General features: G+C 44.6%; 2 long non-coding RNA genes across 2 annotated transcripts; one reads left to right on the forward strand and one right to left on the reverse strand.

The window, feature by feature from the left end:
• Window positions 1-8,676: 8,676 nt before the first annotated feature.
• Window positions 8,677-40,301, reverse strand: LOC129058702 (uncharacterized). Its single transcript, XR_008524007.2, has 3 exons — window positions 40,166-40,301; window positions 10,784-10,929; window positions 8,677-8,963 (listed from the first exon to the last, which is right to left on the reverse strand). It is a non-coding gene; the product is annotated as an uncharacterized LOC129058702 (long non-coding RNA).
• On the forward strand, window positions 21,397-33,231 carry LOC100935685 (uncharacterized). The gene is made up of 3 exons (XR_150568.5): window positions 21,397-22,575; window positions 28,417-28,693; window positions 32,987-33,231. It is a non-coding gene; the product is annotated as an uncharacterized LOC100935685 (long non-coding RNA).
• Window positions 40,302-72,089: the final 31,788 nt, after the last annotated feature.

A 72,089-nucleotide genomic window follows, 5' to 3' on the forward strand; every position in this document is an offset into this window, starting at 1 on the left:
AAGGATCAGAGAAAGGGTAAAATGGAACAACTCGTGCAAAGGGCTAGCGTTGCACCTGGCACATAGTAAGTGCACAATAAATTTAAGCACATTTTGAAATGTATTATTAGTCTTTGGGCTAAGCACCTGCACCGAATTGGTTATCTCCTCTTTGCTGCTATTTCCTCATTGATGAAATTCAGAAAACTGTGGGACCTAATTAACTGTGTTATTGTGAAGATTAAATGACACAATGCAGTGCCAGCACCTAGTTATTACTCAACATAAATTTGTTACAGCTCTCACAAGACATCAGAACACCCGCTGATGTGCTGTCCCCCCATGGCACTCAGCATATTAAGCGTGGTCGGCACAAGCGGCTGCCTGGTGTGAAGTATGAGGGCAAAAGGCAGGGTCTCTGCCTTCCAAGAACAAAGGGTGGAGAGCAAAGTAACTTTTTTTTTTTTTTTGAGACGGAGTTTCACTTGTCACCCAGGCTAGAGCGCAGTGGCGTGATTTGGCTCACTGCAACCTCCACCCTCCAGGTTCAAGCGATTCTCCTGCCTCCGCCTCCTGAGTAGCTGGGAGTACAGGTGCCCACCACCATACCTAGATAATTTTTGTATTTTTAGAGACAGGGTTTCACCATATTGGCTAAGCTGGTCTCAAACTCCTGGCCTCAGGTGATCCACCCACCTCGGCCTCCCAAAGTGCTGGGATTACAAGTATGAGCCACTGAGCCCGGCCAGAAGCAAAGTGACTTATCAAAACCAAGGACCAACCCCCTAAAAATACCCCCCAGTCAATTGGAGATTCGTTTGATTAACAAACTACTTTATTCAAAAGAAACTAAACCTTGAAAGTGTATCTCACACCTAAGAATGACTAAATCAGAGAATTAACATGAAAAATATTTAGTTGTCAGCTGCCCCATTGAAGGTCCAGGACTTTGGGAAGACAGAACAGTTCTAGGACATGGTCTGGCCAGACATCCAAAGGTGAGCATTGAAAAACTCAAGAGATGTAAAAGACCCTTAGACACCCAAAGGAGGATAAGAAACTACAGACAAAAAAAAAGAACACCAGCTTTGTTGGGGGCCAGCACCCACAGCCATCATAAGTCCTCTTCCCTGTGTCACACTGGGCCATTCAGTTATTATCCTTATTTGAGGACTAAACATTTTGGGCCGGGCGCGGTGGCTCACACCTGTAATCCCAGCACTTTGGGAGGCCAAAGCGGGCAGATCACAACGTCAAGAGATCAAGACTATCCTGGCCAACATAGTGAAACCCCGTCTCTACTAAAAATACAAAAATTAGTTGGGCATGGTGGTGTGTGCCTGTAGTCCCAGCTACTCAGGAGGCTGAGGCAGAAGAATTCCCTTGAACCCAAGAGGCAGAGGTTGCAGTGAGCCGATATCACACCACTGCACTCCAGCCTGGCGACAGAGCGAGATTCCATCTAAAAAAAAATTAAAAATTAAAAAATACTTTTGGTTCTGGCTAGCATAATTTGGATTCCTAGTTTAAAGCAAACTGCATTACAATATGATAAGTAAGAAAAAAATCCAGCCGCATTTTCCAAAAATTGAATCCTATGTACTTGAAATATTTTATTTAAAAAAGTGAAATAGGATGTGTATAAATGTTTTGAAATATATGTGGTGAGAACAGGCACAAAAACTTTAGTTATATTTATGTATCTTTCAATTTTACATTAAAAATATGAGTATGAATTAGATCTATGTAATATCAAAAACAGTATATTTATGGAATCTGTTTTAGACAAAAAAAAGTAGTAGCAACTGCTCAATTGTGCTTCCTAAATGCCAGGCATGTTCCTAAGAGTTTATCACAAATAAACATAATCATCCTAATAACCATTTTTATGGATGTGGAAAGTGAAGAAAATTATTGAAGTTGGCCGGGTGCGGTGACTCATGCCTGTAATCCTAGCATTTTAGAAGGCCGAGACGGAGGATTGCTTGAGCCCAGGAGTTCAAGACCAGCCCGGGCAACATGGCAAAATCCCCATCTCTACAAAAAATAAAAATAATAAATAATAATAAGATTATGTAAGCTCACATAATTAACATTTTAAGTGGCCTGGTCTCAGCCTGTGCCAGCAGCTATGCTCATGTTGAAGTCAAGGGAATGCTTTCCCTATAACCATATAAATATCATCCCAATTATTTATGTATCTCCCTTCTCTCTCTTGCTAAACTGTGAGAACCTCAGATATAGGCAATGTAGTATTACCCACGTATTTGTGTTCCCAGCCCCAGGAACTTAAAAATGATACAGAGACAAAGGGAATCTTCATGAGCCCTCACGATTCTCATGTCTTTTCCTAATCTAGATAGAAATAAAGAAGTCTCAGCCAGGTGCGGTGGCTCATGCCTGTAATCCCAGCACTTTGGGGGGCCAAGGCGGGCAGATCACCTGAGGTCAGGAGTTCGAGACCAGCCTGGCCAACATGGTGAAACCCTGTCTCTACTAAAAATACAAAAATTAGCCGGGTGTGGTGGTGCGCGCCTGTAGTCCCAGCTACTCAGGAGGCTGAGGCAGGGAATTGCTTGAACCCAGGAGGCAGAGGTTGCAGTGAGCTGAGATCGTGCCACTGCACTCCAGCCTGGGTGACAGAGCAAGACTCTGTCTCAAAAAATAAATAAATAAAAATAAAATAAAATAAAAAGTCTCTAGTCTTTGAAAGAAACTTATTCACAATTATAAAAATAAAGAGTTAAAAAATCGAAAATGCATACGCTTACTTAGTTCAAAATAATTATACATGTTCATAATGGGGAAAAATCCAAATTCATAAACCTTTTGATTTAGTTAACATAATTTAAATACCTGTGGTCTGAGTATATGTCCATGCTTCAGAAACAACGTGCCAATAAATATTCCACGCCTAGGGGTGGGAAAGTGTTTTACTTCCCATTAGGTTGCAGATGTCTTAGAAACACCCTCCTGCACCACAGCTTCAAGAAATCCAAATAATGACCTGATCTGCTGGTTTCCAAGCTACCCTGCCAGGAGCAAGTCAGAGGCCCTGCAGGGCTTCTCTGGAAGCCCTCGAAATCCCTCTCCCCTCAATGACCCCACCACAGCAGCTCCACTTTTGAATATTTTACCAGTGCATGTTCCAGGTAAGATTTCCTTTCACAAAAGGTTTTCGTGGGTAAGGAAAAATGAAAACTTGCTGAATTACTCTAAGCCCCTCTCTGCAGTTGTTTTTATAATGGAACCACCTGTTGATTTCCAGGCTTGCTCGAAAAGAAAACACTGCTATAAATGCATAGATCGTCTTCCCCTCTGAAAAGGAAACTTGTGCTAGAGGTTACAGAAAACAGCAAGAATGGGATTGCAAAGAATAAAGGTGGCTGACTAACTCTAGACTTCCGAACTGAGGACTTACATCAGGACTGGAACAAATTAGGTCTAAATCTACAGTGGGCTCCAGGGTGGAAATGGAGGTCTCACTTAAGAAGCCGGAGAAATCTCAAAACTCAGAGCCTGGAATTTAACCCCAGGGCCTCCGTGTTAGCATCAGCGGCTGCAGAGCCATTATCAGGACTTCTCAAATCCTGACATGTAGACAGGGAGGCTGAGAACACCTGTCACCTAAAAACACATGATTCCAACAGTGAATCCCTGGGATCAAGCCCTTCAGCAAGCAGTGTGCTGGTTCACCCTAAGAAGGACTTCCAGAAAACGGGCAGTGGGCTAGGCTGACTGCTGGAAACCACGATTCTCATGGGAACACATTAAAAATTCAGCAACTGCTGTGTTCTCTTTAGAGAATAGAGTGAAGCGTGCTTTCTCATGAAGAAGCAGCGGGAGGAAACTTTTCCCCTAAAGGAATACAGCAAAAGGACCAAATGAGAGTCATTATGTGCAAAAAAATCCCTTGTCAAGAGAAATGCACAAATGAGGAATTATTAGGAATTTGCCTGGTTTTAAATAAAAACACACCTTCCCATCCTTGGAAGGGAGAAAACCATAATTATTCCTGTGGCAAAAGAGTTGTGGGGACAATGCAGGTTGTCCTGAACCTGTGTGAACACCTGGTGAACTAGTTTACCCTGGCTGGCACTCACTCAGCCTTGACCCAGGAGCCAGAGAGCTGGGATCAAAACCAACTATTGCCAAAGAGCCAAAGGAATGATAACCAAGGAATAGGATGCTTTAAAACAGGACCTGTAAGTAAATAATACAAAGAAGAGCAGTGTCAAAAAGCAGATTTCCTTTTCTTCTCATCATCCATGATTTATGAATTTACGGATCAAATAATGTAAAATATATCCAGAATATTAATCACCCACCACACTCATGATGCTGAAGTAGTGACAATATCTACACAGACCAAAAAAAAACAAAAACAAAAAACCATTTCACCAATTAGCAGGAGCCAATGAGACTCATTATTTCCTGAGGCAAGTCTTTTTCAAGAAAAGAAGACAGCTTTCCCTTGGTTCTGTGAAAGCTATCTCTGAGTAGCATTCTTCCCCATGAAAAGTAAATAATTCCACCATGGAAGTCCAAGAAAAGTAGTGTTTGGCCAGTTGTACTTCTCCAGGGGATGAGGAACTCACCTTTGAGCTTGCATCCCAGATTGCTAGATGGGAGAGAATTGCATTTGTTTCTAATCTCTTGAGGCTTCAGCACCCCAAGACTAGAGAGTAGAAAACCTCAGTGGTCCTCCAGGCAAAGTGGGCCTGGGGGTTCAGAACACTCACTCACCATGTCTGAAAAGCATGCAGACAGATCATAATACTTTGACTTCTGATATAACCTTCTGGGGTGTTTACGTACTTTTTTTTTTGAGACGGAGCCTCGCTCTGGCATCAGGCTGTAGTGTGGTGATGCGATATTGGCTCACTGCAACTTCTGACTCCCTGGTTCAGGCGATTCTCTTGCCTCAGCCTCCTGAGTAGCTGGGATTACAGGCACACGCCACCATGCCCAGCTAATTTTTGTATTTTTAGTAGAGGCGGGGTTTCACCATGTTGGTCAGGATGATCTTGATCTCCTGACCTCGTGGTCTGCCCACTTCGGCCTTCCAAAGTGCTGGGATTACAGGCATGAGCTACCGTGCCCGGCCAGGAATAAAAAAATCTAAATAGAATTTTAAATAAAACCTCTCTCTGAATTACTGAGGATTCTTAGAAAAAAAAAAAAACACTATATTCGTTGTAGTAACAACATATGATAATCAAAGTCTTGAATTGATTTGAGCTCAGTTATAACAATGTGCTACATCCATCCACACACACACAAAATGAGAAGTGCTTGAAAACCAAGACAAGGAACCCTGTCGTTTTCTGGATCAAGACCAGGGACGATCCCCTCCAGCCCTCCCTGGGCTCTGCTTTCTCCCTTGCCCTCTTTGCCAGTTGAACATTGCTGGTGCCACCCTGTGGCCCCCATGACCCCTGCTTCAGTGCCACAGAAGGCCCAGAAGGCTCAATGCTAGCAGCCCTGCCTTAAGTACCAGGGTGACATGACTGCTCCCTTACTGAGCCAGACCACCTTCCTGGATCTTGACATGCATGGTCTCCTTTCATTCTCACCACAGCCCAGGACATAGGAGGGTCTGCACCCATTTCACAGATGGGAACAGAGAGGCTTCAAGTTAGGTTGAGACTTTACTTACAGTCCCAAAGCTAGGGCAGCACTGGGGCTGGGCTTCCAACCGTCCCTCTGACTCAGCTGCACACACCATCCTTACTAAGAGGACAGCAGCCCCTTGCTTGCTTTTGCATTTGCATTAACTCTCTGAATCCAAGCTTATAAATAACCAAGCCACATGTTCTATAGCTATTCCCAAAGACACAGCTTGATTCCAGACAAATAACTAAGATAATTTTCTGCTCACCTTCCAACATATCTTAGACTTCAAAAGAGATGATGTCTTTCAAGCACTTACATAAATTCTGGGCTGTGGCAAGGCTCTGATCCTTTTCTTGCCACTTCTTCAGCATCCTAAACTTGCAGATGGTAACATCTTCTGCCCTCTCCCAGTTATCATCAGTTTTGATAACCCCAACTCCAGACTGGCAGTGGCAGGTTTTGTTTTGTTTTGTTTTGTTTTGTTTGCAATGGCACGATCTCGGCTCACTGCAACCTCCGCCTCCCAGGTTCAAGCGATTCTCCTGCCTCAATCTCCCGAATAGCTAGGATTACAGGCGCCTGCCACCATGCCCAGCTAATTTTTTTATTTTTAGTAGAGACAGGGTTTCACCATATTGGCCAGGCTGGTCTCAAACTCCTGACCTCATGATCCGCCCGCCTTGGCCTCCTAAAATGCTGGGATTACAGGAGCGAGCCACCGCACCCGGCTGACAGTGGCAGTTTTTATCCACTCTTTCCTCAAGTCGCCAGCAAGGGTAATCAAAAAACTGAGTAACTGTTAAGGGGGTTTCGTCTTTGCTTCATCTAAACACAGATGATGAATTCAGTAGTTCCTCTGAACACTTCAATCATTAATAGATACTTACAATGAAAATATACTCTCCTTATTTAAAAAAGTATAGCATTAATTGTTATTTCACTCACTTTTAAAATATATTTAAATGCCCCCCAATCACTGTTTTCCAACCAATTTTAAGGACTAAATAGTACTATTTCACATAATATTAAACTGTTAGAGTATAATGTTCATTTACAGTGATAGTTCCAATAATAAGACTGTTTTGAAGACAGCACAAATTAGGTTGTAATTTTGAAAAATTCAGACACCAAAAATAATTCAAGTGGCTTAAAAAGAGAAACATACAGCTTTGGTCTTACCCACCTGTCTTTATCTAAATGTTAGTGGCACACCGAGACACTTAGTGACCTCAGTGACCACTAAAGAGAAAAGCAAGAGATCTGAATTCTCATCTCCATTATGCCACTTCCTGGTTTTAGGGGGAAATGCACATTTCAAAAAAAAGCCTCATGGGATGGTAATATCTGTTTTATATCTGATTTGTAATGTCTGCTGATTTCTTAGAAAGTGTCATACACTTAGAAGGTGTGATTTTTGTGAAATATACATTTGGTCTTCCTTATCGTTTCCTGGCATAAAGCTCCTAAAATCCTTGGAATCTAAGGAGTGTTTAGAGTGTATATGCCAATTATATAGCATAATTATATATTAGCATAGAAATGCTATATATATATATAGAAATATATGCTAACTATATTACTAGATAGCATATATAATATAGCACGTAATTATAGATATAATTATATATATTATATTATATAACATAATAATATATGCTATATAATTAACATATAATACTTTATATGTTAATGAGGTGACTGGTAGCTGAGGGTCCCTGGATAGCTTCAGGATGGGAGCGGGTCACAGTAAAAACCAAGGCTGGATTGGAAAGTTAGGATTTTCAGCTCCACCCCATAACCAGCAGAGAGGGAGGAGGGGCTGAAGATGGAGTCGATCACCAATGGCCAATAATGTAATCAATCATGCCTACAAATTAAAGCTTCTATAAAACCAAAAGGACAGGGTTCAGAGAAGTTCCAGGTTTGCAAATACATCCACATGCTGGGAGTGTGTGCACCCTAACTCCACAGGGACAGGAGCTCCAGTGCTGGGACCATTCCAGATAGCTCCCTGAGTATCTTTCCATCTGGCTGTTCATCTGTATCCTTTATTATACCTCTAACTAATAAACCAGTACATTTAAGTAAAGTGTTGCCCTGAGCTCTGTGAGCCACTGTAACAAATTAATTGAATCCCTGGGCAGGGTCTTGGGAGCCCCAGTTTGTAGCCAGTGGATCAGAAGTTCTGGCAGTTCAGTCTTATAACTGGCCTCTGAAGTGGGGGACAGTCTTGTGGGACTGAGCCCTTAACCTGTGGGATCTGACAGTATCTCTAGATAGCTAGTGTAAGAATTGAGTTGAATTAGAGGACACCCAGCTGGTGTGCACTGCAGAATCTGCAGAAAAATTGCCTGCTTGCTTGGTTGGCGTGTGAGGAGTAGCGTGTGGTAAATGAGGGTAGGAAAAAACACTTTGGTTTGGTTTTTGCACTCTATCTCCTATATCATGTAGGAGGGCATATATGTCTACCAATTCAAATCATTGGCCCCACAAAAATATTAGCCCTCTCATTGAGCTAGTTTTCCTATCTTTTTAAAGTGGTTGTGCTCTAGTACAGCACAGTTGACTAGTGCAGAGTTTCAGTTAAGGATCCTCCAGGCATTTCAAATACTGGAGATAAAGCTAGAAAGAGGTGAGAAGTGACAGGAATCCTTCCCACTCTCCCCCTAGGACCCAACACCTAAGCTCATCTTCACCATCCGCTTATTAACGTGCATTTAACATGTGTACTTGGACTCTTCCCCAATCCACTTTCCTCTCTGCCCGCTTTCTAGATTGAAGAACGGGCTCCAAGGGATGGCCCTGCCATCTAGTGGTTTCGTGATATCTGGCCGATTGCTCCTAGCTTTCTAAACCTCTGCCCCATAAAAGTTGCCCAGAGAGCCTATGAAAAAACCTAAGTTCTCAGGGCCATCTCAAAACCTGTATCAGACTCTAAACTCAACTTTTTAACAAGATCTCAAAGTGACTCTGTTAGGGTTGAGGCCTGACTTTTTTTTCTTTTTAAAGCAGTACAGTGAAATACTGAATAAGAAACTACCAGGGAAGTGACTTGATATCTCACAGAACATTGCAAAAATATGCAAAGGAAGTCAATCTATTCATTTGTTGATTTTGATAACACATTGTCATCTCCCAAAAGGTTGGAAGCCCTTCATCTTTCTAAGTTGAATGTGGCTCCAGGAAGGCTGATCCAGCAGCATGGGCATTGGATGAATGTCAATGCGGGAGGCCAGGGACAACGAGAATTCCATCAGAGGGAAGGAGCAGAAGAGGGGGATCAAACTTGGTTATTGTCGGTTACTGGCAGTCGCCACTTGTGCTGCTTTTTGAAATGGTTCAGTTCTGATCATACGGAACTCAGTCACCTGTCAAGGTGTAAGAATCATCAGTTAGAAAAAGTGGTATGAAATTTGAACTAACGAAATCAATTTGTGAGAACATGCAAAACTCTAGGGTCTTGGCAATCTCTCTAAATTTCAAATATGAGTTTGAGGCCGCATGTGGTGGTTCACGCCTGTAATCCCAGCACTTTGGGAGGCAGAGGCGGGCAGATTACTTGAGGTCAGGAGTTCGAGACCAGGCTGGCCAACATGGAGAAACCCTGTCTCTACTAAAAATACAAAAAATTAGCCAGGCATGGTGGCAGGCACCTCTGTAATCCCAGCTTCTTGGGAGGCTGAGGCAGGAGAATCACTTGAACCCAGGAGGCAGAGGTTGCAGTGAGCTGAGATCACACCATTGCACTCCAGCCTGGGCAACAAGAGTGAAACTCTGTCTCAAAAAAAAAAAAAAATCTATAATTACTGTAAATAAAACACTGCTATCACTGGTATATGGATGCCAGGTGCAGTGGCTTTCACCTGTAATCCCAGCACTTTGGGAGGCCGAGGCATGTGAATCATGAGGTCAGGAGATTGAGACCATCCTGGCTAACACAGTGAAACCCCGTCTCTACTAAAAATACAAAAAATTAGCCAGGCGTGGTGGCGGTGGCACCTGTATTCCCAGCTACTCGGGAGGCTGAGGCAGGAGAATGGTGTGAACCCGAGAGGCAGAGGTTGCAGTGAGCCGAGATCATGCCACTGCATTCCAGCCTGGGCAACAGAGCGAGACTCCATCTCAAAAAAAAAAAAAAGAAGAAAGTCATAAAAATAAACATTTTATTTTGACTACCAAGAAAATAATTAGAAAGAATGAATAAGACCAACTCTTTGATAGCACAACAGGGTAACTATAGTCAGTAATAACTTAATGGTATATGTTAAAATAACTTAAACAGTGTAATTGGATTGTTTGTAACTCAATGGATAAACCCTTGGGGGGATGGATACCCCATTCTCCATGAGGTGCTCATTTCACGTTGCATTTCTGTATCATAATATCTCACATATCCCATAAATATATACACCTACTATGTACCAAAACAATTTTTTCTTTCTTTTTTTTATTTTTTTGGAGGCGTAGTCTTGCTCTGTCTTCAGGCTGGAGTGCAGAGGCGCAATCTCAGCTCACTGCCACCTCCGCCTCTCAGGTTCAAGTGATTCTCCTGCCTCAGCCTCCCAAGTAGCTGGGACTACAGGCACATGCCACCATGCCCAGCTAATTTTTGTATTTTTAGTAGAGACAGGTTTTCACCATGTTGGCCAGGATGGTCTCGATCTCTTGACCTCGTGATCCGCTCACTTCGGCCTCCCAAAGTGCTGGGATAACAGGCGTGAGACACCTGGCCACAAAATTAAATATTAAAAAAAACACATTTTGGCTGGGCACAGTAGCTCACACCTGTAATCCCAGCACTTTGGGAGGCCAAGGTGGGCGGATCACCTGAAGTCAGGAGTTCGAGACCAGCCTGACCAACATGGAGAAACCCTGTCTCTACTAAAAGTACAAAAAATTATCTGGGCGTGGTGGCTCATGCCTGTAATCCCAGCTACTCGGGAGGCTGAGGTAGGAGAATAGCTTGAACCCAGGAGGCAGAGGTTGCGTGAGCCAAGATAGCGCCATTGCACTCCAGCCTGGGCAATTAGAGTGAAACTCCATCTCAAAAAAAAAAAAAAAAAAAAAAAAAAAAACACTTTTTATTTTAAATGTATTCATAGAAATTCCAGCAAAAGAATAGTCTCCTACAATATCACTCAGCACGTTGGAAAACACAGTACTGCAGAAGTTCCCTCTGGACACTTACTTTATTGTGATGCAACACCACGTTCCTTGTTTGAAATTTAGCCCCCTTCTGGCAGGTGTCCGCATCTCAGGCAGCGTTTCCACAGTGCCCTTTAGTGAAGATGCCTTAATAGTGATGCATAGTCTCAATTAGCTATTGCCTTAGGCCTGAAAAAAAGAGCAGAGACCAGAAGCATCTTACAATGCAAAATATTATTAAAATAGATTCTAAACAAGTAAACCAGAGGTATTATAAAGTAGTTTTTTAAACAGCCAAGAAACTCAGTGTAGAAGAACATCTGTTATTCTGGGTGCTACCAGTTAAATATCCCTATTACTGCGGCATCTGCAGTGATGAAAAAGTCACATCTTTCAGGTTCATTTATTTGAACATACCAATGAATACCACAAAAAAAACCCAATTCCTGACATACAGAGTCCAAACTACCTCTTTATACGGCTGTAATTTTAGCTTTGAATAAACTGGCCTGTTTCAAACTGGCTAATTGAATGGGATAGTATCTAGAGTAAAATTCAGCCACATCCATAGGAGAGGCTTATGCTTAAACTGAGACTGAGAATTCCAAACATGACTGAGTTCCAAAACAGTTTCCTTTTGAGAGACAAAGTCATGACGGGAGACAGACTTCAATGGATGACCTGTGCACAGCACTCATTCTGCGCCAGCATTGATTGTTACCAAATCATCTGTCCACATATAACTTCATGGATATAACAGAAACAAGTTGAAAATGATTCAAAAGTTATCTAAGTGATAAGTAGGTGTACAGAAAACAGATCCATGATATCCCAATGTCATTACATTTATGGAGCAAAATAAAAATTCTACATGACAGAAGAAATAGAATTTCTTGTCGGCAACATATAGTTTTTTAAGAGAGAAGAAATAAAAGAGTTGGTTAAAACTCCTTTAATGTCCAACTACTAAACTCTTCTGTGTGCTTGCTTGCTTGCTTTTTTTTTTTTTTTTTGAGACAGAGTCTCACTCTGTCATTCAGGCTGGAGTGCACTGGCACCATCATGACTCACTGCAGCCATCATGGCTCACAGTAGCCTTAACCTCCCAGGCTCAAGCTATCCTTCCACCTCAGCCTCCCAAGTAACTGAGACCACAGGAACACACCACCATGCCTGGCTAATTTTTAAAAATTTTTATAGAAATGGGGTCTTGGCCAGGCGCAGTGGCTCAAGCCTATAATCCCAGCACTTTGGGAGGCCGAGGCAGGCGCATCATGAGGTCAGGTGTTCCAGACCAGCCTAACGAACATGGTGAAACCCCGTCTCTACTAAAAATACAAAAAAATTTTAAAAATTAGCAGAGCGTGGTGGTGCGTGCCTGTAATCCCAGCTACTCGGAAGGCTGAGGCAGGAGAATGGCTTGAACCCGGGAGGCGGAGGTTGCAGTGAGACGAGATTGCGCCATTGCACTCCAGCCTGGGTGACAGAGCAAGACTCCATCTCAAAAAAAAAAAAAAAAGAACTGGGGTCTCCCTTTGTTGCCCAGGCTGGTGTCAAACTCCTGGCACCAAGGGTCCACCCGCTTCTGCCTCCAAAAGCATTGGGATTACAGACATGAGCCACCATGCCCGGCCTGTGTGCTTTTCAGAATATCATAGCCAACACTGAATTGTGTGTGATACTGAGAAAGAGGTGAAGTATCATAACTGAAAATGCAAATGATGCAGAAGTAACATCTACTGCAAACTTGTATCAATGGCAGGAGAAACTTCAGTGCCATTTTTAGATGATGACAGTATGGCCCTGAGCTCCCACATGGAGCCAGTGAATTTCAGTGGTCTCACTTCCATCCCATTGCTACTTTCCCTCTTTAGGTTCGAAAATGTGTTTATTATACATGTTATTCTAAAAAATTTCCTTTAAATAGAATAAGAAATCAAACTCAAAACAGGTGCAGGAGATGGAGGCGTATCTGGTGTTTCTCTCCATCTCTCTTCTCCCAGAAGAGATCCTCAAGACCTGTAGCTCTCTCCAGCTTCTCCCAGGAGAGAGGAGGATATTAAAAGAGTGGTTGCAAGTGGGCTTCCCAGTACCAACATTAAACAGGGGAAATGCAGTCCCATGCCAAGGCTGTAATCATACACAGCAGGAGCAACCTGGCGAAGACCAAGCAGGCAGGGTCTGGCAAAGTAGCTAGGCCATCAGGCAGAGTGCAGATCCACCCCCAGGATACAGAAGAGACCCTGTCACAAGATCCCACATTCACATTAAGACAGCTAAGATGCAGACTTCTGCCGCCTTTGAACCAAACCAAACCAAACCCACTCCTGCCTGAGCACACCCACTATTTGAAGCATCCCCACACTCACTGTGAGCCCCACTGACCTCCAGGGATTTGGGCTGTGGGTGTCTGTGGAACCCGAGTGGAACCTCTGCTCCAGCAGCTGGGGCTTTGTTTCACTTAATCAAATCTTTAAATGTTATAGAGATGAGACAATTATTATATTTGCTTTCTCACCCTTCTCTACCTTCAGCTCCACTCACCCCACCCTGAAAACTAGAGTTTTTATTCAAGATAAAATTTACATTCTTTGTTTTCTAACCATACAATTTTCTCAGAATCCATTTTGATCAAAAATAATTTAAACTCCACTAGTTGCACCAGATACATTTCAATATAACTTCCCAATTTTAAAACTTTACTATCAACAAATTCAATTTTCTTTAGAAAAGGAGATTTTTAAAATTTTACTTAGACTGGGCACAGTGGCTCATACATATAATCTGACGGGATTTAGGAGGCCAAAACAAGTAAATTCCTTGAGCCCAGGAGTTTGAGACCAGCCTGGGCAAAATAGTGAGACTCCATGTCCAAAACAAAAAAATTTTTTTAAATTAGACAGGAAAGGTGGCACATTCCTGTGGTCCCAGCTACTCAGGAGGCTGAGGTTAGAAGGATTGTTTGGGAAGCTGAGGCTGTAGTAAGCCATGATCACAGTATTGCACTTCAACCTAGGTGACAGAGCAAGAGTCTATCTTGAAAAAAGTGTATTAATTAATAAAATACAATATCAATATATGAAATATGACAATTTAGAAGGGTTAGTGATTGCTTGGGTGGTAACTGAAACTTTGACCTTGGAAATCTCACTCTCAAGTCACACGTGTTTTTCTTTTGCTTCCAGTCCCTCCTTACTCCACCCTGGTTTTCTACCTCATTGAAGCTTCCAGTCCCTAAACTCTATTTTTCTAAAGACTTATTTTTTAATTCTCTCTCAGTTTCAGTCTTTCATGTTATCAAACTGCAACACACGCTTTTCACCCACTGACCATGGTTTCATTGGAGCTTTCCAACCTCCTCATCATTTTTGCTTGCTTGAATCATTCTCCAACCTGGAATTGGAGAACATTTACAGAACTAAGCTAATAGTTCAGTTGTCTCCCCTCATTGAATACCACCTTCCCCCTAGAAAGCCCTCTTATCACTATATTGTGGACAGAGAACCTCAGAGGAGCTACTCCATTTGCCCGAGTCCTCCTCTAGGAAGGGGTGGAACTGGAATTTGAACCCCACTACATGCACTGGCCCTTGCCTCCCACCCTCCTGAGAGAACCTCAGAGGAGCTATTCCATTTGCCCAAGTCCTCCTCTAGGAAGGGGTGGAACTGGAATTTGAACCCCACTACATGCACTGGCCCTTGCCTCCTCTCCAGGTTCGACAGCAAGTCTGGAGGAAATACAGGAACAAAGCACTTAACTGCACTGGGCATTGCCATCGCCACCTGATTGCCTTAACCTGGCTCCTCTCTCTTTCCATTCCTAGTCTTAGAAACTTTTAAAGGATCCTCTGAGTGTCTGACAATCACCAGGGCCCATAGAGTTCAGAAAATGCCCTCCCATGACTCCACTTCTGCAAAATCCTCCAAAGCTGCTTCTTTGGAATAAGCTACAAGGTTAACAAAACAATTTTTTTCTCAGAAATAGGATTATAAAATGTACTATTTTGAAACATTGAAGTGTTTCAAAATGCACTATTTTGAAACATTGAAAATACCGTATCTGGCCCGGCACGGTGGCTCACTCTTATAATCCCAGCACTTTGGGAGGCTGAGGCAGGCAGATCACTTGAGGTCAGGAGTTTGAGACCAGCCTGGCCAATATAGTGAAACCTCGCCTCTACTAAAAATACAAAAATTAGCTGGGTATGGTGGCACGCACTTGTAGTCCCAGCTACTCGGGAGGCTGAGACAGGAGAATTGCTTGAACCCAGGAGGCGGAGGTTGCAGTGAGTGAAGATTGCGCCATTGCTCTCCAGCCTGGGCATCGCAGCAAGACTCTGTCAAAAAAAAAAAAAGGAGAGAGAGAGAAAAGAGAAAGAAAGAGAGAGAGAAAGAAAGAAAGGAACAAAGAAACAAAGAAAGAGAAAGAAAGAAAGAAAAGAAAGAAAGAAAGAAAAAAGAAAGAAAGAAAGAAAGAAAATACCATATCTGAGGGATATACATCTCTGCTGCTAATTCAACTTGGTTTTTAGAATATGTGTTTCTGGGCCAGGTGTGGTGGCTTACGCCTGTAATCCCAGCATTTTGGGAGGCCAAAGCTGGCAGATCACTTGAGGTCAGGAGTTCGAGACCAGCCTGGCCAACACAATGAAACCCCATCTCTACTAAACATACAAAAATAAGCCAGGCATGGTGGTGCATGCCTGTAATCCCAGCTACTTGGGAGGCTGAGGCAGGAGAATCACCTGAACCCAGGAGGAGGAGGTTGCAGTAAGCCAAGATCGTGCCACTACACTCCAGCCTAGGCCGCAGAGCAAGACTCTGTCTCAAAAAAAAAAAAAAAAAGAATATGTATTTCTAGGGTAATTACAGCTTCTGGTTCACTCATCACTCTGTATTTATTTCCATTCTACAATAAATTCTGGCAAACAAGAGGCTTCTCCATTGTCATTAATTTCTCAGGGGATATCTTAGAAATATCCTACAAGTAGGAACAGACTTTGGTTTTGAAATTTGTCAGGAATAACTGTCAGAACTGTAAGAGTCCAAGCAGTGCATGTGGCACCTTACAATTATCTTCATATTCTTCTAGAAAACCACAGCAATTAAATAACTTTCACAGAGTCCAAAGAGACATGCCACAGAGGCCAGGGCACCTGTCATCTGACTTCAGGCTCCTGGATCTCCAAACCTCTTCCTGGGCAAACTCCACAGCCAAAAGAACACAGGTACCCCATGTGGCACCAGCAGCCTTCTTCTAAAAGATTTCAGAAAATTAAATAAGCACTAGCATCATACCTGTAGGCTAACTACATGCCCTTCATGCAAATACAATCTAACTTTATTTTTTTGAGGCAGCATCTCCATCTGTCACTTTGGCTGGAGTGATGTAGCTCACTGCAGACTCAGCTTCCTGGGCTCAAGCTATCCTCTCTCTTCAGCCTCCCAAATTGTTGGGACTACAGGTGCACGCCATCACATCCAGCTAATTTTTAATTTTTTATAGAGACAGGGTCTTGCTAATTGCCCAGGCTGGTCTTGAACTCCTGGGCTCAAGCAGTCCTCCCACCTTGGCCTCCCAAATTTCTGGGATTACAGGCATAAAACACCACACTCAAACCTCAATCTAACTTTTGTGCTCTACAGGCTTCCGTTCTACTCAGTTACTTTCTACTTAGCACTTCAGATGTTTTTATCCTCATTTTTACATCTATCCCTTGATATTTTCTATGTATGGTTCAAAGGCCACAAAGAGGTTAACGTAACCATTCGTCCAGGCTCCCTTGATAAAGCTGAACTTTAAATTTAGGTTTTCTGAGGGCCAAGTCCAAGGAAATCTTCTACATAGGAAAAAAATAATCAACCCAAGAAGAAAGGTATAAAACATCAGCCAGGAAGGACGTCCAGCCTTTCCCGTGCCATTGTCCCTGTTGTTCTTGGGGGAACCTCCCTCCACATTAGCAGAATATGATCAGCTATTCTAGCTTCCCAGGAAGTGTGCATGAGGCCTTTCTAATTAACTTAATGTACTTGTTAAAAACATAACTCATTAAATGGTACTACTTATTCTGAATTTGTGTTAATTACTCAAACTATAGCTCATTAATAAAGACAGTTTATTATAGACCTAATCCTTATTTTTCAACTGCTGTCAATCCCTCATTTCAAATCTGAAAGTGGGATTTGTAGTTACCACTGCATCTGTCTACTTTGCTACTTTCAGTTCACCATCCACATCTACCCTCATTCTAACTGGACTTATAATAGGTAAAGATGAGAAAGGAGATTCAATGCTGAATTACACAGAAGTTTAGAAAAATGGTTTAAACATTGCAGCTTTGTTCTATATTCTAGGAATCTCGTTCCATTATGAATATCCAAACCACCTCCCCTCAGGCCATAATGCCTTCCACCTAATAGGTGCTTAAATATGTATATTTGTGCAACAAAACCCAAAATGAACCCAATTTTTGTGTTTTTCTTTTCTTTTCTTTTTCTTTCTTTTTTTTTTTTTTTAGACAGAGTCTCACTCTGTCACCCAGGCTGGAGTGCAGTGGCAAGATCTCAGCTCACTGCAGCCTCCTCCTCCCTGGTTCAAACAATTCTTATGCCTCAGCCTCCCAAGTAGCTGGGACTACAGGCGCACACCACCACTCCTGGCTAATTTTTGTATTTTTAGTAGAGAAAACGTTTCACCATTTTGGCCAGGCTGGTCTTGAACTCCTGATCTCAGGTGATCCCTCCGCCTCGGCCTCCCAAAGTGCTGGGATTACAGGCGTGAGCCACTGCGCCTAACCCCAATTTTCTAAATCTAAAAAATCGCTCTGAAATTAGTTAACCTGGGAGGCCTGTCTTATTTGAGGAGCTCTCAACCAAGGAGAAACCTCAAGTCACTCTACACTTGACCCCGAGATCTCACATGGCTCCCTAGTGTATTCTAGAATAGTTGCTTCTCAAACTCTGATGTGAACAAGAGTTGCCTTGGAATCCTGCCTACTGCAGGTTCCAGTGCTGCAGGTCTGGAGTGGGGCTGAGATTTCGCATCTTAACAAGCTGCTCTCAGTTGATGCTGATCCTCATGGTACCCAGACCCCATTTGAAGTAGCAAGGCTGCAGAAAATAGATAGCCTAGGTTAAATATGGGGGAGTCCTCTCCATGGCCAGGCCTGGTTACCAGCGCCTACACCAATTCTGGATAGCTCTTTCCCGTCTGTTACCTTCTTTTCACATGTGGAAAAAACCTTGCACCGCGGATCTGAGGATGCAGCACACAATCCTCTGCAGGGAAGCTCCAAATTAGACCCCTAGTGGAGGAAAATTTAAATCAACAGGGACAGGACCCACCTCAGTGTGGAGTTAGGTTTAACCACAAAGTCTTAGACATTTATTATTAATTTTCATTGGCTTTACTTTGAGGAAGAACTCGTTATTGGTTGCTCTCTGTACATGTTAAAAGTCAAGGATGGGGCCAGGTACGGTGGCCCATGCCTGTAATCCCAGCATTTTGGGAGGCCAAGGCAGGTGGATCACAAAGTCAGGAATTCGAGACCAGCCTGGCCAATATGGTGAAACCCTGTCACTAATAAAAATACAAAAATTAGCTAGGCATGTTGGCAGGTGCCTGTAATCCCAGCTACTCGGGAAGCTGAGGGAGGAGACTCGCTTGAACACGGGAGGCAGAGGTTGCAGTGAGCCGAGATCGTGCCATTGCACTCCAGCCTAGGCAACAGAGCAAGACTCTACCTCAAAAAAAACCTCAAGGATGGGTAACGATCAATGACTTTGCACAGAATCAAGGGCCCATAATGGCACACTGTTTCTTTGTTTAAAATATCAGGACCCAGAGGAGAAAGAGAGCTCATGTGCCATTTGGCATGGGCTACATAGCGATCCATAGTACCTTCTAATGTGGACGCAGAACTTTTAACATGTAAGACTTTGACATGATGTTGGAATCATGGTCTGTTAAAATATGAAGCTAAATTGGTGTTCCAGGCAATGTATGGGTTGCATACATATTGGCATGCACACACATACACACAATGCACACACTATTAAAATTCTGGCAAACAATCACTTTTGACCCAAGCAGAGAGAATTTGGAAACTGAAAGGAAGCAAGAGAGGGTGAGTCACAGTTAACATCAATCAAAGGTCCAGTGTCAAGCCAGGCTTAACAACAAAGTCTACATATTTGGCTCCAGGACAAAACATGATACTTGATCTCAACTTCTTTTCTGTTGACCTCAAATAAAGTTTTCAGTTTCTGAACACTGGAATACTCCCTCTGAGTCTACCAGTCTACGTTGGACAAATAAGAACACCTGTTTAGTTCTAATTTTTTTTTCTTTCTTTCTTTCTTTTTTTTTTTTGAGACGAAGTTTCACTCTTGTTGCCCAGGCTGGAGTGCAATGGCGATCTTGGCTCACTGCAACTGCCACCTCCCAGGTTCAAACAATTCTCCTGCCTCAGCCTCTCGAGTAGCTGGGACTACAGGCACACGCCACCACGCCCGCCTAATTTTTGTATTTTTAGTAGAGATGGGGTTTCACCATGTTGACCAGTCTGGTCTCGAACTCCTGATCTCAGATGATCCACCCGCCTCAGCCTCCCAAATTGCTGGGATTACAGGCATGAGTCACCACACCCAGCCTAGTTCTAATTTTTACATAGAAGAAGACTTCTTAAAATTATTATGGGTTTTTATTTCATTCAAAAGCACTAAGAGGCCAGGAGCCATGGCTCACGCCTGTAATTCCAGAACTTTTGGAGGCTGAGGCAGGCAGGTCACTTGAGGCCGGGAGTTTGAGATCAGCCCAGCCAACATGGCAAAACCCCATCTCTACTAAAAATACAAAAATTAGTCAGGCGTGGTGGTGCACACCTGTAATCCCAGTTACTTAGGAGGCTAAGGCAAGAGGATCTCTTGAACCCAGGAGGCAGAGGTTGCAGTGAGCCGAGATCATGCCACTGCACTCCAGCCTGGGCTAGAGAGAGAGAGAGAGAGAGAGGGAGAGAGGAAGGAAGGAAGGAAGGAAGGAACTAAGAGAACTCAATAGCACTCTGTCAGAGCATCATTATCCAAGGAAACAATCAAAGTGATTACATAAGATATGTGAATGTGACTTATGCACCTTTGTTTTTCTCCTACTAGAGTTAGTTTTATGTAAAAACTTAAATGATCAAAGATATTAGGTATCCTGCCTTCACAATTACTTACAAAAACTGTACCTGGGAAAGGAGCCCAGTGATCACTTGTTCACTGTGTGTCTGGGAAAAAGTACATAGATAATATATAAGTACTATATAAATAAATGCTTTCTTTTTTTTCTTTTTTTTTTTTTGAAACGGAATATTGCTCTGTCGCCCAGGCTGGAGTGCAGTGGCGCGATCTCGGCTCACTGCAAGCTCTGCCTCCCTGGTTCACACCATTCTCCTGCCTCAGCCTCCTGAGTAGCTGGGACTACAGGTGCCCGCCACCACGCCCGGTTAATTTTTTGTATTTTCAGTAAATACGGGGTTTCACCGTGTTAGCCAGGATGGTCTCCATCTCCTGACCTCGTGATCCGCCCGCCTCGGCCTCCCAAAGTGCTGGGATTACAAGCCTGAGCCACTGCGCCCAGCCAATAAATGCTTTCTTAAAGCAATTTACAGAATCCTATTTTATAGTAAAAATGCATTTTCAGCAGTACAGTGTTCACAGTGAGACTGGATTTTATTAAATTATATATGGTAGAAAAAATGTTACTTATATGTATAAAGTAAAATAAACGTGATTGGCATTTTTAAACAAAATTTTTAAAATAAAGGTATACAACGTGCCCAGATTACATAATTCAAAAAGTGCATGCCACTCAACAATGCTGGCACTTAAAAGACTATTTTGGAAAACGTAAGGTTATACCTGTGTGACAACGATCTGTGGGCAAGGCTTTATCCTTGAAAGATGTTGTCACTTGTGTATTGTCACAAATCCATCCTGGGTTAGTGGTTGACTACTCCAACACACACCTCAGGCTTTACAGCCAAGGGCAACTTTAAATAAACATTTAAACATCCCAAGTGGTCAATTCAATGACACCTCTCACTGGTCCAATGTATGATAATGCTGTTGAATGTGCCTCTTCATTTCAGCGCAGTGCCTTCAGGCAGGTAAGTGTTTTATTAGATCTTTTTCCAGAACTGCAACCACTCCTGCTCTCTCATCACCCTTTAACACAATCCTCACGTCCTCCTCTGCCACAAGCACACGGGAGAATGGGAGGAATTACAGAAAACAGGAAGGCAAGCTCACTGCCTCACAAAAGATTTCTTGGTGGAAGACTTTCCCAGTTCCCTTCTGCAGAAACAATGAAGGTCTGAGGACATGGGGTCATCATCAATCTCTTCATTACAGTCACTCATCTCAGAGACCAGCATCGCAACTGGAGGGCAGCTGCTCCCATCCAAGAGTCATCCGGGGCGACCAGGACCCCAGAACTCTGCTAGAGTCTCACAGTGCTCATGATGGCACTTGGCTGCCATCAGCCCTCCAGCCTCCTTAAGCAGTTCAGAAACGTGTTTGGAAGTAAGAAAGACACTAGGGCTGGGCGCGGTGGCTCACGCTTGTAATCCCAACACTTTGGGAGGCTGAGGCAGGTGGATCACGAGGTCAGGAGTTCGAGACCAGCCTGGCCAATATGGCGAAACCCTGTCTGTACTAAAAATGCAAAAATTAGCCGGGTGTGGTGCTGAACACCTGTAGTCCCAGCTACTCAGGAGGCTGAAGCAGGAGAGTTGCTTGAACCCAGGAGGCAGAGGTTGCAGTGAACCAAGATTGTGCCACTGCCCTCCAGTCTGGGCAACAGGGCAAGACTTCCTCAGAAAGAGAGAAAGAAGGAAAGAAAGGAAGAAAGAAAGAAAGAAAGAGAAAGAGAGGGAGGGAGGGAGGAAGGAAGGAGAGAGAGAGAAAGAAAGAAAGAGAAGGAGGGAGGGAGGGAGGAAGGAAGGAGAGAGAGATAAAGAAGAAAGAAAGAAAGAAAGGGAGGGCGGGAGGAAGGAAGGAGAGAGAGAGAAAGAAGAAAGAAAGAAAGAAAGAAAGAGAAGGAGGGAGGGAGGGAGGAAGGAAGGAGAGAGAGATAAAGAAGAAAGAAAGAAAGGGAGGGCGGGAGGAAGGAAGGAGAGAGAGAGAGAAAGAAAGAAGGAAAAGAAAGAAAGAAAGAGAAAGAAATAAAGAAAGAAGGAAAGAAAGAAAAAAGAAGGAGAGGGAGGGAGGGAAGGAGGGGGGAAGGAAGGAGAGAGAGAGAAAGAAAGAAGAAAAAGAAAGAAAGAAAGAGAAAGAAACAAAGAAAAAAGAAAAAAAGAAAGAAAGAAGGAAGGAAAGAAAAAGAAAGAAAGAAAGAAAGAAAGAGAAAGAAAAGAAAGAAAGGCACTGACACCTGGTTTCTGGTGACTTTAAAAGGGAACTGTTCTGAGAGTCTCCATCTCACAGGAGCTTCTTTCAGTGTGGCCAGGGCCATCTAGGATCTCATTGCCCTTTCCTCTGTCTCCTCCCAGCCTCCCTGCACTTGCTGTCCTCCAGCCACTCCTTGCCATTTCTTTTCGAAGGCATGCTCCTGCCTCAGGGCCTTTGAACTTACTGTCTTCCCCCACAAATAGCTCTGTTGCTCACTCCCCTCGTATCCTCTGGTCTCTGCTCAGATGCTGCCCTATCAGAGAAACTCTCCTGACACAACCACTCTCCCCTTTCCTTTTCTTTCAGGGAATGGGCCACTCCTGGCATCCTGCACATTTTAGCATTTGTTTCCTGTCTCTCCCCACAAGAACAAGCTGCAGAGGAACTGTATCCCTAGCGTCTGGTAAGTTCTCAATGACCACTTTTTCAAGGACCACATTTCCATAATATTAAAATGTATTATGAGAGGGAAGAGCAGTGAATTTTCCTGTTATCTGCCCTGGTCACGTGTTGCCTAAGTGTGTGCCTCTACGTGTGTAATTGAGTCTCTTTGTGCCTCACTTTCCTTATCTGTTAAATGGGAGTTAAAATATTATCACCTCCACAAAGTTATGGAAATTAAATCACAGGTGGGGATCGTGCCTGGCAGGCAGCAAGCACTCGGTGAGTGTTAGCTATCTGATATTAACTATTATTTTGCTATGGATATGGGTGTGGACCATGTAAAAATGCAAGGCTTCAAAAGTAGACAACGACCCTCTCACTTGGGGTTCATACCTAATGTGCCACGAGATGGGCTTTGGACCTTCCAGATCTGAGCCACCTTTGGGAGGATCGCGTGAAGGGAAGCTAGGCACTCCTGCTCAGCATGATTGGCAAGGTCCTTATGCCAGCACTAGTGCCCAGAAGGTGCAGGCAGTTCCAGCTGTTGCCACAACTGCTGCCTAGACTATTGGCCTATCAGGGCAGTGTTGGGGGACCAGGGGTTGCAAGAGAACCAGCTTTTAAAAACAGCATTGAAGATAAAATGGCAAATAAAGACTAAAAGTTTTCAGAATCCTTGTCTCAGAAGGTTCTAGGCTGACCTTAAGGTTCTGAAACACAGACGCGAGTCTTGTCTTGCTTGAACTTATCCTGTTTTTCACTTTCCTTGCCAACTAGAAGTTATTTTATTTACCATATAAATACTTTTCCAATGCTGTCTAAAACCATGCTTGTAATTAATACATCTGGAAACAACAATTAATAAATGATGTGTGTATTACTTTAAAATAAAAATAAAGGTTTCTATGTAATTTCTGTAATTAAGGAAATTAATACCTTACTTAACAGACTTACTTCCAGAACTGCTCTCAGAACTGTTGTCCTCTCTTAAATGAAAACAAAGGTCAGGAAAGGCACACACTGAATAAAGAGTAGAAATGATTTATTTTAAAAATCATACATTTTGTAAAACAGATCCAAACTCAATTAATTTCTTTCCTAAATTCTCAGAGTCCACAACCAGTCTGTTTCACATCAAAGGAGCCTGTTCTTCTTTGAAAATGGATAAAAGAGAATGTAACTGTTTGAATTTGAGCTCAAATCACAAGTCTGGCTTTAATACTAATTTCATTTGGTGTCACCCAAGTCCTACCCAGCCTTGACTCGCCCCTGCTCCTCCAGTCTTACCCCTTTACCCGCACATCTAGAAGGCTCACATGCACAACTTCAATGATACAACCTTGCAGAAAGCTGGAGTGGGAATGCCATTTCTCCATTGGCCTTCTTGTTCTTCTCTGTCATCCCACCTCCAACTGCTAACACCCCAGGCCCCACTGCCCACTCCCAGCCTCCTTTCGACGTTGAGAGCCCAGGGAGGGCATCTAACTTACTCCCCAATCTGCAAGTCTAATCTCCACCCCCAGAAGCACCCGACATCTCTCCTACTCGACCTCACAGGTGTGCCCCATGCACAGTCCTACCCAGCACAAGCACACGGCCTCACTCCCATGTCTCCTTATTTCCCTGACACAGCCTCACCCTCCACTCAGGCTCAGGATCAAATGAGGAAATATAGGGAAAGATATGAGCACTATTCTCAAATCTTTCCCTCCCTCCATATAACTATAGACAACCAGAACCAAGGATCAGCAATTGTTACATGGAGGAAGGAAAAAGATTTGAACTAATGAAAAGAACAATAATAATAGCAGCTAATAGCAGCATATTTTTTTCTTTTTTGAGACAAGATCTCACCATGTTGCCCAGGCTGAACTCAAAGAACTCCTGAGCTCAAGAGATCCTCTTAGCCTTAGAAGTAGCTGAAACTACAGGTGGGCACCACCGTACATGGCTAATAGCAGATTATTGTGAGTGCCCACTATGTGTTAGGCACTGTCCATATATTCTCATGTATATATATGACTAATATGCATATATTTGTGTGTGTCTACATAAGCACAAACACTTCACATATATCTCAATAATGGGGATGGGGCTCAATTAACCAGTTGAAGGCTTTAAGAGCAAAAATTGAGGTTTTAGAGGGAAGGAATTCTGTCTCGACTTTAGCATCAATTCTTTTCCATTTCCTGCCTGTCCTGCACATTTCAGACTTGCCAGTCCCCACAATCACACAGGCCAATTCCTTGAAATGAATCTTTTCTATATCTTACACATAAATGCATATGTTTCTCTAGAGAACCCTGATACATACAGGGGAAATCTGGAAATGGATTATGCAGCAGCAGGAGGAAGAAGAAGAGAGGCACAAGTGGCTCTGTGATGGTTAATATTACATGTCAACTTGACTGGCCTGCAGCGCCTGACCCCTGCCAGGCACCAGGAGGCTTCATGGAGAACACGAGCTTGCTCAGATAATGAGGTCAAGTCCTCTAAGCCCCTCTGCCCTGCACCAGGTAAAAGATCAGAACAGGACACTGCGAAGGGCCCAGAGAAGCATCTGCACCTGACTCCCCAGGGGCAAGGTGGGCTGTAGGTAGGTGACAAGGTTTGGCTCCCAAACTGGCACTGGCCAAAAACAAATGGACCAGCAGGGCCAAGTGACATGGCAGAAGACCTAGTGCGGGACTCGGTCACCACTTTCAAACATCCCCAAAATTATAGTAAGCATCAAGAGACCACTTACTAGGGTCTCACTGTTAAGAGTAAAAAGGGATTGTGTATGCAAATAATTAGAAAAGTCAGAAATAACTAATGTTTAAACAAAACCTAAAACTGTAATACTTCAAGACCTTTGGCCTCATAGTCTGCCTGACACATAGGAAGTGGACAGGATGGCTCAGAGCACTGCCAAGGACCTCACCTGACCTCCTGCAAGTCAGTTCTTCTCAGGACAAAGTGGACTTTTCCACAAGTTTGCCTTTAGCAATATTATAATAAACTGCACTTCAATTATCTTGCACAAACTATCACAGCTCCACACCAACGCAGTCTTAAAATGAGACTGGCCAGTGGCTCACCCTTGTCATCCCAGCACTTTGCGAGGCCAAGGTGGGTAGATCACCTGAGGTTGGGAGTTCGAGACCAGCCTGACCAAAATAGAGAAACCCCATCTCTACTAAAAATACAAAATTAGCCGGGCATGGTGGTGCATGCCTGTAATCCCAGCTACTCAGGAGGCTGAGGCAGGAGAATCGCTTGAGCCCCAGAAGCGGAGGTTGTGGTGAGCCAAGATTACGCCATTGCACTCCACCCTGGGCAACAAGAGTAAAACTCTGTCTCAAAAAAATAAAATAAAGAGACAGGCATCCCACATCAACGCTTCCAAGGTGTGTACCCTTTTGATCTGGCAATTCTGCCTAGAAGGTCATCTGAGGATGTGGCCAGGAGAGCACAAATATACACATTTACAGATGCTCATCACAGTGTCACTTTGAGGACTTAAACAGAAACTCTGTGAGTTATAAGATCATTGAAGAGCTGTGACTTTAACCTCTCTACCTTGCTTCCTCGCTAGATTCCTCTAGGAACAGAAAAATACAGATTCCTCAAGAACTATTAGGAATACATACATACATACACAACACATACATAAAACTTACTGACACGGAAGATGCCCACTTCATATGCGGTGTGCATCATGGCCGCACTGTAGAGCCTTCTTTCATTTTAAACAGCATTACTGGCAGGGCACGGTGGCTCATGCCTGTAATCCCAGAACTTTGGGAGGCCAAGGAGGGTGGATCACCTGAGGTCAGGAGTTCAAGACCAGCCTGACCAATATGGTGAAACCCTGTCTCTACTAAAAATACAAAAAGTTGGCTGGGCACTGCGGCTCACACCTGTAATCCCAGTACTTTGGGAGGCCGAGGCAGGCGGATCACAAAGTCAGGAGATTGAGACCATCCTGGCTAACACGGTGAAACCCTGTATTTACTGAAAATACAAAAAATTAGCCAGGTGTGGTGGTGGGCGCCTGTAGTCCCAGCTACTCAGGAGGCTGAGGCAGGAGAATGGTGTGAACCTGGGAAGCGGAGCTTGCAGTGAGCCAAGATCCCGCCACTGCACTCCACCCTGGGCGACAGAGCAAGACTCTGTCTCAAAAAAAACAAAACAACAACAACAACAAAGTTAGCCAGGCGTGGTGGTGCATGCCTGTAATCCCAGCTACTCGGGAGGCTGAGGCAGGAGAATTGCTTGAACCTAGGAGGTGGAGGTTACAGCGAGCGGAGATCGTGACATTGCACTCCAGGCTGGTCAAGAAGAGCGAAACTCCATCTCAAATAATAATAATAATAATAATAATAAATAAACAGCATGACTGTGGCTGGCCACACAGGAACCTCCTAGAAGAGTCTACAGCACTGTGAGGTTTTCATTATCTTTGGGCAGAAGGAATACATGTGATCTTTATTTTCTTCTTTCTTCTTACATTACTCTACATTTCCTGAACTTTTGCAAATCATATAAATAACTTAGAAATCACAATAAACAAATCTATTGTTGTGCATCTGCAGGTGTCTCCTAAATGTTATAAGCCCTAAGATTACCCATAAGGGTAATTGAGAGTACTGAGAGACTTCAATATCATCAAATTCATAAATACATCAAACAATATATTTATGAATAGATGTATTTCCAGAACAGGCCCCCTCACCTTTTCTAGAACTAAGATTTTGATCTATAAAGACTTACTTTTCCATTGCCTTCAATTAGACCAACCTGCAGAAAATAATAATAATAATAAGTACAATATCTAAAAGAACTGCAAGGCAAGAGTTAGCAAAATCATCCTTGTCAAACGTTTCTATAAACTATCAGAAGCAGATACATGACTGACATGCAAACTCCATCAACAACCAGAAGAACGCCTAAGTCTTTGGAGCAATGCTGAAACTGTGGTTACTTCCAGTTACCAAAATGCCGCACTCTCCTAGAAAATGGTTATGACTTGGACAATCCATTAAAAATCAAGAAAGTTTTCATAACAGAAGAAAATTTTCAAAAATAGAATATTAAATGAAAAGTAGCATATGTTTATAATATGGAATATGAACACATAGGCAAGCATCCTAAGAAGGAATCTTACAGGAATTGTCAGACTTATCTGGCTTCTCCAGAAATGCAAGTCAAGACCTTCCATTCTGTCCCTATTCTAAGGGAAATGTCAGTTCCCAGGGGCAGGGCTCTTCCACGGATCCACAACCCAAGAGGAAGCCTCAGAGGCACAGGCTCTGGGAGTACCAGGTGGCAGCTTCAACCCAGAAGCGCACGTGAGTGCAGTGCACTTGAACACTCCAGGTCACCTGTGGAAGGGCCCTTAGCTCAGGCAGTGGGATGGGAGACAGGAATGGGTTTATTGACTTCATAGAGTATAAAATAAACAATTCAAATACACCCAAATGCACTCGTTCATAAAAGAAACTAAAGTAACAAATTCTGACCCCATGATGAGACCCCAGATAAACGTTAGGGGTCACCAGGGGTAAAGGGAACTGGCAACAAGTCAGGTGGCCAAGACTCAAAGCCTGACAAGACCACAGGGCACTTTTTTGGACTTCCTGAAAACTCCACGTTCCTATAAAATATGAGAAAAACAAGAGCTTCCCATGAGCTCTTGACTATCCCAGGATCACACCCAGTTTGGGCTAGAAAGACCCTCATGAGGGATCCACCACAGTGAAACCAGTTTAACTGCCCTTTCCTGAGCCTCTCTGTGCTCCAGGCATTGCCCCATCCCTCCCACGAGACCTGATGGGAAGCAGGTTAAGGTGGTTTCATGCTGACCATGTGTCCACAGGCTTCACAGACCAAGAGCAAGTCGGCACACCAGGCCAGGCACTCACATGGGCGCCCAGAAGTTTCAAGATCTGACCTTAGAGAGACCAGGTCCGGGAGGCTGCCGGGAAGTCTCCATCACACCGGCCTCAGCCGAGTCACGGGAATGCAGGCTCTGCCATGCCCAGGGGCCTGAGATGCAACTTCAAGGACAATGGGAGCCAGAACGCTTGGCCTCACACGGAAGGTGCCTCCTAACCACCACCACACTTGACGTAGCACCAGCACACGGAGATTAGGTGAGAGTGGGCTCTGGTGCAAAGGTAACAGTGCTGGGGACCTGTAAGCCAGTCACTGACCAAAGGTGGATGTGGCCTGCTGGATAAGGGAAGGGGAAAAGGCTGGAGGGAAAGGCCACAAGGTTAAGAGCAGGTAGTAAGACCAGGTGACTGGGGCCTGGTGTGTGAGGCTAGATGAACAGAGCACCCAGTTAAGACAAGGTGGTTAAAGCAAAGTGGGCAAGGCCAGGAGAGTAAAACTGGGTGAGTATGACTAGGGGGCTGATAAGGCCAAGTAGAAACTCTAGGTAAGTAAGGCAAGGTGGTATGGCCAAAAGCTAGTGCCAGGTGAGTAAGGCCTTATCGCTAAGGCCAGGAGATCAAAACCAGGTTGATAATACTAGGTGGGTAAGCACAGTGGGTAAGACCATGAGGTTAAGACCAGGTGAGTAACACCAGAAGGTTAATAGAAACAGGCTGGTAAGGCAAGGAGGTTAAGGCCAGGTGAGTAAGAACAGGTAGGTAAGACTGGGGGGTAAGACCGGGGGGACAAGTTCAGGAAGCTATGGCCAGATTGGTAAAACCAGAAGGTTAAGGCCACTAGTTGGGTAAGGAACAGCGGGTACAACCAGAAGTGGAAAGCTAAGTCTGAAGGCCAGATGTAAAGGTCAGGTGTGTAAAGTATGATGAAGACCAGATAAGTAAACTAGGAGGATAATGCAAGTTGGTGAAGCCATGAGAATAAGTCCAGTAGGGAAAGCCCGATCTGTGTAGTGTGAGTCAGAGCACACACTTTAGAGCCAGAGTTTCACCCTTTCCTAGATGGAGACTTGAGCAAGTGGAGTAGCTTCTCAGAGGTTCTTTGTCCATCACATAGTGATAAGGCCAGGTGCGGTGGCCCATACCTATAATCTCAGTGCTTTGGGAGGCCAAGGTGAGCAGATCATTTGAGCTCAGAAGTTTGAGACCAGCCTGAGCAACATGGCAAAACCCCATCTCTAACAACAACAACAAACCCATAGTGATAAGAGGGTTTGTTAGGGAAACATGTTATTCAATGAGGAGAGGCAGTTAAACCACTAGCTTAGTTCTGTAAATGCGGAGTCATTTCCAGATTGGAGAATGATTTAAGCAAAGATGGTGAGGAGGTTAGAAAGCTCTTAGGAAATGGTTGTCGACGGTAAGCTCATGTCCCAGTTTGAAACATGAAACACTGTGAAACTATGAGAGGACAGAAAAATAAGACTTCGGAAAAATGGAGGTGAGGGGCTAGAAGCCTCAGTGAAGTAGTTAAAACAGGGTCTGGAAGGCGGGGCTGGTAGCAAAAGAAAAGAAGGTGTGTGATTCCAGATGGGGATTCCCAAGGTCGAAGTTTCAGTTGCTACTCAAGCAATCTAACCCTTCTAATTGTCATCATTTTATATCTTGATATTGTATATTATCAATTAACACAACTTTTTAATTTAAAAAGTTTTCTTAAAGGAAACTGATATTAAGGATTCACTTTTAAAATTATAAAGTTTGCCAGGTGCAGTGGCTCACACCTGTAATCCTAGCACTTTGGGAGACAGAGGCAGCAGGATGGCTTCAGACCAAGATTCAAGAACAGCCTGGGCCCCCTAGCAAGACCTCCATCTCTACAAAAAATAAAAATCAGCCTGGTGTGATGGTGTGTACCTGTAGCCAGCTACTTGGAAGGCTGAGGCAGGAGGATCTCTTGGGCCCAGGAGTTTAAGGCTGCAGTGAGCTATGATTGCACCACTGCACTCCAGCCTGGGCAACAGAGTGAGACCCTGTCTCAAAAAATAATACATAAAATTGTTATATTGAAGTGTATCCAGAGAAACCAGTGGGAATTTAAATTACTTTTGGTTGAAATGGATCTGAGGAAATTATATGGACAGAAAACTGAGATAATGTAAGTTGTATCTTGAATAAAAACTCTGATTTTGGCCAGGCATGGTCACTTACACCCGTAATCTCAGAGCTTTGGGAGGCTGAGGCAGGAGGATCACTTGAGCCCAGGAGTTCAAGACCAGCCTGGGCAACATAGGGAGACCCCCATGTCTAAAAAATTTTTTAGATAAATAAATAAACTCTGGTTTTGGGGGTGGGGTGGGTGGAGCTGGGGAAAGAGGAGTAAAAAACATAATTGTCCCATAACTATAACATTTAAAGATTTGACTAAGCAAAACAAAAGCCCCAGCTGCTGGAGCAGAGGTGCTGGCTCTGGTTCCACAGGCACCCACAGCCCAAATCCCTGGAGGTCATTGGGGTGCACAGCTAGTGTGGGAACACTTCAAATAGTCGGTGTGCTCAGCCAGGAGAGGAACTGGTCTGGTTTGGTTTGGTCTGTTTTAGCAGTGCAGAAGCTTGATTGATTTGATTTCTGCATCCTTTACATTTTGGATTATATTTCACATCTTTCCCAGTAAGTAACACACACAACCCAGTGTTGGTTATCATATCATTCTGAAAAGTATCACAAGGGGCTAAGTAGCTGGACATCAAAGGAGTTTTAACCCACTCTTCTCTTTCTTCTGTCCTCCAGAATTTGTTTGTTTGCTTGTTTGTTTTTTGGAGATGGAGTCTCGCTCTGTCACCCAGGCTGGAGTGCAGTGGTGCGATCTCGACTCACTGCAACCTCCGTCTCCCAGGTTCAAGCAATTCTCCTGCCTCAGCCTCCTGAGTAGCTGGGACTACAGGCATGTACCACCATGCCCGGCTAATTGTTTGTATTTTAGTAGAGATGGAATTTTACCATGTTGTCCAGGCTGGTCTTGAACTCCTGAGCTCAGGCAATCTGCCCGCCTCAGCCTCCCAAAGTGCTAGGATTACAGGCGTGAGCCACCACGCCCAGCCCTTTTTTTTTTTTTCTTTTGAGACAGAGTCTCACTCTGTCACCCAGGCGGGAGTACAGTGTTGCAATCTTAGTTCACTGCAACCTCCACCTCCCAGGTTCAAGCGATTCTTATGCCTCAGCTTCTCAAGTAGCTGGGATTACTGGCCCGCACCCCCAAGCCCGGCTAATTTTTGTATTTGTAGTAGAGATGCGGTTTCACCATGTTCGCCAGGTCGGTCTCAAACTCCTGGTCTCAAGTGATCCACCCACCTCAGCCTCCTAAAGTTCTGGGATTACAGGCATGAGCCACCGTGCCCGGCCTCTGTCCTCCAGAATTTTTATTTTGCTGCATAAATGTAATGATATCAGGGAGCTGTTAGGTATTCCATGTATCTACTTATCTGAATAACTTTTGAATCATTTCTTAACTTGTTTCTATGGTATCCATCAGGTTATACGTGGACAGATGATCTGGTAAGTACTGATAATGATGCAGAAGGAGTGCTGTGCACCAGTCATCCATTGATGTCTGTTTTCCAAGACTCAGAATTATGATCATTACAGATCATTATTTCCCATCATGTCTTTATCTTTCAAAAGGAAATGGTTTTTGATTTTCAGTTGTTTTGGAATTCAGCCTTTCCTATGGATGTGACTGATTTTTGCTCTCTATATTTTACCCTTCAATTAGCCACTTTAAAACAGGCCTGTTGGGCTGCATGCGGTGGCTCAGCACTTTGGGAGGCTGAGGCAGGCAGATCACCTGAGGTCGGGAGTTCGAGACCAGCCTGACCAACATGGAGAAACCCCGTCTCTAATAAAAATACAAAATTAGCCAGGCATGGTGGCGTATGCCTGTAATCCCAGCTATTTGGGAGGCTAAGGCAGGAAAATCGCTTGAACCCGGCGGGTGGAGGTTGCAGTGAGCCAAGATGGTGCCACTGCACTCCAGCCTGGGCAACAAGAGCGAAACTCCGTCTCAAAAACAAAACAAACAAACAAACAAAAACCAAAAAACCAAAACAGGCCTGTTTATTCAAGCCAAAATTTCTGATCCATAAAGAGTCCTAGTTGGGACATTGTGTTATTTTTATTTATTTATTTATTTATTTATTTATTTATTTATTTTGAGACGGAGTCTTGCTCTGTCACCAGGCTGGAGTGCAATGGCATGATTTTGGCTTGCTGCACCCTCCCGCTTTGGGGTTCAAGTGATTCTCCTGCCTCATTCTCCCGAGTAGCTGGGAGTACAGGCGCCCGCCACCACACCCAGCTAATTGTTGTATTTTTAGTAGAGACAGGGGTTTCACCATGTTGGCCAGGATGGTCTCGATCTCTTGACCTCGTGATCCACCTGCCTCAGCCTCCCAAAGTGCTGGGATTACAGGCGTAAGACACTGCACCCGGCCTTAGAATCTTCTTTAATAATTATCAGCACTGTAAGATGTTTCTGGTCTCCACTCTTTTTTCAGGCCTACACCAATGGCTAATTGAGACCATGCATCACTATTAAGGCATCTTCAGCAAAAGGAACTATGGAAGTTCTGCATGAAACATAGACACCTGTTAGAAAAGGAACTAAATTTCAAACAGGGAATGTGGTGTTGAATCACAGCGAAGTGTCCAGAAGGAACTCCCAAAGTACTGTTTTCCAAAGTACAGAATGATATAGAAGATTGTTTTAAGTGGAATTCCTGAAAATAAATTTTTAAATGTTTCTTTTTGACTTCCTCTTCATATGGCAAATGATACCAATGTTCCATTTATATTAGTTATGAATTTAAAGAAATATTGAGAAAATCACATTTCACCTGGCATATGAGTACAGAAAAAAATCATGACAATGGAAGTCAAATGACTTAAGTTTGGGAAACATTTGGCTGAGAGGATGTGTTGGAAAGCAAGTTAAAATCCCAAACTCAGCCAGGTGCAGTGGCTCACGCTTGTAATCCCAGCACTTTGGAAAGCTGAGGCAGGAGGATCGCTTGAGCCCAGGGGTTCAAGACCAGCCTGGGCAACACAGGGAGACCTCTGTCTATACAAAAATAAATAAGTATTGATTAGCCGGGCATAGCGGCACACACTTGTGGTCCCAGCCACTTGGGAACTTCAGCCCAGGAGTTCAAGGCTGCAGTGAGCCATGACCATGCCCACTGCACTCCAGCCTGGGCAACAGAGTGAGAGCCTGTCTCTTAAAAGAAAAAAAGATAGATTCAAAATCTGATAACAGTAGGTTTGGGGATGGCCCTGAGGTCTTGGACTTTTCTTTTCTCTCTCTGTTTTTTTTTTTTTTTTTTTTTTTAGATGGAGTCTTGCTCTGTCGCCAGGCTGGAATGCAATGGTGCAATCTCAGCTCACTGCAACCTCTGCCTCCCAGGTTCAAGCGATTCTCCTGCCTCAGGCTCCCAAGTAGCTGGGATTACAGGCACCTGCCACCACGCCCAGTTAATTTTTTTTTTTTTTTTTTTTTGTAGTTTTTAGTAGAGACAGGGTTTTGCCATGTTGGCCAGGCTGGTCTTGAACTCCTGACTTCAGGTGATCCACCCGCCTCGGTCTTCCAAAGTGCTGGGATTACAGGCCTGAGCCACCACGCCCAGCCAGGTCTTGGGCTTTTCATAGGCTCCCTGGGCATCTTTCATGGTGTGGAAATTTGAAAGCCAGGAGCAATCTGCCATACATCAGGAAGCCACTAGATGGCAAGAGCCATCCCTTGGAGCCCATTCTTCAGTCCAGAAAGTGGTCAGAGAGGAAACCCGTCAAGTGGGGAAGAATCCAAGCACACATGTTAAATGCACTTTAATAAATAGTTGGTGCAGATGAAAGGGCAGGAAGAGTTTCTGTCACCTCTTGCCCCCCTCTAGTGTCCCCTCAAGTATTTGAAATGCTTCAAGGATCCTTAAATAAAACTCTGCAACCAGGGAGCTGTGCTACCCTGTAGCACAATCAGCTAAGGGAAAAACTAGCTCAATGATAGGGCTAGTATTTATATGGGGTCAGTGGCTTTTATTGGCAGACATATATGCCCTTTTGTGCAATATAGGAGATAGGAAAAACCCAAACCAAAGCTTTTTTTTTAAATTTTTTTTCTGCTCTCAATCAACACAGAATACTTCTGTGACCAAATGTGGGCAAAATTTTCCCCAGACACCAAACAATCCATTTTCCAGCAGGTTCTCCAGTGGACACTAGCTGGGTGTCCTCTAATTCAACTCAATTTTGACACTCCCTACCTAAAGACAGTGTTAGATCTCACAGGTTCAGGGCTTAGTCTCACAAAACTGTCCCCAACTTCAGATACCAGTTGCAGATCTGAGCCTCTAGAACTTCTGACCCACCAGCTACAAATTAAGGTTACCACATGCCCCTCCCCAGGTTCAATTAATTTGTTAGAGCAGTTCACAAGAACTCAGAGAAACACATTTACCAATTTATTAATAAAGAATATAATAAGAGTTCACCTAACTAGACTAAAAAAAAGAATATGATAAAGGATACAGACGAAGAGATCCATGGGGTGAAGTCAGCAAGGGTTCCGATCCTAGGAGCTTCTGTCCTCATGAAGTTGGGGTACACCACCCTCCCAGCATGTGGATGTGTTCACCAACCCAGGAGGTCTCCAAACTCAGTCCTTTTTAATTTTTTTTTTTTTTTTTTACGGAGTCTTGCTCTGTCACCAGGCTGGAGTGCAGTGGCGCGATCTTGACTCACTGCAACTTCCACCTCCTGGGCTCAAGTGATTCTCCTGCCTCAGCCTCCCAAGTAGCTGGGACTACAGGCCCAGCTAATTTTTATATTTTTAGTAGAGACGGGGTTTTACCACACCACCACGCTCGGCTAATTTTTATATTTTTAGTAGAGACAGGGTTTTACCATGTTGGCCAGGATGGTCTCGATCTCTTGATCTCGTGATCTGCCCACTCCAGCCTCCCAAAGTGCTGAGATTACAGGCGTGAGCCACCATGCCTGGCCTCCTTTTGAATTTTTATGGAAGCTTCCATTTGTAGGCATGATTGATTATATCATTAGCCATTAATGATCAACTCAATTTTCAGCCCCCCTTCCCTCCTTGGAGGTTGGGGCCTGGGGCTGAAAATCTTAACCCTGTAATCAGAACTTGATTTTTCCCACAACAAGCTCCATCCTGAGGCTATCTAGAGGCTCTCAGCCTCCAGTCACCTCATTAGCACAGAAGATTCCAAGGACTGAAGGAACCGTATGTCAGGAAAAGATGAGGAAGACCAAATACACATTTCACAATATCACACCTTCCAAGTGTATGACCCTGTACCTAAGAGATAACACATGTTAAAATCAGATACAAAACAGATAGTACCATCCTGTGACTTTTCTGTAGAATGTGCTTTTCCTCCAAATGCCAGGAAATGGCATAACAGAGACTAAAATTCAGAGTGCTTGCTGTTCTTTTTAGTGGCTACTAAGGTGGTGTCGGTGTGTAGAGCTAATATTTAGATAAAGACAGGTGGGCAAGGGTACTATTTGAGACATATGAATTATTGTTGGTGTCTGATTTTGTTTTATTCCAACCTAATTAGTTCTGCCTTGTAAAATACTCTCATTACCTGAATTACCACTGTGAATATTATACTCTAATAATTTATTATTATAGAAATAGTACCCTTCAGTTTTTGAAATAGTTTAGAAAGCAGTGATATTGGGAGCACTTAAATATATTTTAAAAGTGGTTAGGCCGGGCGCTGTGGCTCATGCCTGTAATCCCAGCACTTTGGGAGGCCAAGGCAAGTGGATCACCTGAGGTCAGGAGTTCAAGACCAGCCTGCCCAACATGGTCAAACACCGTCTCTACTAAAAATGCAAAAATTAGCTGGGCATGGTGGTGCACGCCTGTAATCCCAGCTACTCGAGAGGCTGAGGCAGGAGAATCGCTTGAACCTGGGAGGCGGAGGTTACAGTGAGCCATGATCATGCCACTGTACTCTAGCCTGGGTGACAGAGCGAGACTCTGTCTAAAAAAATATTAAATAAATAAATGTGGTTAAAGTAACCAATCATGGTGTACTTTTTTATTTTATTTTATTTTATTTTTTTTATTTTTTTTTTGAGACAGAGTCTCACTCTTGTCATCTAGGCTAGAGTGCAGTGATGTAATCGGCTCACTGCAACCTCCACCTCCCAGGTTTAAGTGATTCTTGTGCCTCAGCCTCCTGAGTAGCTAGGATTACAGGCACCTGCCACCACGCCCGGCTAGTTTTTATATATTTTAGTAGAGATGGGGTTTCATCATGTTGGCCAGGCTGATCTTGATCTCCTGACCTCAGGTGATCTGCCCGTCTCAGCCTCCCAAAGTGCTGGGATTACAGGCATGAGCCATCGCCCCCAGCCTACTTATTTATTTTTTGATACAGAGTCTCGCTCTGTTAGCCAGGCTGGAGTGCAGTGGCGCAATCTTGGCTCACTGCAACCTCTGCCTCCCAGGTTCAAGTGATTCTCCTGCCTCAGCCTCCCAAGTAGCTGGGATTACAGGCATGCACCATCAGGCCTAGCTAATTTTCCTGTTTTTAGTAGAGATGGAGTTTCACCGTGTTGGTCAGGTTGGTCTCAAACTCCTGACCTCAGGTGATCTTTTTTAAGTAAGAAGAATATATTTTCATTATACATGTCTATAAGTGATTGAAGTGGTTAGAGGAGCTACTGAATTCCTCATTTACTTTTAGATGAAGCAAAGACTAACACCCCGCCCTCCCAGCCAAATAGATACTAAGTTGAATATTCTTTCTGGGAACCTGGAGAAAAAGTGGATAAAAATCACTACTGCCAGGCCGGGCGTGGTGACTCACACCTGTAATCCCAGCACTTTGGGAGGCCAAGGCGGGCAGATCATGAGGTCAGGAGATCGAGACCATCCTTGCTAACACGGTGAAACCCCGTCTCTACTAAAAACACAAAAAATTAGCCGGGCATGGTGGCAGGTGCCTGTAGTCCCAGCTACTTGGGAGGCTGAGGCAGGAGAATGGCGTGAACCCGGGAGGAGGAGCTTGCAGTGAGCCAAGATCTTGCCACTGCACTCCAGCCTGGGTGACAGAGCAAGACTCCGTCTCAAAAAAAAAAAAAAAAAAAAATCACTACTGCCAGTGTGGCACTGTAGATTAGCAATACTGATGATATCTGATGGAGGACAACAGATGTTATCATGTGCAAATTTAGGATGCTGAAGAAGTGACAAGAAAAGGATCAGAGCCTTGCCACAACATAGAATTTATGTAAGTGCTTGAATGATGTCATCTCTCTTGAAGTCCAAGATGTGCTGTAAGGTGAGCAGGAAATAAACTTAGTCATTTTATTTGGAATCAAGCTGTGTCTTTGGGAATAACAAATGCATAGTACAGAATGTGTTGCTTGGTTATTTATAAGCTTGGGTTCAGAGAGTTAATGCAAATGCAACAGTAAGCAAGGGGTTGCCATCCTCTTAGTAAGGATGGTGTGTGCAGCTGAGTCAGAGGAAGGGTTGGAAGCCCAGCCCCAGTGCTGGCTAGCTTTGGGAGTGTAAGCGAAGTCTCAACCTAACTTGAAGCCTCTCTGTTCCCATCTGTGAAATGGGTACAAACCCCCCATGATCTGGGCTGTAGTGAGAATGAAAGGAGGCCATGCACGTAAAGATCCAGGCAGGTGGTCAGGCTCAGTAAGGGAGAGGTCATGTCACTCTGGTACTTGAGACCAAGACCGGACTGGTAACATAAGCCTTCTGGGCCTTCCGGGGCCCTGAAGCGTGGATCACGGGGACCACTGGGTGGCGCCAGAGATGCTCAACCAGCAAAGAGGGGAAGGGAGAAAGCAGAGCCCAGGGAGGCCTGGAGGGCATCGTTCCTGGTGTTGATCCAGAAAACCACAGGGTTCCTTGTCTTGGTTTTCAACCACTTCTCTTTCTGTGTGTGTGTGGATGGATGTAGCACATTGTTATAACCAAGCTCAAAACAATGCAAAACTTTGATTATATATGTTGTTACTATGGTTAACCAATGTATTCTTCCGTCTGAGAATCCTCAGTAGTACAGAGAGAGGTTTTGCATTTAGAATTCTATTTAGACTTTTTATTCCTTGAAGCATCAAAAGTACATAAACATCCCAAAAGGTTATATCAGAAGTCAAAGCATTATGATCTCTCTGGATGCTTTTCAGACATGGTGGGTGAGCGTTCTGAATCCCACCCCTGCCCCCACTGCCCCCACCCCTCCACCACCCGGCCAGCTTTGCCTGGAGAGCTACTGAGATTTTCCACCATCTAGTCTTGGGATGCTGAAGCCTCAAGAGGTTAGGAATGAATGCAATTCTCACCCACCTGACAATGTTGGTATGCAAGCTTTGGTTGCTTTGGTTGCTTTGGTTGGTATGAGACCACCTCATCCTATTGGAGAAGTTCTTTTCTTGTTTTTCACCATGGAATCATTTACTTTTGTGGTGGGGGAGGAATGCTACTCAGAAAGAGCTTTCAAAGAACAAAGGAAAAACTTCCTTATCTTCTTCTCCTTATTTTTCTTTTTTCTTTTAGTAGAGACAGAGTTTTTGTCCTCCAGGTTGCAGCACAATGGCAAATTATGCTCACTGTACCCTGGAACTCCTGGGCTCAAGGAGTCCTCAAGCCTCCCAAGCAGCTAGGAGCACAGGTGTATGTCACTTCTTAAAGGAGACTTGCCACAGAGAATAATGGGCCACACTGGCTTTTGTTAATTGGTGAAATGATTTTGTTGATCTATATAGATACTGCTACTCTACAGAGCAACAAAACCATTTCACCAATTAACCACCTAGCATCATGCGTGTGGTGATTAACAACTTGGATATATTTTGCTTAAGCTATTTGAAGAATCCCTAAATTATGGATAAAGGGAAGAATAATAAACCTGCCTTTTGACACTGCTCATGTGTCTTCTTTGTATCATTATTTACTTACAAGCCTTATTTTTTTTTTTTTTTTTTTTTTGAGACAGAGTCTTGCTCTGTCTGAAGTGCAGTGGTGTGATCTCAGCTCACTGCAACCTCCGCCTGCCGGGTTCAAGAGATTCTCCTGCCTCAACCTTCCTAGTAGCTAGGATTACAGGCGCCTGCCACCACGCCCGGCTAATTTTTGTATTTTTAGTAGAGATGGGGTTTCACCATGTTGGCCAGGCTGGTCTCGAGCTCCTGACCTCAGGTGATCTGCCTGCCTTGGCCTCCCAAAATGTTGGGATTACAGGTATGAACCACCGTGCCCAGCCACAAGTCGTATTTTAAAGCATCCTATTCCTTAGTTATAATTCCCTTGACTTTTAGCAACAGTTGGTTTTGACCCCAGCTCCCTGGTGCCTGGACCTCCAGATCCACCCTGGAGCCCACAGGTGGATTTACATCTAATATGTTACAATCCTGATGTAAATCCCCAGGAGGAAGCCTGGCGTTAGCCACTCTTATTCTGCACAGTGCTATTCTTGCTGTTGCTTTCACCTCGGCAGGAGTTTCCTTTTCACAAGGGAAAAGGCTCTATGCATTTATAGCAGTGTTTTATTTTCCAGCAAGCTTAGAAATCTACAAGGTGGTTCCACTGCTTATAAAAACTGCCGCAGAGGAGGGCTTGGACTAGTTCTAGAGTGTTAAATTCTTCCTTAGCCATGGAAGTCACTTGTGAAAGGAAATCTTACCTGCAACCTGCATTGGACAAGCATTCAAAAGTAGGGATGATCTGGTGGGGCCATTGATGGGAGAGGATTTTGAGGAGTTACTGAGGAGCCCTGTGGGACCCCTGACCTGCTTCTGGCAGGGCAGCTTGGAAACCAGCATTATGAGGTGACTGCTTGCGTCTCTTGAAGCTGTGGTCCAGGAGTGTGTTTCTAAGACATTTGCAACCTAATGGGAAGTAAACTACTTTCCCATCAGCTGTGGTATGTTTTGTAGTAACCACATAATCCCAAGCCAAAGATATTTAAATTATTTTAAATCAAGAGGCTTGTGAATTTTGGATTTCCCTCATTACAAGCATGTATAATTATTTTAAGCCAAACAAACGTGATACTTAACTTTTTAACTTTTTTTTTTTTGTATTTTGGAATCATTTTCTTTTCAAAGACTAAGGACTTTCTTGTTTATTCCTTTATTAGAAACAGAGCCGGGGAAGAGGGGGTACTGAAAGGGCATAGCCTGTCCTGTCGGCGGGGCCGTGGGACCCTCCGTGGCTCCCCAGCCAGGAGGCTGCGCTTACCTGCTCCGCACGACCTCTGTGGCGTGGGAGCTCTTAGCTCTGTTGCTGCGGGGCTCCAGGCTGGTGCTTGTGCTGAGAATGGCTGCGGGAGGGGCTCGCGTGCCCAGCGCTGCACCGCGAGGCGACCAACCGCTGACATGTGGGGCGATTGGGTGGACAGGAAGACTCGGCGAGCTTTTGTAGCCGCGGGTAGGGGCAGCCTGGGCTCCCTGAACCAAGCGCGCGTGGGCGGCGGCCCTGCCCCTGTGCACCGACCAGCCAGCGCGCAGCCTGGTGAGAGCACTTGTGCGCTTTGGGATCGCCTGGGCTGCTTCTTGGGGCTCTGCCTAGGGGGAACCGGCTTGGTGACAACAGGGCTGGCCGGAGCTTCTCTGAAGTCGAAGGGTGCTATGCTTTGAATGGGTGTCCCTCAAAACTCATGCGAAAATTCAATCCTTATTAGAGGTGTGGCCTTCAGGACGTGAGTAGGCTTGAGGGCTCAGCACTTGTGAATGTCTCAGTGTTCTTGTAAAAGAGCTTGAAGGAGGGAGTTTGGTCTCTTTTGTACTTCTGCCACCTGAGGAGGCTTCACCTTGAGCTTGGACTTCCCAGACTTCAGAAGCTGTAAGAAATAAATTGCTGGTTTTGTTGTTGTTGTTTTGTTTTTTACAAATTACCCAGTCTTGGGTATTTTGTTATTACAGCACAAAAAGACTGAGACAAAGGGCCAGCACCATTCTGGACAGGACAGAGAGCTCCTGTCACCCCGATTGGAGGTGGACACTCTTGCAGCTGGACTTCTCTCACCTGGGGACCACAAGGCCCACAGGCGTTCCCTGATTCACTTCTTGGGATCTGTAAATCCCCTGAAATACTATGCCAGGTTTTACATCTAAATGCAAGTGTCTGAATGAGGGACAAAAGTTCTTATCCAATTCAACATCTGTGATACCCCCCACTGCCCACTCCCCACCTCCACCCCCACCCCCCCCAACCACCACCAAGCCTGTGAAAATGATGGATTAAACCAATAGTACCCAAACTTGGCTGCACGTTAATCAACCAGGGAGTTTTTCAAAGCTGGAAGCCCGAGTGGAAGCCCAGATCACTTAATTCAGTGGAATGGGACCCCAGCCATTAGTGTTTTGAAAGATTCACAGGTGATTCCATTGCATAGGAAAGTGTGGGCACCACTGCCCTCACTGAACACTACATGCTTTTACATTTTTTCAGCTAGATTGTTTGCTTCTCTGCCTTTTTCGTGAGGTGGTGGGTGTCACAGTATCTAGCCCAGCTCTGAGACACACTGCATATTTGCTGCATGAAGGAGGCAAAGGCAGATCGCAGGATAGGTCATCTAACTTGCAAGCCCCTCGTTGCTGTGTCCAAAATTCTCCCTGGAGTGAAATACCACTGACTTCATGGAAATGGCTTCATGTAATGTTTGAAGCTAAGGAGGAAAATGAGTCATTACTCCCTGATGGGACATCTGTCTTTTAGCCTCTCCAGAATGCAACTGCGTGTGTCACTGTGGCTCAGAGGTCTGGGATGGCATTTGGGTAAGCACCATTAGAGTCATAACCCCTGTGGTTCCAACACCTGTGAGTCCAGCACTGGGATGGATACCTTATATTCTGAAATAGATCTGGCCTGGCACTATCCTGGGCCATGTTCTCCTGTTGAGCATGAACATAAACGATTTCCCACAACACCATTAGACAAGACTCCTCTGTGACCAGGATGGATCTAGACCAGAATAAGACCACTTCAACATCATACCTGAAAACAGACAAAGCATAAACATTGTTCAAGCCACAAAAGAAAACACACAAATATAGCAGTTGTCTTGGCTAATAGAACTGGCTGCTGCTTCATTGCCAGTTATAGCTTTTATTTTGAGACAGAGTCTCGCTCTGTCACCCAGGTTGGAGTGCAGTGGCACAATGACTTACTGCAACCTCAGCTTCCTGGGCTCAAGTAATCCTCCTACCCCAGCCTCCTGAGTAGCTGGGATCACAGCCCATGCCATGACACCTGGCTAATTTTTAAAAAATTTTTTGTGGAGACAGAGTCTCGCCACATTGCCCAGGCTGGTCTCAAACTCCTGGGCTCAAGCAATTCTCTCACCTCAGCCTGCCAAAATGCTGAGATTACAGGTGTGAGCCACCACACTCAGCCCAATTACAGCTTCAGACTTGGTGTAGTCGCTTTCCCTATGGGTAAGATTTATGAGGATACACATTCGTAGAATTACCCCAGTTTCCTGACCCTATCCAACCCAGAGAAAAGCTATGCTTTCTTCATCTTCTCCCAAAGCAGCTAACCAAAGCCCAAATCCTTTAATAACATTTTCTAACCTCCTCTCACGGAGACACCCCCAGGGTTTCCCCTTGTTTGCATTTTCCCTCTTTGCAATGAGAATTAAAGCCAACTTTCTTAACTATAGGTGTGTTCCTAGTGGTTTCTGGCTGGAGAGCATTGACAAATTATCTTATTTACACATCCCAATAACAGTGCAAGAAAAATATTACACCCCCTTCCCACATGAGCTAACTGAGGTTCTTTTAGATTACATAGCTCACACAGGGCTGCTGGGCTTTAAGTGAAGAGCTAGGGTTCATTTTCACATAGTTTTGTTGGAAGACAAGCTAGCATGTTGCTTACTTACATGAACTTTAGCTGCTAAGTGGAGTTCCAACCCAGTACTGCCCTTTTCTGGCGGTAGGAACTTGAGGAAGTCCTGTAACACTTATCAACTTCCTTACCTAAAAAAAAGTGTTACCAAAATGCCAGGAGTTTGATCTAGGTACAATTGCTCACCGCACAGGAAGCCAATCACTGAGACAATGATTATTGCCGGGGAAGAAGGCTTAATCACGTGCTGCAGCTGTGATCTGGCCAACTTAATCTGGCCAACTAAAATCAGAGGTTTATATAACAGGGAATAAATGTAACTACATATAGGAAAATAGGAATTAGGGAGGGGTAAGGAAGAGGAGTTGGTCAAGAAGAAGCAGGTGATCGGTTAGACAATCATGACAGGTGAGGAGTCTGCCTTCTCATTGTCCAGATGTGATTATCTGGTAAGTGTCAGTTCCTTGATACTGTTACTGCACTGGAGGGTCTTGACTGTGAGCCATCCAGGTTCTTGGCGTTTTGAACAAAGAATTGAACGGATCACACATACAAAGCAATGAAAGAATGAAGCAACAAAAGCACAGATTTATTGAAATGAAAGTACACTCCACAGAGTGGGAGTAGATTTGAGCAAGTGGCTCAAGAGGACCAGTTACAGAATTTTCTGGGGTTAAATACCCTCTAGAGGTTTCCCATTGGTTACTTGGTTACACCCTATGTAAATGAAGACTTGGCCCACCACCAGTCTGATTGGTAGAGGGCAACCAATCAGAGGTACTTTCAATTTTTCATCTGCAATGCAGTAGAATGGGAGTAAGGAGGGGTGGAGTGTAAAGGGAGTAGCCTCTGATCTTTTTGTTACTTGGACATGGAGAGGTGGGGTTTTCCTTTTGATTCAGTTCTAGGAAGTCAGCCTGAATCGGCCTTACATCCCCTGTTTCCAGACCCTGTTCCCCTGCCTCATTACTGTCTGGGAGGGCTGACAGTTGGAAACCTGAGAAAGGAACTCAGATAAGACAAATGTAACTTTCTAAAGTTTTAAGAGTGGGAGGGTCAATTTCTATGTTTATTCAGAAGAAACCATAAACATCAGTTCTCTAGGACAAGTGGGCTGATTTCAAAAGGAAAGGGGATAACATTCCAATCTCAAGAATCTTAGTGTGGAAATAATAAGAAAAACCCACCAAGCCTGTTGATCACAGAGCTATGCTCAGGCATCTGCCCCCTGTAGAAATGTAAAATGTGAGGTGTGAAAGGTAAGCAGCAGAGCCATCAAGCAGTGCCCAACCCATCTGTACTACTTCACTCCAGCTGAGTCTTGCTGATTTGTATTTGACTGGTGTGGTGGGTCATTGTAGATGTAAACCTGACTGGGTTAAGGGATACCCAGATAACTGGTGGCACATTATTTCTGGGTATATCTGTAAGAGTATTTCCAGAAGAGATTGGCATTTGAATCAGTGAACTGAATAAGGAAGATCTGACCTCACCAATGTGGGCAGGCACCATCCAAATGGGCTGAGGACCCGGATAGAACACAAAGGCAGAGGAAGGGAGAATTTGCTCTCTCTATTGCAGCTGGGACAAAACTTTTCCTCTTCTGCCCTTGGACATCAAAACTCCAGGTTCTCAGGCCTTCATACTCAGACTGAGCCACACAACCAGCTTCCCTGGTTCTCTTGTGGACAGTATATTTTAGGTCTTCTCAGCCACCATATTCGAGGGAGCCAACCTCCATAATAAATCTCTGATAGACATAGACTCATGCACTATATAATGACATTTTTGTCAACGATGGAGACTGCATATACGATGGTGGTCCCACAAGATTATAAAGGAGTTGAAAATCTCCTATCATCTAGTGATGTTGTAGGTGTCCTAACATTGTAGCACAATGCATTACTCATGTGTCTGTGGTGATGCTGGTGTAAACAAACCTATTGCATGGCCATTCATATAAAAGTCACATACAATTATGCACAGTGCATGATACTTGATAACGATAGTAAATGACTATGTTACTGCCTTATGTATTTTCTGTGTGATATGGTTTGGATCTGTGTCCCCACTAAATCTCATGTCAAATTGTAATCCCCACTGTTGGAAAAGGGGCCTGGGGGGAGGTGATTGGATCATGGGGGTGGTTACTTCATGAATGGCTTAGCACCATCTCTTTGGTGCTGGTGTCGTGATAGAATCCTCATGAGATCTGGTCATTTAAAAGAGTGTAGCACCCTAGCCTGGCCAACATGGTGAAAACCCGTCTCTACTAAAAATACAAAAATTAGCTGGGCGTGGTCATGGGTCCCTGTAATTCCAGCTACTTAGGAGGCTGAGATAGGAGAATCGTTTGAACCCAGGAGGCAGAGGTTGTAGTGAGCTGAGATCACACCATTGCACTCCAGCCTGGGCAACAGGGTGAGACTGTGTCTCAAAAAAAAAAAAAAAAAAAGTGTGTAGCACCTCCCCAACCCACTCTTGCTGCTCCAACCATGTGACGTGGCGTCTCCCCTTTCACCTTCCACCATGATTGTTAGTTCCCGAAGGTCTCCCCAGAAGTGGATGGCGCCATGCTTCTTGTGTAGCCTGCAGAACTGTGAGCCCATTAAACCTCTTTTCTTTACAAATTATCCAGTCTTAGGTATTTCTTTATAGCTACTTCAGAATGAACTAATACAGTATGCTATACTTTTTCTTATTTTACAGTGTACTTCTTCAACTTATAAAAAAAGAAGTTAACTGTAACTAGCCTCAGGCAGGCCCTTCAGGAGGTGTTCAGAAGAAGGCATTGTTATTGTAGGAAATGACAGCTCCATGCATGTCATTGCCCCTGGAGACCTTCCAGTGTGTCAAGATGTGGAGGTGGAAGACCGCAATATTGACGATCTTGATCCTGTGTAGGCCTAGGCTAATGTGTGTGTTTGTGTCTTCATTTTTAACAACAAAAAAAAGTTTACATATAAAAAATGTAAAACATAAAAAAGCTTGTAGAATAAAGATATAAGAAAGAAAATATTTTTATACAACTACTTAACGTGTGTTTTAAACTGTTATTAGAAAAGTCAAAAGGTAAAAAATTTGAACATTTATAAAATATAGTTACAGTAAAGTAAGGTTAATTATTGCAGATTTAAAAATTTTTTAATTGGCCGGGTGCAGTGGCTCATGCCTGTAATCCCAGCACTTTGGGAGGTCAAGGTGGGTGGATCACCTGAGGTCAGGAGTTCAAGACCAGCCTGCCCAACATGGTGAAGCCCTGTCTCTACTAAAAATACAAAAATTAGCCAAGTATGGTGGTGCATGCCTGTAATCCCAGCTACTCAGGAGGCTGAGGCAGAAGAATCGCTTGAACCCAGGAAGTGGAGATTGCAGCGAGCCGAGATTGTGCCACTGCATCCAGCCTGGGCGATAGAGCAAGACTCTGTTTCAAAAAAAAAAAATTAATTAATTTAGTGTAGCCTATGTACACAGTGTTTATAAAGTCTACAGTAGTGTACAGTAATGTCCTAGGCCTTCACATTCACTCACCACTCACTCATTGACTCTCCCAGAGCAACCTCCAGTCCTGCAAGTTTCATTCGTGGTAAGTGCTCTCTACAGGTATACAATTTTTTATGTTTTAAGCCATTTTTTTTACTATATCTTTTCCAGGTTTAGATGTGTTTAAATATACAGATACTTACCATTGTATTACAGTTTCCTACAGTATTCAGCACAGCAACATGTCGTACAGCTTTGTAGCCTTGAAGCAATAGGCTCTATCATATAGCCTAGGTGTATAGTAGGCTATACCATCTAGGTTTGTATAAGAACACTGTGATGTTTCCACAATAACAAAATCACTTAAAGATGCATTCTCAAAATGTATGTTTGTTAAGCAATGTATGACTGTGTATCTATCTATCTATCTATCTATCTGTCTATCTATCTATCTATCTACCTACCTATCTATCTATCTACCTATCTCTCTATCTGCCTGCCTGCCTATCTATGTATCTATCTATCCATCCAGTGGGTTCTCTTTCTCTGGAGAAACCTAATATAGCTGGGTTATTTTGTTTTCCTGCCCCCAGCAGAGGGCAGAGGTGAAGAGTGTGAGGCCCTGAGCTATTGAAAGCCTGAATGACAACAGCAGGAACCTGCCAGCTCAGTTGAGAACCAGAAACATACAGAAACAAGTGCAAATTAGACACCAACCTGTGTTACCTCAGCATTCAAAGCTGATATGTTAAATTATGTCCATTGTTTTCTGAAATAAAATGTTTCCATTCAAAATGGTTAAAATTTTGGCTGGGTGTGGTGGCTCACGCCTGTAATTCCAGCACTTTGGGAGGCCAAGGCAGGTGGATCACTTAAGGTCAGGAGTTCGAGACCAGCCTGGCCAACATCATGAAACCCTGTCTCTATGAAAAATACAAAAAAAATGACCAGGCATGGAGGCTCACGCCTGTAATCCCAACACTTTGGGAGGCCGAGGTGGGCGGATCACCTGAGGTCAGAAGTTCGAGACCAGCCTGGCCAACATGGTGAAACCCCATCTCTACAAAAAATACAAAAATTAGCTGGGCATGGTAGCACTTGCCTGTAATCCCAGCTACATGGGAGGCTGAGGCAGAAGAATCATTTGAACTCAGGAGGCAGAGGTTGCAGTGAGCCGAGATCGCGCCACTGCACTCAAACGTGGGCGACAGAGTGAGACTCTGTGTCAAAAAAAAAAAAAAAAAAATTCAAGTGATTCTCCTGCCTCAGCCTCCTGAGTAGCTGGGATTACAGGTGTGCACCACCATGCCCAGCTAATTTTTGTATTTTTGGTAGAGATGGGGCTTAAAAATATATTTGTTTACTGTTTTTCCCAACATGTTTGGTTAAACCCATGAAGGTATAAAATTATACAGGTGGTGTGTTTCCTTTAGATGAGATCCAAGTAGGGGTAGTTCTGTTCTTTTTGTTTGTTTGTTTGGTTTTTTCAGATGAAGTCTTGCTCTTGTCCTCCAGGCTGGAGTGCAATGGCGCCATCTTGGCTCATTGCAACCTCCGCCTTCTGGGTTCAAGCAATTCTCCTGCCTCAGCCTCCTGAGTAGCTGGGATTACAGATGCCTGCCACCATGCCTGGCTAATTTTTGTATTTTAAATAGAAACTAGGTTTCACCATGTTGGCGAGGCTGGTCTCAAACTCCTAACCTCAGGTGATCTGTCTGCCTCGGCCTCCCAAAGTGCTGGGATTACAGGTGTCAGCCACCACGCCTGGCCAAGTAGGGGTAGTTCTTGGGATCCCTGTCAGCAAAGCCCATGCTTGAATTTTCTTTTCTTTTTTTTCTTTTTTTGAGATGGAGTTTTGATCTTATTGCCCAGTCTGGAGTGCAATGACACGATCTCAGCTTACTGCAACCTCCGCCTCCCGGGTTCAAGTGATTCTCCTGCCTCAGCCTCCCAAGTAGCTGTGATTACAGGCATGCACCACCACGCCAGGCTGATTTTGTATTTTTAGTAAAGATACGGTTTCACCATGTTGGTCAAGCTGGTCTCGAACTTTTGACCTCAAGTGATTCACCCGTCTCAGCCTCCCAAACTGCTGGGATTACAGGTGTGAGCAGCTTCTAGTTTTTAAGGTTTAGAATCTGTTCATACGAGAGAGTGTTGCTAAAGCTTAAGGAGAAGGCCTTGAAGTCAGATAAATCTGGTTTCAAATACCACCTTTGTCATTTTCTTGCTGTGTGACCTCGAGTGATCTACATAACCTCTCCACGTTTTAGTTGCCTTGTCTCTCAAAACAGGGACAAGACAGTAGCTGTCCTGATGTCTGTTACTGAAGATGTAGTTATCAACGGGATTGAGAAATGATGACCCCAATTCCCAAGGTGTTGACTCTTCAGATACATAAATAAATGGAAAACAATGAGAAACAAAGTAAAGTGTAAATCCTTCAGTAATTTTTTTTTTTTTTTTTTGAGACAAAATGTCACTCTGTCACCCAGGCTAGAGTGCAGTGGTGCAATCCTGGCTCACTGCAACCTCCACCTCCCAGGTTAAAGCATTCTCCTGCCTCGGCCTCCCGAGTAGCTGGGACTACAGGCATGCACCACCACACTGGGCTAATTTTTTTGTATTTTTAGTAGAGACGAGGTTTCGCCATGTTGTCCAGGCTGGTCTCGAACTCCTGACCTCAAATGATCCACCCACCTTGATTGGCCTCCTAAAGTGCTGGGATTAAATGCGTGAGCCCCTGCGCCTGGCCTCCTTCAGTGATTTTTATCTGTAATAGCTAAAATGAAAGTAAAGGGGAGTGCTGGGGCAGATTCTGGTGCTGTGCCACGCTTTGACTTCAGCTGGTCAGAGTTATGGCTATTAGTCTCAGGACCACTCTCTAATGGAAAAATTGTGCCTGAACAACAGATAATACTGTTGCAAAGTCAGGACAGCAAGGCTGTGCAAACCCAAGAGACTACTAAAGCAGAGGACAAAATGTGAAGGAATGTCTCATTTGTTGATTGACATCTGCAGCTTCCTGAGGAAGTTTTACCAAAATGGATTGTGAGACTGGCTGAGGAGCAGCCTTCTAGATTTTGAATGCTGCGGACTAGAAGAGCATGTCTGGATTGCTGCAGGACCCACAGCATATTATAAAACAATAAAAGATGCCTGTATGTGATCCCAACACATGACAGGTTGTCCCTGAGGAGTCAGCTAGCCTGCTGGAATGGAGAAACGCCACTGTAGTTTGTTTACCCTGAGAAGCTACATCGACATTTCCCTCCTTTACATGCTAAGTGGCCTCCCCAGATGAGGCAGATGATTTGCCACATATCCAATCCCAGCTGGACTGGCTTTGTAATGATCAGGATGTTCATCCCCTCGTATGTCCCTTAACCAGGTCATAGCACCTAGATATTGATGCAGGTGAACCCCCAAATTGGAGCTCAGCCCAGGAAAGTTCTTGGCTTCACACAGGAAAGAATTCCTGAGCAAACTGAAAGAGTAAAGTGAAAGCAAAGAAAGTTTATTAGAACAAGAGAGTACAAGAAAATGGCTGTTCCATAGACAGCGCAGGCTTCCCCATAGGCAGAGCAGCACTCAGGTGTTGCTAGGTAGCTGTGTTTATAGCTGCTCCTTCATCATAAGCTAAATAAGGGGCAGGTTATTCACGAATTTTCTACAAAAGAGGTTGGGAGTTCCTGAGACTGAGTTTCCTCCCCTTTCAAATCATGTAAAGTAACTTCCCAGGGCATCGCCATGACATTTGTAAACTGTCACTTGCTGGTGGGAGTGTCTTTTAGCATGCAAATGCATTACGATTAGTGTGTAATGAGCAGCGAAGGCAACTAGAGGTTGCTTTTGTTGCCATCTTGGTTTTAGGTGGTGTTGGCCAGTTTCTTTACTGCATCCTTTTTGACCAGATCCTGTTTCAATCAGCTGGGTTGTGACCAGTGCTCAGAAAACAAGTCCTGCTGATCTCCTGCCTCAGTGTGATTACGCGAGCTCCTTTTGCACAGGAATCCCATGGAAACTTACTGCTGCAAAATCAAACACAGTTCAAGAAATCATATCAGATTTGTTATCTCAGCTTCCCCTCATGGGTCTTACAGATGCCAAAAAAATGATGCCCAGTCACAAAAGGAATGGGCAAAGTCAAAGGAAATAGTCAAGGGACTTATCCCAGCAGGCTGGAAATTTTCAAATATTAACAACTGGGATGGGCTGGGTACCGTGGCTCAAGCCTGTAATCCCAGAACTTTCAGAGGCTGAGGCTGGTGGATCACTTGATGTCAGGAGTTCAAGACCAGCCTGGCCAACATGGTGAAAACCCGTCTCTACTAAAAATGCAAAAATTAGCTGGGCGTGGTGGCAGGTGCCTGTAGTCCCAGCTACTCAGGAGGCTGAAGCAGGAGAATCACTTGAACCCAGAAGGTGGAGGTTGCAGTGAGCCGAGATCTCACCATTGCACTCCAGCCTGGTGACAGAGCGAGACTCCATTCCCCCCGCAAAAAAAAAAAAAAAAAAAAAAAAACTGGGGTGAAAAAGCTGAATATTGATGATTCAAAAGAATATCTTATTGCAGCACTATGGAAGGTTCAGTGGACTCACAGGTGCCCCTGCTGGTGTTCCAACATAGAAGGGCCCTAAACAGATCCACTCTATTTACTTGAGTTTGCAGGAATTTGAAAAGACTGAACACAAAGATGAAAATGAGAAATCTGACTGGGTGTGGTGGCTCACGCCTGTAATCCCAGCACTTTGGGAGCCCGGGGTGGCGGGATCACGAGGTCAGGAGTTCAAGACTAGCCTGGCCAAGATGGTGAAACCCCGTCTCTACTAAAAATACAAAAATTCGCCGGGTGTGGTGGCTCATGCCTGTAATCCCAGCTAGTTAGGAGGCTGAGGCAGGAGAATTGCTTGAACCCGGGCGGCAGAGGTTGCAGTGAGCCGAGGTCGTGCCACTGCACTCCAGCCTGGGCGATAGAGTGAGACTCTGTCTAAAAAAAATGAAAAAAAAGAGAGAAATCTGACCTCAAATCATGGGGCTAGTGATCAGACACATTAATCAGGACAAAGACTGATGCAGGGGTCAGGGTCCCTTGACCTGATCCTCAACAGCAGACCCGGGGCTTGTGCATATGTGTGAGGATAGTGGACATGGGGTGGAGAATAACTTCTGAGAGTCCTTCCCACAAGATCCCCATGCGTTATGTTATCAAAACCTTTTGGTGAAGTCCTAATTGGGTGACAGTTTTCTAGGGAGCATCTGGGGATATAAAGATTGATGAGATGAAGGTGAAAGTTTGGATGAAAATTGGAATGTTAGGACGGACTTCATGTGAAGTGCTTGTGTCTCCTCTACCTAAGTGTATTATTAGGTGGAATCACATCTGACTGGGAGCATTTCCCATTCCTAGTATTGTAAAATCAAAGGTATGTAAGTTTGCCCTTCTGCAATCATTAACAGGGCATACTAAATGGGAATCTATAGAATTGCCTGAGCCCACATAGCTTGTTAATTTGACACAGTGTCAGATGAATCCTAGTAGACAAAAAGAGAATACCACTTTAATTGCTGACATGTTAGAAGTTGGAGTGCTGGTACTAACAGATTTTCTGTACAAATGTCCTGTGTGGCCCATGAAAAGGGAAGTGGTTCATCAAGACTACAGTAGATTTTCCAGACTTGAATAAAGTAGTCCTGGCTGGGCGCAGTGGCTCACACTTGCAATTCCAGCACTTTGGGAGGCCAAGGCGGGTGGATCACCTGAGGTCAGGAGTTCAAGACCAGCCTGGCCAACATGGTGAAACCCCGCTGCTACTAAAAATACAAAATTAGCTGGGCATGGTGGCTTGTGCCTGTAGTCCCAGCTACTCGGGAGGCTGAGGCAGTAGAATCGTTTGAACCCGGGAGGCGGAAATTGCAGTGAGCCGAGACTGCACCAACTGCACTCCAGCCTGGGCAACAGAGCAAAACTCCATTTCAAAAACAAAACAAAAAACAAAAACAAAAAATAAGCTGGGCATTGTGGTGCATGTCAGTAGTCCCAGCTACTCTATGGAGGCTGGGGGCCGGAGCTTCGCTTGAACCGGACAGGCAGAGCTTGCGGTGAGCTGAGATCATGCCATTGCACTCCAGCCTGGGCGACAGATTGAGACTCTGTCTCAAAAAAATAAAAAATAAATAAATAAAAATAAAGTAGTCCTGCCTACAGCACTAGGAGTTCCTGATATGGTTTCAATAGTGCAAAAAATACAATGTCTTGCAAATGTTTTTTCTGTATTACAATCTTAGAAAAGAGTCAAACACAGTTTGCCTTTATGTGGGAAGGATTCTAGCCTACTACGTTGTATTGCCATACGGTTATTTGAATTCACCAGTTTACTGCTGTGTCAATACGCTACATCACTAATGCTACAATCACATCAGAAACTGAAAAACAAGCCAGGATTGACTTTAATGCAGTAGTGACAGCCATGACTAACACAGGCTAGTTGACCAACCCAGCAAAGATCCCAGAGTCCATATCAACAATGAAATTCTCAGGAATAACCTGGGCAGGAGCTATTACATCCCACAGGCAGCTAAAATAGACTGCTTTTGTTACCTACCTCTGGAACTCAGTGAGAAGCACAGTGTCAGGTGGGTTGTTTGGATTTGGAAGACACATTCTGCATCTGGAAAGAGTGCGAGCTCCTATCCATTAAGACTGTCTGAAGGAAGCCTGTAGTTGAATGGGAGCCATCATAATAGCACAGTGTGACTGAATTTCAAGAAGTGATGTCTGGATATATTAGGCCCTTATGGTCCACTCTGATAAGATTTTGGAAGTTTAGTCAGCACTCTTTTTTTTTTTTTTGAGACAGAGTCTCGCTTTTGTTGTCCAGGCTGGAGTGCAATAGTGCAGTCTTGGCTCACTGCAGCCTCTGTCTCCTGGGTTCCAGCGATTCTCCTGCCTCAGCCTCCCAAGTAACTGGGATTGTGGGCGCCCACCATCGTGCCCGGCTAATTTTCGTATTTTTAGTGGAGACGGGGTTTCACCATGTTGGCCAGGCTGGTCTTGAACTCCTGACCTCAGGTGATCCACCTGCCTGGGCATCCCAAAGTGCTGGGATTACAGGCATGAGCCCTCACCTGGCCTCATTCAGCACTCTTATCTGCAGGCTTCATATCTGGAAATTGAAGGAACCTCAGGTCTAAATATTTGCTGCTGCATGTGATAGCTCACACCTGTAATCCCAGCACTTTAGGAGGCCAAGTCGGGTGGATTGCTTAAGCCCAGGAGTTCAAGACCAGCCTGGGAAACATAATAAGACCCTGTTTCAAAAAGAAACAAAATTCAAAAATAAGCATGGTGTGGTGGTGTGCATCTGTAGCCCCAGCTACTCAGGAGGCTGAGGTGGGAGGATTGCTTGAACCTGAGAGATGGAGGCTACAGTGAGTCATGATCATGCCACTGCACTCCAGCCTGAGCAACAGAGAAAGATCCTGTCTTAATAAATAAATAAATATATATATATATATATATATATATATATATATATACACACACACGTATATATACATATATATACACATGAAATATTTGGAAAATGTTTTAAAAACAACGATAAAAAATACAAATTTTAAAATAATAGAAAAGCTATTTCCATAGCATTTTCTCTGTGTTAGTTATTGTTAAGTAATCTAGTGATTTTTTAAAGTATAGGGAAGGATGTACATGGGTTATATGCAAATGCTATGTCATTTTTAAAAAGATACTTCAGTCCCTTGTGATTTTAGTATCCCCTTAGGGAGGGGTCCTGGAACTAATTCCCCACAGATACCCAGGGACACCTGTATCTGAAATTGCATTTCCACAGACTAGATTCTGTGGTAAAAGCCCACGAGTGCTGCCTAATGGTGAGCACTTGAATTTTGGACCAGAAAATTTCCAGATGGGACAATATGGTATGTCTCATTTCAGAGACAATTATTGGGTTGCTATTTTGGGGGTCATTAATTGAAACTGCTCCTATGACTGAAGTAGTCTATGACTGAAGAATAAAATATTCTTAAGATCTGAAATACCCACGATGTCTTGGGTGATGTCAGAGAAACACTAATGAGGAAGTTACTGCCCAGAAGAGCTGACTCTGTAATAAAATGGAAATGGTTTATACAGGAACATGATACTGGAGGAATGCAAAGAGGTTTGCATCATATTCACAAGCAGGTAGGCTTATTACCTCTAGGACCAACTTTGAAACCATCTGAGGAGCTACCAGATCCTATTGACATGTGGCTGATGATGCCTCATGAACACCTCTCCACTGACCAATAAAAATCTCCTTGGTTTACATTAACACTTCTAAAGTAGATGGTCAGCATCCTGTTTGGAAAGCTCGCCACTGTAACCAACTGATGGTAAAACGAATTGAAGAGGTTGAGAACAAGTAAAGCTCAGTGAGCTGAATTGCATGCTATTTTCCTTGCAGTGAGGGAAGAATTGAACACTTAGAGCCCTGAAGTCTAGGTGCATTCCAACTCATGGGCATTGGCCAATAGCTGGCCATGTGGTCAGGAAGAGGAACAATGGAAAACTGGATTGTTAAAGGGGTGTCCATATGGAACATGGCCTTATGGAAATCATATGGGAATTTAAGGGATGCATTAAATAGGATATGTTAATGCCCATCAGAAAAACCTTTTTCCCAGACTGGAAAGTCATTGGAACCCCAAGTGGATATCATGGTACACCCGAGGTGGCCAACTGGGCCCATGAAATGAGTGGACATTGGGGAGCAGCAGCCATGCAGAGAGGGGTGATCACAGACACATATTCTTCTGCACCCTCAGAAGCATAAAATGCCAACAGAGCTGTCCTGTCTGCCAGCAGGAAAGACAGAGACTGAGGATGATTATAGGGCAGGTTTCCTGCAGGGAAAGTCCCTGATGCGGAGCTTAGAGATAAGCTATATGATGCCATTCAGTGCTGGTCACCTTGGAAGACTATAAAATGGTCCTGACACGAATAGACACTTGCTCCTGATTGCACTTTCCATACCCAGTAATAAACGCAAATGCTTAAAACACCATAAAAGGAATGGAACAAAAATAGTGTACCATGTTGAACCACTGGCTTACATTTTTTTAGACCAAGAAACACACTTTACAGCCCATAGTGTCCAACAGTGGGAAAAGATATCACACAAAAGGGACACCAAATGGGACAGTGAGCTGGCATGGTGGGGAGTGAGTAGGGATGTGAGTGGGGTTGGTGGGGAGTGGGAAGGGGATTGAGCAGTATGGAGGTTCTACTTAAAATGCTGGACCTCACTAGTGTGCTTCAGGGATTCTTTTTGCTAAGATGCCTTCTAAAAGAACTTGAAACTTCTCATGCATCCTGTGGTAGATGTATTTTGTTTTTGTTTTTGTTTTTTGAGACAGAGTTTCGCTCTTGCCGCCCAGGCTAGAGTGCAATGGCGCAATTTCAGCTCACTGCAATCTCCACCTCCCAGGTTCAAGCGATTCTCCCACCTCAGCATCCCAAGTAGCTAGGATTACAGGTGCGCACCACCACACCCAGCAAATTTTTGTATTTTTAGTAGAGATGGGGTTTCACCATGTTGGCCAGATTGGTCTCAAACTCCTGACCTCAGGTAATCCACCCACCTTGGCCTCCCAAAGTGCTGGGATTACAGGCATGAGCCACCACGCCCGGCTGATAGATGTATTTTGGTTGATAACAGTACTTGGGCCTGTGAGCAGATTCCTGACTGTGTGAACAAAGTAGAAACACTTGATATAACGATAGTCTCACTGCATTCTTTCCCACATCCATTTACTTAACTTTTATGGGGTGCCTGTGTGCCAGGCAGGACCAGGTGGTGACCACTGCCATGGTCTGACCCGCTCAGGGAAGTCGCTATGAGGCATGAGGGGCCAGGCCAGGAAGAGCAGGGCATTAGGAGATGCCAGAATAGGGAGGTGTGAAGTGCAGCAGGAAGGCTGAAGAGCAGCAGAGACATGTATGCAGATGTGCAGCTGTTACCACAACACCAAGGCTTCGGCCTGGGTCCTGCTGCTCACAGCACAGAAAGCCAATCACTGAGAGGTGAGTATTGCCAGAGAAGAAGGCTTTAATTGGGTGCTGCAGCCATGGAAGTAAAAGATCACTCTCAAATTTGCACCCCTAACCAACTAAAATTAGGGTTTTATGTAGCAGGGGAGAAATGCAACCATGCGTGGGAAAATGAGAACTCAGGTGGATTAAGGAAGCAGTCATGAAGAAGGAGAGGCCAGGTGTCCCATTGTCTGGAGCCGACGAGCTGCTAAGCCTCAGGTCTTTGATAGTTTTTGAGAGGCCTGGAGGTCTTTTGCTGAGGAAGGAGCTCAGATAAAACAAGTATAGGTTTCTAGCTTTTAGATCAGAAAGGTAAGTTTCTAATTTTAAAAAAGACTGCCAATGGGACTATTGGGTCAGTTTCGGAGAAAGTCAGGTGGATGTCAGCGGGCATGTGTGGGCTCTGGCATCAACTGTAAATCTTATGTCCACTATTCTGTTTCTAAAACACACATAAACCTTTGAATATTTTAATAAAAGATATCTAGAGAAAACACTGTATTTTTTTTTTAATTAAACACCATATTTTCTAGCCATATACGGAAATAATTCTTAACTCCTTGGTGACTAATAGGTAACATTTCATTTTAAAAATGCTTCTCTTGGCTGGGCATGGTGGCTCATGCCTGTCCTCCCAACACTGTGGGAGGCCAAGGCAGAGGGATGCCTTGAGGCCAGGAGTTCAAGACCAGCCCGGGCAACATAGTGAGATCTTGTCTCTGAGAAAAAAAATACTTTTTTTTTTTTGAGAGGGAGTCTCGCTCTGTCACCCAGGTTGGAGTGCAGTGGCATTGAGAGGTGACAGCGTGCTGGCAGCCCTCGCAGCCCTCGCTCACTCTTGGCACCTCCTCGGCCTCCGCGCCCACTCTGGCCACACCTGAGGAGCCCTTCAGCCTGCTGCTGCACTGTGAGAGCCCCTTCCTGGGATGGCTGAGGCTGGAGCCAGCTCCCTCAGCCTGCCGGGAGGTGTGGAGGGAGAGGCACAGGCGGGAACTGGGTCTGCACGAGGCACTTGTGGGCCAGCTAGAGTTCAGGGTGGGCGTGGGCTTGGCGGGCCCTACACTCAGAGTGGCCGGCCGGCCCCAAGCAGTGAGGGGCTTAGCACCCGGACCAGCAGCTGCAGAGGGTGCACCGGGTCCCCCAGCATTGCTGGCCCACTGGCGCTGTGCTTGATTTCTCGCTGGGCCTTAGCTACCTCCCCACAGGGCAGGGCTCAGGACCTCCAGCCCACCATGCCTCAGTCTCTGCCCTGCCCCCTGCCTTGGGCTCCTGTGTGGTCTGAGCCTCCCCGACGAGCACCGCCCCCTGCTCCACAGCACCGAGTCCCATCGACCACCCAACGGCTGAGGAGTGCAGGCACAGGCGAGGGACTGGCAGGCAGCTCCACCTGCAGCCCCTGTGTGGGATCCACTGGGTGAAGCCAGCTGGGCTCCTGAGTCTAGTGGGGACTTGGAGAACCTTTATGTCTAGCTAAGGGATTGTGAATACACCAATCGGCACTCTGTATCTAGCTCAAGGTTTGTAAACACGCCAATCAGCACCCTGTGTCTAGCTCAGGGTTTGTGGATGCACCAATCGGCACTCTGTATCTAGCTAATCTGGTGGGGGACTTGGAGAATCTTTATGTCTAGCTAAGGGATTGTGAATACACCAATCGGCACTCTGTATCTAGCTCAAGGTTTGTAAATGCACCAATCAGCACTCTGTGTCTAGCTCAAGTTTTGTGGATGCACCAATCGGCACTCTGTATCTAGCTAATCTGGTGGGGACTTGGAGAATCTCTGTGTCTAGCTCAGGGTTTGGAAACGCACCAATCAGCACCTTGTCAAAATGGACCAATCAGCTCTCTGTAAAACAGACCAATTGGCTCTGTAAAATGGACCAATCAGCAGGGTGTGGGTGGGGCCAGATAAGAGAATAAAAGCAGGCTGCGGGAGGCAGCAGTGGCAATCCGCTTGGGTCCGCTTGCATGCTGTGAAAGCTTTGTTCTTTCACTCTGCAATAAATCTTGCTGCTGCTTAGTCTTTGGGTGCACACTGCCTTTAAGAGTTGTAACAGTCATCGGGAAGATCTGCAGCTTCACTTCTGAGCCAGCGAGACCACAAACCCACCAGAAGGAAGAAACTCTGAACATATCCGAAAATCAGAAGGAGCAAACTCGGACATGCCGCCTTTAAGAACTGTAACACTCACCACGTGGGTCAGGGGCTTCACTTTTGAAGTCAGTGAGACCAAAAACGCATGAATTCCGGACACAGCATGATCTCAGCTCACTGCAACCTCTGCCTCCTAGGTTCAAGCAATTCTCCTGCCTCAACTTCCCAAGTAGCTGGGACTACAGGCACCTGCCACCGCACCTGGCTAATTCTTTTTTTTTTTCTTTTTTTTTTCTTTTAGTAGAAATGGGGTTTCACCATATTGGCCAGGCTGGTCTCAAACTCCTGATACTGTGATCTGCCCGCCTCGGCCTCCCAAAGTGCTGGGATTACAAGGGTGAACCACCGAGCCCAGCCAGAAAAAATGTTAAAAGTAGCGTGGAGTAGGGACCAGGTTCGGTGGCTCACGCCTATAATCCCAACACTTTGGGAGGTCAAGGCGGGTGGATCACGAGGTCAGGAGATCAAGACCATCCTGACTAACATGGCAAAACCCCGTCTCTACTACAAATACAAAAAATAGCCGGGCATGGTTGCATGAGCCTGTAGTCCCAGCTACTCAGGAGGCTGAGGCAGGAGGATCACTTGAACCTGGGAGGCGGAGGTTGCAGTGAGCTGAGATGGCGCCATTACACTCCAGCCTGGGCCACAGAGCAAGACTCTGTCTTGGAAATAATAACAACAACAACAAAAAAAACATGCTTCACTCTTCAGCTATAGTGTATTACTGAGTACCTTTAAAAGTCTAGCAAGATACTAGGAATAGCCACCCCTGAGGTGAGACTTCCACCTCTTTGTTTCTTGTTCCCAATATTTTATTTGGCATGGTGGAGAATTGGTTTTTGTTTGTTGTTTTTTGAAACAGGGTTTCACTTTGTGGCCCAGGCAGTGATAGGATCACAGCTCACTGCAGCTTCGACCTCCCCGGCTCAAGTGTCCTCTTATCTTGCCTCCCAAGTAGCTGGGACTGCAGGTTCATGCCACCACACCTGGCTAATTTTTTTATTTTTATGTTTTGTAGAGATGAAGTCTTGCTGTGTTGCCCAGACTGGTCTCAAAACTCCTGAGCTTAAGCACTCCTTCTGCTTGGGCCTCCCAAGGTGCTGGAATTACAGGCATGAGACATCACACCCAGCCTGATACTTACTGACAAATTGAGGTAATATGGGAAATAAGAAAAAACAATCCATATCTAAACATTTCATTTTAAATTCAATGCTCTTTTGGTGACTTTTTCCGTATGTATCTGTTTTGTTTTTGTTTTGAGTCTTGCTCTGTTGCGCGGGCTGGAGTGCAGTGGCTCAATCTCAGCTCGCTGCAAGCTCTGCCTCCCGGGTTCAAGCGATTCTTCTGCCTCAGCCTCCTGAGTAGCTGGGATTACAGGCACGCACAACCATGCCTGGCTAATTTTTGTATTTTCAGTAGAGATGGGGTTTTGCCATGTTGGTCAGGCAGGTCTTGAACTCCTGACCTCGTGATCCGCCCGCCTTGCTCTCCCAAAATGCTAAGATTACAGGCATGAGCCACCACACCTGGCGCACCTAGTTTTTTTGAGGTGGAGTCTCGCTCTTGTTGCCCAGGCTGGAGTGCAATAGTGCATGGCAAGAGATTTCAGCTCAGTGCACAACCTCTGCCTCCTGGATTGAAGTGATTCTCCTGCCTCAGCCTCCTGAGTAGCTGGGATTACAGGTGCCCACCACCACGCCTGGCTAATTTTTGTATTTTTAGTAGAGATGGGGGTTTCACCATGTTGGTCAGGCTGATCTCAAACTCCTGACCTCGTGATCTGCCCACCTCGGCCTCCCAAAGTGGTGGGAGTTCAGGCGTGAGCCACCGTTCCTGTCCTTTTTTCTTTCTTTCTTTTTCTTTTTCTTTTTTTTTTTTGAGTTGGAGTCTCACTCTTGTGGCCCAGGCTGGAATGCAATGGCACGATCTCGGCTCACTGCAGTCTCCGCCTCCAGGGCTCAAGCGATTCTCCTGCCTCAGCCTCCTGAATAGCTGAGATTACAGGCGCCCCCACACCACGCCCAGTTAATTTTTCTATTTTTAGTAGAGATGGGGTTTCACAATGTTGAGCAGGCTCATCTCAAACTCCTGAGCTCAGGTGATCCGCCCACCTCAGCCTCCCAGATTGCTGAAACTACAGATGTGAGCCACTGCGCCCAGCCTTACATACATCTTGTTTTTAAAGCTCTTCACTCTTGGTATTATTTATTTATTTATTTATGTTTTGGAGACAGGGTCTCACTCTGTTGCCCAGGCTGGAGTGCAGCAGCACAATCTTGGCTCACTGGAACCTCTGCTTCCTGGGTTCAAGTGCTTCTCGGGCCTCAGCCTCCTGAGTAACCGGGATTACAGGCACATGCCACCACCCTCAGCTAATTTTTGTATTTTTTTTGGTAGAGACCAGGTTTCACCACCTTAGTCAGGCTGGTCTCGACCTCCTGACCTCAAGTCATCCGCCCACCTCGGCCTCCCAAAGTGCGTGGGTTGCAGGCATGAGCCACCGCCCAGCCTGTTCCTGGTATTATTTAAATTGTATATTTTTTCATTGTCAAACAATTAGAAAATTTACAGTTGGAATTGATATTTAGGTTGGCTTACAGTGTAGCTTTCTGCTGTTGTTTATCAGGGACTAGGTTTCTCAAGTGTTGCTCAGAGAGAATTGGCAACAATGTCTTAAGAGTACCTAGGGGGTTGGTGCCAGATGGGCTGGGGGTCCACATTGTCTGAATTAGATATTGGAGTTGACCCCTTACCCCCAGGCACCTTCTACTCAAACGATCATAGTTAGTGGGATATTGACAATTACTACGGAATCTGCGTCTTTGTACACAGCACAGGGCCTGGAAAAGAGTCAGAGTTTAGTGAATATTTACTAGGCTGGATGAGATTCCTGCAAAAGCCTTACTCCGCTACGAGGTTTCTCAGGTGGATGCTGATTATGACTTAAAGTTCCTGCATAGTTCACAAACTCTATTCACATGTGGTACAGGTAATTTTAAGAATTCAAAGCTGGGCGTGATGGCTCAACCTGCGATTCCGGCATTTTGGGAGACCCAAGCAGGAAGATCATTTGAGTCCAGGAGTTCGAGACCAGCCTGGACGACATAGACCGATTCCCCCCCATCTACACACACACACACACACACACACACACACACACACACACACACACACACCCCCAGGTGTGGTGACAGCGCCTGTAGTCCCAGCTACTCAGGAAGCTAAGGTGGGAGGATCACTTGAACCTGGGAGGTCGAGGTTGCAGTGAGCCATGATTGTGCCACTGCACTCCAGTCTGGGCAACGGAGGGAGACCCTATCTCAAAAACTAAATTAACTGTTGTATCTATGTCTTCCTATCAAATTCTATCATTTGAGCTTAGGGCCCTTTTCATCAAATCCTATTATTTACACCATCCAAAAAGAATTTATTTGATGGAATGAAACCACTGTGGGTCCCCTGTGTTTCTAGGATACAGCACTTTTTTAACACAGGTGCTTGTCCTGTGCACCCTGATCTCTCGTTAAATAACATTTTGTCACCTAGGCCCTAGGGTCTGAGAAAAGGAGACAGTGTGAGCAGCTCTGATAGAGGATGAGCAGAAAGAAGGCAGAAATCTGAACAGGATCAACCCAGGCTCTGACCTTTCTAGAGCTTTCCCCCAGCTCTGCCCTGCCTCCCTTCCTTCTTGGTGTCCTCCCACTCCCGGGTGACAAGGGTGTCGTGCGCTCCCCTGTGCTTTACCCTGCAGAGGAAATTCAGTCATGCCCAGGTTTATTCTGTGTCATTGCACTCTATTCGCCACAGAAACTGAGTTTTCATCTCACTGAGTGACCTCCATGGGCTCGTGTAGCGCCAAAGGCCTTTTCTGTCACAATCATTTTTTGATTATCCATTTAGTGGCATTTCCACAAGAAAAATTTGAAAGACTAACAAAAACTTAAGTAATATTTCTTTTGATTATAAAAATGGTCTTAGGCCAGATGTGGTGGCTCATGCCTGTAATCCCAGCACTTTGGGAGGCCGAGGCAGGTGGATCACTTGAGGCCAGGAGTTCAAGACCAGCCTAGACAACATGGTGAAACCTGGTCTCTACTAAAAATACAAAAATTAGTTGGATGTGGTGGCGCATGCCTGCAATCCCAGCTACTTTGGAGGTTGAGACAGAAGAATCACTTGATCCTGGGAGGCAAAGGTTGCAGTGAGCCAAGATCGCACCACTGCACTTAAGCCTGCGTGACAGTGAGTGAGACTCTGTTTCGGAAAAAAAAATAAAAAGGAAGAAATGAAAGTAATCTTAGTTTTAGAAGATTTGGGAAATCCTAGGAAAGCAAAAGGAAGAAAATAAAATTATCTTTAGTTCATGTCTGGGAGGAATTGTTAGGATTTTGCAGTATACTGTTGGATTTCTTAGTCATATGGTCATATGTAACAAAGGCATACCTTACTAAGATGTGAATGTACTGGACATTTTGTTCTAATCTTCCTTTTCACTTAAATGTATTATCAGTATTTTACCCTATCAGTCATTTTTTCTATCACGTTTTATTTTTTGTTTTTTATTCTTTTTTTTTTTTTTTTTTTGAGACAGGATCTCACTCTGTCACCCATGCTAGGGTGCAGTGGCATAATCATAGCTCACTGCAGCCTCGAACTCCTGGGCTCAAGTGATCCTTTCACTTCAGCCTCCCAAGTAGCTGGGACTACAGGTGCATGCCACCATGCTCAGCTAATTATTTTAAAATTGTTTTGTAGAGTCAGGTCCTCCTGTGTGGCCCAGTTTGGTCTCAAATTCTTGGGCTCAAGTAATCCTTCCACCTCGGCTCCCCAAGTGCTGGGATTACAGGTGTGAGCCACTGTGCCCGGCCTTCTACCATGTTTTTAGAAGCTGTATATATTTATTTTATATGTTAGGGAACCATAGATGTTTAGTTATTGAAGAAATGAGTTAATGTGGAAAATAATAAAATATGATACATATCTAAACACTTCATTTTAAATTTAAACAACAGCATATTCACTTTGCAATCTTTTTTTTTGAGATAGAGTCTAGCTCTGTCACTCAGGCTGGAGTGCGTGGAGTGCAGGGTCGCAGTCTCAGGTGAATGCATCCTCAACTTCCTGGGCTGGAACAGTCCTCCCACCTCAGCCTCCCAAGTAGATGGGACTACAGGTCCATTTTTTTGTATATTTTGTAGAGACAGGGTTTTGTCATGTTGCCCAGGCTGGTCTCGAATTCCTGGACTGAACTGATCTGCCCGCCTCAGCCTCCAAAAGTGCTGGAATGATAGGCATGAGCCACCGCGCCCAGCCTTACTTTGCAGTCTTTCGTCTACAGGCATAAAACTCATTCTTGGAGAGTCGGTCCACTTCTTCCAGTTTCTTGTCTAAACCATAGCTGAAATGTCCAGTTTTGATTTCTGTCGAATGGATGAATGGATTCAGAACGTAAAATACCTTTTTTTTTTTTTTTAAAGACACAGTTTTGCTCTTGTTGCCCAGGCTGCAGTGCAATGGCAAGAGATCTTGGCTCACTGCACAACCTCTGCCTCTTGGGTTCAAGTGATTCTCCTGCCTCAGCCTCCTGAGTAGCCGGGATTCCAGCCCCCCACCACATGCCTCGCCATTTTTTGTATTTTTAGTAGAGACGGCGTTTCACCATGTTAGCCAGGCTGGTCTCGAACTCCTGACCTTAGGTGATCTGCCTGCCTCAGCCTCCCAAAGTGCCATGATTACAGGCACCAGCCACCACGCCTGGCTTAGAACATAAAAGACCTTTAAAGACCCTTAATGCAACCTCCTAGATCATGTGCAAATTTTTCCAGGCTAGGCCAGGTGTGGTGGCTCATGCCTATAGTCTCAACACTTTGGGAGGCTGAGACAGGAGGATCACTTGAGGTGAGGAGTTCGAGACCAGCCTGACCAACATGGAGAAATTGCATCTCCTAAAAATACAAAATTAGCTGGGCATGGTGGCGCATGCCTGTAATCCCAGCTACTTGGGAGGCTGAGGCAGGAGAATCACTTGAACTCGGGAGGCGGAGGTTGCAGTGAGCTGAGATCGTGCCACTGCACTCCAGCCTGGGGGACAGAGCAAGACTCCATCTGGGTGGGTGGGGGAGGGGGTGGAGAAGCTTTTGTGGAACCGTTCAGAGGAACACAAAAGAAGAGAGATTGTGCTGATGCCCTTCATTCCATCGCTGTCTTAAATAACCGTCTGTGCGCGGCCAGGGTAATCATTTCACTAAATAGTCATTACATATTCTAGTTTGTATCTTTCAAAGAGAACTTTTTAAATTTTTTTTTAATTTTTTGAGACAGAGTCTCACTCTGTTACCCAGGCTGGAGTGCAGCGGCAAGATCTCAGCTCACAGCAACCTCCGCCTCCCAGGTTCAAGCAATTCTCCTGCCTCGGCCTCCCAAGTAGCTGAGATTACAGGTACCCACCATCACGCCCAGCTAATTTTTGGTATTTTTAGTAGACACGGGGTTTTGCCATGTTGGCCAGGCTGGTCTCGATCTCCTGACCTCAGGTGATCCACCCAACTCAGCCTTCTAAAGTGCTGGGATTACAGGCATGAGCCACCACATCCGGCCTCAAAGAGAACTTTTAAAAAATAACCCAAACAGTTAACAATAATTCATTATTATTGTCACATAGGCAGTGTTTGGAGTCCCCCGGTTGTCTCAAAATTGGGAGAGTTTGTTTGTATCAGGGTCTAGATTATTTTTCAGTGGCTCTGTAGGTATGCTATTTGGATGTACCCTTATTTTATCCATCCTATTGATGGACTGTGAACCGAATGTCATTTACATGATGAAGCCCTACCCTTCTAAAGGGATGGTGTTAGGAGGTGGGGCCCTTGGGAGGTGATTAAGGATGGATAAGGTCCTGAGGGCAGAGCCTTCGCAATAAGATACATTCTCTTAAAGGAAGCCCCAGCATGAGCTTGTTCTCGTTCCACCTTGTGAGGACTCAGTGAGGAGCTGGACTCAGCAACCAGAAAGTGGGTCCCGATCACTGACTTCTACCCTCCAGAACCGTGAGAAATAATCTGTTGTTTGTAAGGCAGGTGTTTTGGTATAGCAGCCGGAAGAGGCATCTAGGTAGTTTGCAATAGTTTGTCTTTATTTAATCATATCTGTGATGAATATGCTAGAATTGGATTTGGCTCTCATTTCCTCAGGCTGAACCTCCAGCTGGAATTGCCCTAAAATTGTTGGCAGAGGAATTCCCACATGGGAGTGCCCCAGTCCATGTGGAAATGGGACTTGTTGGGACTCCAAAGAAGGAAGCACCAAGCTCCAGGGTAATTGGTTCAAAGTGTTCATTAGGGAAACTTACCGGGTGCTGTAGCATATGCCCGGATAGACACCCAGAGAAAAGGATGTTCTGCTTAAGCATGTCCGTGTCAAGGGTGTCACGGTATGGAGTTTATAGGAAAGGTTCAGGAATTTGGCTCAGGGCTGGTGCCAGTTTCTTTCCGCATTTTGGGTAACAATCCAAACATCTTGCTTAGTGCCTGGGAATATTCGCGGCCCCAGCTTGGGTTCAAGCCTGCGGAGAAATGGAGCTGCCCAGCTCACAGAGCAGTCAAAGCACCTAGTGTTTCTTGCTCAGGACGGGAGAGAAAGTGGGAGAACTGGGGGACATCACAACTCCTCTTGCCGGCTTCTTGGTGGTGAAGTCACAGAGGAGGACTGGGGCGTGTGGGCAGGAGCCGGCCACCAGAGCCAGGTTTTTGTCTGCTCACATCTCTGCCGGTCCAGCGGTAGAGGTTTTCCTTTGCATTTCTTTCAGTATGAATGGGATAGAATGCAGTGGCTTATGTTTTTACAGCTTTGGGTCTTTTGTGTATTTTCTCAGGAGGTGTTTGTGCTTTAATTGACTTAACAGTTCTTATCCAAAGCACAGTCTGACTGTCCATTTGGGCAAAGTTTTTCTTTAGTTTTAAAAATAATGATATTCAGGAAAGTTTTAACATTTTATAAATGTTGACCTTGCATATAAGTTTATAGGTTATTATATATATTTTTTAAGTGCTGTTATCAGTGAGTTTTTCCCCACTGTATTTTTGCATTGGTTATTACTGCTTTTATAGGTATTTGCCTATTTTTCTCAAGGATTCTTATGACTGAAAAAACCTGAATGTGAATGATCATATACTATAGAATGCACAGCTATTAAGTATAGAGCTCAGTGATTTTTAAAAACCTTACACACTTGTGTCACTACCACCCAGGAGACACTACAAGCCATACAAGATCCTCCTGGGCAATGCCCTCCCTCTGGGGGGTTCATTTCTCATGCTCAATGTCAAGCCTATGAAAAGTCAACTATGCTTCCAATAGCAATACTTTGTTTCCTGAATGTACCTCCTTGATCTGTTCTTCTACTGTTAAAGGAGTTTGATTACTTCCCGTTTTTGGCAATGATGACAAACTAGTTTTGAGCATCTTGCCACAGGCTTTGGTGTACATCTGTGTGTGCTCCTGTTGAGTATTTAAACGGGGCAACAGAGCTGGGTGGTAGGGCAGGTGGTGAGCACCTTGGGGTCTCCCTCTCATGCCCAGCAGTTTTCCAGAGCACACAGCACGTGGGAGCCTTCTCCTCTTCCTTGGTTACCAGCATGTGATGTCGCTGTAGAACAGCCTTTCGCCGTTTTGTTTGGTGTGTGTTGGTTAGCATCGGGGTTTCGATTTGTGTTTCATGGTGATTAAGCATGCTGAGCACTTTTTCTTGTGCTTGCTGACTTTCAAATGACCTTTATCGTCAGATGCCTGTTAGAATCTCTTGTCCACTTAAAAGTAGGGGTTGTTTGGCTGGGCGCAGTGGCTCACGCCTGTAATCCCAGCACTTTGGGAAGCCGAGATGGGATGATAGCTTGAGGCCAAGAGTTCGTGACCAGCCTGGGCAAAAGATCCCATCTCTTAAAAAAGCAGGGGGCTTATTTGTCTTTGTATGGTGATTTGTAGGGCTTCTTTGTCTATTTTGGACATACACTTAGCTCATGTCTACGTATTGCAAGTATGTTGTCCCTGTCTTTGACTTGCTTTTTTAAAATTTGTAAGGGTTTCTTTTGATGAAGAGGTTATTGGTTGATTGTTCTGCCTATTTCTATTGGAATATTGCTTCTGCGCTAGTCTCTTTTTCCTTCTTCCATTCAAATTACACATTTGTTAGGGATTTTTACATCATTTTATGTGCCTTAGTTTTTTTTGTTTGTTTCCTTGTTTTGTTTTTTTTTTCTGGAGACAGAGTCTTGCTCTGCCGCCCAAGCTGGAGTGCAGCTGAATGATGTCAGCTCACTACAACCTCCACCTCCCAGGTTCAAGCAATTCTCCTGCCTCAGCCTCCTGAGTAGCTGGGATAACAGGTGCCTGCCACCATACCTGACTAATTTTGGTACTTTATAGTAGAGGCAGGGTTTCACCATGTTGGCCAGGCTGGTCTTGAACTCCTGATTGCATGTGATCTGCCCACCTTGGCCTCCTAAAGTGCTGGAATTACAGGTGTGAGCCACTGCACCTGGCCTAAAAAATTATTTTTACGGAGACTGCATCTCATTCTGTTGCCTAGGCTGATCTTGAACTCCTGAAACCTGGATATTTTCTCTAGCTTTGTCTTATGTACAGCAGGTCCTCAAATCACTTCATTTTGTTATATCACTGATGAGAAAACACCTCAGCTGTCAACCAGGGCCATGGCCGCTGTCTGGGTTTTGTTTGCATGTTCTCCTCTTGTCTGCGAGTTTTCTTTTGGTACTCAGGTTTCCTCCCACATCCTAAGCTGCACCCCTGAGGTGAATTGGTGGGTCTCTGGTCGCAGTCTCAGTGAGTGAGGGTGGGCATATGTGAGAGCTGCCTGCTATGGGATGGCGTCTTGGCTAGGGTCAGTTTGTGCCTTGTACCATGAGCCGTTGGGATAGGCTCCGGCTACCTGAGACCCTGAAGTGCAATAAGCAGGTTGGAAAATGAATAAATACAAATTATCATCAAATAAAAATTCCTAAAACATAAGGTAATTACAGAAATGCATGACAATAAACAATGTGGTCTGAAAGCATCCAGTCACCATGTTTGTGATCGTAACTGCATGGTGTGGTAGGAGGTGCTCCCTCCAATTGTGACTTTGCAAATATTTATTTTATTTTTATTTTTATTTTATTTTATTTTTGAGATGGAGTCTCTCTTTGTTGCAGGAAGTCAGGGACCCCAAACGGAGGAACTGGCTGAAGCCATGACAGAAGAACGTGGATTATGAAGATTTTATGGACATTTATTAGTTCCCCAAATTAATACTTTTGTAATTTCTCATGCCTGTCTTTACTGCAATCTCTAAACATAAATTGTAAAGATTTCATGGACACTTATCACTTCCCCAATCAATACCCTTGTGATTTCCTATGCCTGTCTTTACTTTAATCTTTTAATCGTGTCAGCCAAGAAGGATGTATATCATCTCAGGACCCTGTAATAATTGCGTTAACTACACAAATTGTACAGCATGTGTGTTTGAGCAATATGAAATGTGGGCACCCTGAAAAAAGGACAGGATAACAGTAATTGTTCAGGGAATAAGAGAGATAACCTTAAATTCTGACTGCCGGTGAGCCAGGCAGAACAGAGCCATATTTCTCTTCTTTCAAAAGCAAATGGGAGAAATATCGCTGAATTCTTTTTCTCAGCATGGAACATCCCTGAGAAAGAGAATGCACACCTAGGGGCAGGTCTCTGAACTGGCCCCCCTGGGGCGTACCTGTCTCTTATAGTCGAGATTGCAGAGGTGAAATAAACTCCAGTCTCCCATAGCGCTCCCAGGCTTATTAGGAAGAGGAAATTCCCACCTAATAAATTTTGGTCAGACCGGTTGATCTCAAAACCCTGTCTCCTGATAAGATGTTATCAATGACAATGGTGCCCGAAACTTCTTTAGCAATTTTAATTTCGTTTCGGTCCTGTGATCTCGCCCTGCCTCCACTTGCCTTGTGATATTCTATTACACTGTTAAGTACTTGATGTCTGTCACCCACACCTATTCGCACACTCCCTCCCCTTTTGAAATCCCTAATAAAAACTTGCTGGTTTTTGTGGCTTGTGGGGCATCACGGATCCTACCAACGTGTGATGTCTCCTCCGGATGCCCGGCTTTAAAATTTCTCTCTTTTGTACTCTGTCCCTTTATTTCTCAAGCCAGCCAATGCTTAGGAAAACAGAAAAGAACCTACGTGATTATCAGGGCAGGTCCCCTGATATCTGGCGCCCAACGTGGGGCTGTAGTGGATGGAGGAGGGCCTGGAGAATGATAGGTAAATTGTAGTTTGGTCCGAGAGCCATTAGTCGATGCTGGAGGTTTGAAAAGAGAAGAATTAACATATCTATGGTACCGGGCTGTGTGAGTCACAGCCGCGGGAGTTTCAAGTACCAGCTTTTCGTGAGAAGAAGCAAGAAAAGTAGGGGGTAACTTTAAGCCAAAGTTACCAGAGTTAGACATCGAATTTTGAGAATCATTAGGTAGGGGAGGAGTAGCTGAAGGGACAGTCTGATCAGATAACGAAGGCCGTGTGGGAGAGGAAGTTTGAGAAAAAGGCAGAGAAACAGAGGAAAAGGCAGAAAACTGCGGCAACTGCAGGGGGTCACGAGATTGGCAAGCCACTAAGATGGCACACACCAAGGCCCAAGCACCCCAAACAGTGATGGGAACATAATACCCTGCCGAGACCAGTTTTCGGAATGCTTTAGGAACACAATCACACAATTTTATATACACGGTTCCTTTTTCAGAAAACCAAGGACAGTATTTTTGTACTGCCCTGAATAGAGTGATAACAAAATGACACAATTTTATATACACGGTTCCTTTTTGAGGAAAACAAGAACAGTATTTTTGTACTGTCCTGAATACAGTGATCATATTTTTCATGGTTACCTGTTTTAACAGGAGTTTCTTAGATTACACATGACCCATACTTAACCCAGATCTTACACAGATTACTCACCACTCGTTGGGGAGTTGAACACGCTTATCTGTGGACCAAGCCGATTGACATTTCACCACACCTACCAAAGGGAATCGGGTTCCCTCATGCACTTAGGAAAAAAAGAAAGACCACGTGGGCGCCAGATATCAGGGGACCTGCCCCGATAATCACGTAGGTTCTTTTCTATTTTCCTAAGCATCGGCTGGCTTGAGAAATAAAGGGACAGAGTACAAACGAGAGAAATTTTAAAGCTGGGCATCCAGGGGAGACATCACACGTTGGCAGGATCCATGATGCCCCACAAGCTACAAAAACCAACAGGTTTTTATTAGGGATTTTCAAAAGGGGAGGGAGTGTGCGAATAGGTGTGGGTGACAGACATCAAGCCAGATATCGGGGGACCTGCCCCGATAATCACATAGGTTCTTTTCTATTTTCCTAAGCATTGCCTGGCTTGAGAAATAAAGGGACAGAGTACAAAAGAGAGAAATTTTAAAGCCGGGCGTCCGGGGGAGACATCACATGTTGGTAGGATCCGTGATGCCCCACAAGCCACAAAAACCAGCAAGTTTTTATTAGGGAGTTTCAAAAGGGGAGGGAGTGTGCGAATAGGTGTGGGTGACAGACATCAAGTACTTAACAGTGTAATAGAATATCACAAGGCAAGTGGAGGCAGGGCGAGATCACAGGACCGAAACGAAATTAAAATTGCTAAAGAAGTTTCGGGCACCATTGTCATTGATAACATCTTATCAGGAGACAGGGTTTTGAGATCAACCGGTCTGACCAAAATTTATTAGGCGGGAATTTCCTCTTCCTAATAAGCCTGGGAGCACTATGGGAGACTGGAGTTTATTTCACCTCTGCAATCTCGACCATAAGAGACAGGTACGCCCCAGGGGGGTCAGTTCAGAGACCTGCCCCTAGGTGTGCATTCTCTTTCTCAGGGATGTTCCATGCTGAGAAAAAGAATTCAGCGATATTTCTCCCATTTGCTTTTGAAAGAAGAGAAATATGGCTCTGTTCTG

This window comes from Pongo abelii, chromosome 2 (genome assembly GCF_028885655.2).
Source record: "Pongo abelii isolate AG06213 chromosome 2, NHGRI_mPonAbe1-v2.0_pri, whole genome shotgun sequence".
Lineage (NCBI taxonomy): Eukaryota > Metazoa > Chordata > Mammalia > Primates > Hominidae > Pongo > Pongo abelii.